The 72,089-nt window shown below is 39.5% G+C and overlaps 2 protein-coding genes across 2 annotated transcripts; one reads left to right on the forward strand and one right to left on the reverse strand.

Moving 5' to 3' along the window:
* Positions 1-27,613: 27,613 nt before the first annotated feature.
* On the forward strand, positions 27,614-29,773 carry LOC104115294 (proliferating cell nuclear antigen). Its single transcript, XM_009625885.4, has 4 exons — positions 27,614-28,187; positions 28,869-29,021; positions 29,105-29,202; positions 29,291-29,773. Exons 1-4 carry the CDS (start codon positions 27,869-27,871, stop codon positions 29,513-29,515), a joined length of 795 nt encoding a protein of 264 aa, XP_009624180.1. The 5' UTR covers positions 27,614-27,868; the 3' UTR covers positions 29,516-29,773.
* A 558-nt stretch (positions 29,774-30,331) lies between these two features.
* Positions 30,332-38,404, reverse strand: LOC104115295 (cytosolic enolase 3). The gene is made up of 13 exons (XM_009625886.4): positions 37,879-38,404; positions 37,637-37,791; positions 36,418-36,592; positions 35,554-35,625; positions 35,358-35,474; positions 34,651-34,731; positions 33,707-33,783; positions 33,536-33,639; positions 33,079-33,177; positions 32,900-32,985; positions 32,721-32,807; positions 31,012-31,209; positions 30,332-30,672 (listed from the first exon to the last, which is right to left on the reverse strand). Exons 1-13 carry the CDS (start codon positions 37,981-37,983, stop codon positions 30,607-30,609), a joined length of 1,422 nt encoding a protein of 473 aa, XP_009624181.1. The 5' UTR covers positions 37,984-38,404; the 3' UTR covers positions 30,332-30,606.
* Between the last annotated feature and the right edge of the window lie 33,685 nt (positions 38,405-72,089).

The raw sequence follows: 72,089 nt of genomic DNA on the forward strand, positions 1-72,089 counted from the left end.
AACAATCTGGCTTGTTGTTGAATTCTTCCAATAGTTTTGCTTTCCATGCTCCTACAAAATAAAAAAAATGACACTAAAAAAATGATACAATAAAAAAAATAATTAAAAAAACTAAAATAAAAGAAAGCAGTAAAGTTGGGTTGCCTCCCAACAAGTGTCTGATTTAACGTCGTGACACGACTTAAATCACTTTCTGCCTCCACCTCGAGCTTATGAATTGAAACCCCAAGTTTTGATTCAAGCTTATGATTGTGCTCTTGGGGTGGTGTAACAAACCTAACTAGCGCAAGAAAATAATGTAATATTCTACCCTTCTTGGACTTTATATGAGGTGTGTAATCCTGACTTTCTGGCAAGAAAAATTCAAGAATGTACACACCTTGTTCCTCATTCCTTGACTTCTCAATTGGCTTAGATGACTCTGTTTCCATATCATCATCCAAACATAATGTGAAAAAATGCTTGGAGTGAGGACCAATGCGCTCAAATACATAAACTTCATGCCTTTCAACATCCTCAACACCAATGACACTAAAGTAAACTAAATTTGTATCCTCACTATCCTTGACTGACTCTAGTATCACGTCTTCAAAATCGGCATCCTCAAATTCTGTTTGGCTAGGTTGTTGGTATTCTACTCTGACCTCCTCCATCAGAGTGTCAACTGCTGACTCTAATTCACATTGTGTTTGGCTATTATCTACCATATTGACTTGTTGAAGGTTCAAATCTTCTACTACTTGACTCACTTGAGCCTGCAAGTTGTGAATAGTTGCCTCTTGCCTTTGTATCCATAATTATATATCATTATTTTGTTCCACATGGCACCTTAGCATATCCTTGATCTCTTTCAGGTCATCATTCCTGGGTTCTATATTCCTATTAACTTCACAAGAAAAAGTAGAACCATATAGTAAAGGGTTGCAAGAGGATAAGGCATATAAGCACAACCATGAAAGTGACCATTTTGACCACCACACATATCACATACATTCCACAAATAAGATTGAGTTGGTGAACATAACTCGCTCTCGGAAATATTTTGATAATTTTTCCACGAGTGGTTTCCTTCACAATATGTTTGAGGTTCAAAAATAGAATTACCAACATCTAAACTCCCATAATTCCAAGATGCCATGTTCTCAAATCAACTAGTAGAATAAAACAAATTATAAAAAAAAAAAAGCAAAACAAAACAAAATAAACTAAAAGTTTAAACTTGAAACCTAGCAATATATACAGCTACAACTACACCATTAGTTCCCCGACAACGACGCCAAAATTTGATCATGTCCAACACTAGTCCTAAAAAGATAAGCGGTCGCTGAAAATAAATCTGGTCTAAGAGTCCGGAGTCGAATCCCATAAAGAACTAAGTTTTAGCTACGACTGTTCATTGTCATCAAGAAGACAAGTTCGAACAATTCCTAAGTTATAAATATAAAGATTCTTATGTCTAGCTAATTAATTAATAAACTAAAGGAGTGAATTAACAACTAAAGATTCTAAAGGTTGGAGACAAGATTAAAGAGTCCTAGAGTTATGATTTCTCCAATTGTCGGAATCCTTCCCGATACGTCTCTTATAATATTGCCTAAGTATTCTATATCGATCGTGAGTACTTCATGTGTCGTAATTCTTTTCCGGGAAACTACCATAATTTACTAGAAGTATTCTTCCAAACTATGCTAGCTGGCACTAGTTCACCGCCCACTAAGATCACACCAAGGTTTCGTTATTCATAATCCCACCTTTAAACCCTCCGTATTGAATCTTCATATACGTTACGAGTGATGTTGTTCAACAATCACCTATGTGTACCCTTTTCAAGTAATACACACTAAATAGGCACAAATTGATGATCATTCAATCAACAACAATAAACACGTAGTTGAACAAGTAGAGAAATCCAACGGCTCAATTATATAAAAATAAAACAAGAATTTATCCTACAAAAGGTTCCATCAAAATCATATATAACAAATTAGCTATTCATAATAGTATGTAAAACTACAATACTAAAATTTATAACCAATAATGAAAAATTGGATTAAGAAAGTGAAAAACTCGTAGAAGAATTCTCTGCCTTGCTCCTAGCGTGTTCTTGCCTCCTTAGGTCGAATCCGCTCAAAACAACACCCCCTCCTTCTTAGATATATTTAGGAGTATTTATAGGCTACGGTTGAAGTTGCCAAGTCTAAATCCGGGTCGGAGTATTTTAATTCGCAAACGTTTGACCACTGGGCGCGTGCCTTCACGAGGTAGGGCGTATAGCACGGCCAAGCTGGCTACAGAGCTGGCAACGCCTAGCCTGTAGCGCGGCCAAGCTGGCTACAGAGCTCACTACGCCTCGCCTGTATCCATGCTTGAGTGCTTCGTGCTTTTGTGCTCTTTTCTTGTATTTTCATCCTCTTTTTTGTGAAACCTTCACTCGTTTTTGTCTTCCGATGCTCCTACACATAAAACAACAGAACTTAGCTTAAATGTCGCATAATTAACCACTAAACTAACAACATGTAAGGTGATCAATGTACTATAAATATAGTGTTTTTGGCTAAACATCAATGTGCATTCCAATAAATAAATAATGGGTTAATTCTAACCAAGTAGGCTGTCACGACCCCAAATTCCCTCCGTAAGAGGTCGTGATGGCACCTAGTCTCTAAAACTAGGTAAGCCTATCAATGCAAAATAATCATAAATATCTGAAATAAATAAATTACAATTCAAATAATTACAACACCCAAAATCCGGTAGAAATAAGTCACAAGCTTCTAAGAATTTATCCCCAATGTCTCTATATATATTAAGGTCTAAAGAAAATAAGGAAGCAACACAATAATGATAGAAGGGGACTCCGGAGTCTGCGGACACTGGCAGATATACCTCGAAGTTTTCGTGCGCAGGTAACTCACTGACGTCTAGGCTGATAAGATGTACCTGGATCTGCACAAAAAGATGTGCAGAAGCATAGTATGAGTACACCACATCGGTAACCAGAAAGTGCCGAGCCTAACCTCGGTAGAATAGTGACAAGGTCACGTCAGGCCCTACTGGAGAATAAATAATGGCATGAAAAAATATTTAAATAATTTAATAAGATATAATGATAATGGAAATGATTCAAGTAGTATGTCACATTTAATTACACCAAGTAATGGCAAATAAATACCTCGTGGAAACAAAACATAATTTCTTTTCAAATTTAAGAAAAATCACAATAAAAATCAAAGGCAACTACGGCCATAAATCAATATCAACAAGGGCACTACCGAGGTACCGCCTCGTAGTCCCAAATCATAAATAAATTCACAATATCTCATCTCCTTATCTCACCGCGGGAGCCTTCACAATTTATTTTAAAGAAAATATTTTTTTTCCCGAAATAGCATCCCGCATTTTACCAATCCTTATTACACCGCATGACTTCTAGTAGTTCCCCCTACTAGCCACGCATATCAAGACACCCTTATCTCACCGCATGTGTTTCAATACCTAGACCTTATACCACCGCATGCGTATCAATATTACAATATATCACAATTTGCACCTCAAGTGCCCAGTTATTTCAATTTGCCAAAATAAATCAACAACGATATTTTTCCATAATAAAGAGCTCACGGCTCATGCCAACATAAATCATCAATAATATTTTTTCACAATAAAGAGCTCACGGCTCATGCCAACATAAATCATCAATAATATTTTTTCACAATAAATAGCTCACGGTTTCATCACAATGAGTACAAAAATCTTACAAAAATATTCAGGAATAAATAATTTAGCAAAATAATATTTCAAAAATGTCAAATACTTCATATTAATAATTTTTAATTTAAAGAAAATCAATTTCGAATAATGCACAGAATAAAAGAAACCAAGTTTCAACTAAACAGGTAAAACAATTAGCATGAAAAGGTCAAGCAAATTTAAAGTATACAAATCAAATCAATGATGGAGAATATAACAAGATTTAATAATTTAATTAATATGCAACAGTGATTTTCATAATTTAAAAAAATATAATCCTTCACATTTAGTCCGTGTACACACTCGTCACCTCGTGTACACGACTTTCATCACATTACAATTAATACCAATCCTAGGGGAAATTTCCCCCACACAAGGTTAGACAAGTCACTTACCTCAACTTGCTCCAATTTAACCAAGTAGTATGCTTTTTCCTCGATTTTTCGATTCCGGCCAACTCGTATCTAGTCATAATTAATTCGATACAATCAACAAAAATTATAGAATTAATTCTATAAGAAAATAATACATTTTTCAATAAAAATCCGAAATTAAATAAAAAAAATGGCCCGTGGGGCCCACATCTCGAAATCCGGTGAAAGTTACGAAATATGAATGCTCATTCAACCACGAGTCTAACCATACCAAAATGACTAAATTCCAATAACGATTCGACCCTCAAATCCTCAAATCTATCTAAGAGGGTTTTCAAAAAATTTCAACTTAAATCACCAATTAAATGTTAAAAACAGTGATGGATTTGGGTAATCTAACCAAGATTGAGTTAAGAACACTTACCCCTATGTTTTTCCTTAAAAATATATCAAAAATCGCCTTTGCTCAAGCTGCAAGTTGTTAAAAATAGCGAATGGGACGAAGCCCCCCTGTTTTTATAACTTACAGATCTGTCCAGGGTGACCTCGATCATGGGGTCCGATCCTGGACCTCGATCATAGGAGTCTGATCATGGGGAGTCCGATTAAGGGGAGTCCGACCATGATCCTAGATCATGGACCTCGGTCATGGCCTTCGATCATAGCTTCGATCATGGCCCTCGTCCCTGGGGCTCGATCACAGCCATCAATCCTGGCTATCGATCCTGGGCCTTCGATCACTGGCCTTCGAGCTTGCCTTTGATCATGGCCCTCGAGCCTTGCCTTCGATCATGGCTCTCGAGCCTGCCTTTGATCATGGATCTCGAGCCTTCCTTCGATCCTCGGCTTGATTTCTGGGCTCGATTTCTGGCCTTCGATTTTTTGGCTCGATTGCACAGTAGAAGAAAATTTGCAGCAGCTGTTTAAGTACCATTTTTGATCCGTTAACCATCCGAAACTCACCTGAGGCCCTCGGGAACTCAACCAAATATACCAACAAGTCCTAAAACATCATACGAACTTATTTGAAATCTCAAATCACATAAAACAACGCTAAAATCACGAATTATGCTCCAATTCAAGCTTAATGAAACTTAAAATTTCCAACTTCTACATTCGATGTCGAAACCTATCAAATCAAGTTCGATTGACCTCAAATTTTGCACACAAGTCATAAATGACATAACAGAGTTGTGAAAAGTTTCAGAACTGGATTCCGACCCCGATATCAAAAAGTCAACTCCCCGGTCAAACTTCCAAACTTTAAATTCCTATTTTAGCCGTTTCAAGCCTAATTTCACTACGGACTTCCAAAATAAAATTCTAATCATGCTCCTAAGTCCAAAATCACCATACGGAACTGTTAGAATCATCAAAATTCTATTTCGGGGCTGTTTGCATAAAATATTGACCAAGGTCAACTCAGTTGAGTTTTCAAGCTCTAATTCACATTTTAATCCATTTTTCACATAAAGACTTTTTGAAAAATTTTACGGACTGTGCACGCAAGTCGAGGAATGATAAATAGTGCTTTTCGAGGTCTTAGAACATAGAATAAATTATTAAATTTAAAGATGACATTTTGGATCATCACATTCTCCACCTCTAAAACAAACGTTCGTCCTCAAACGGAGTTAGAAAAAGTACCTGAGCTGGTGAATAAGTGTGGATAACGGTTGCGCATATCATGCTCGGTCTCCCAAGTCGCCTCCTCGGCCGGATGACCCCTCCACTGAATCTTCACGGAAATAATGTTCTTTGACCTCAACTTTCGAACCTGCCTATCTAAAATAGCCACTGGTTCCTCAACATAAGATAAATCCTTCTCCAACTGAACCGAACTGAAGTCTAACACATGAGACGGATCGCCGTGATATTTCTGAAGCATGGAAACATGGAATACCGGATGAACTGCAGAGAGGCTAGGTGGTAGTGCAAGTTTGTAAGCCACCTCTCCAACTCTCTCAAGAATCTCAAAAGGCCCAATATACCTAGGGCTCAACTTGCCTTTCTTCCCGAACCTCATCACACCCTTCATAGGCGAAACCCGGAGCAATACCCACTCACCAACCATGAATGCAACATCACGAACCTTCCGATCTGCATAACTCTTCTGTCTAGATTGGGCTGTACGAAGCCGATCCTGAATTAACTTAACCTTTTCCAAGGAATCCTGAACCAAGTCTGTACCCAATAGTCTAGCCTCCCCCGGTTCAAACCAACCCACTGGAGACCAGCACCGCCTACCATACAAGGCCTCATACGGAGCCATTTGAATTCTCGACTAATAACTGTTATTGTAAGCAAACTCAGCAAGTGGTAAGAACTGATCCCAAACACCCCCAAAATCTATCACACACACAAGAAGTATATCCTCTAGTATCTGAATAGTGCGCTCGGACTGCCCATCCGTCTGAGGGTGAAATATTGTACTCAACTCTACCCGAGTACCCAACTCATGTTGTACTGCCCTCCAAAATCGTGAGGTAAACTGTGTACCCCGGTCAGAGATGATAGATACTGGTACACCGTGAAGTCTGACAATCTCGCGAATATATACCTAAGCCAGCTGCTCTGAAGAGTAAGTAGTAATCACAGGAATGAAATGAGCTGATTTGGTCAGCCTATCCACAATCACCCAAACTGCACCAAACTTCCGCTGAGTCTGTGGAGCCCAACAACAAAATCCATAGTGATTCGCTCCCATTTCCATTCTGGAATCTCTAACTTCTGAAGTAATCCACCTAGTCGCTGATGCTCATATTTCACCTGTTGACAATTTAGACACCGAGATACATACTCCACTATGTCTTTCTTCATCCGACTCCACCAATAGTGCTATCTCAAGTCCTGATACATCTTTGCAGCACCCGGATGAATGAGTACCGCGAACTGTGAGCCTCCTGGAGAATCACCTCACGCAAGCCATCTATATTGGGTACACATAGCCTACCCTGCATCTGTAGTACACCGTCATCTCCAATAGTGACTTTCTTGGCATCACTGTGATGAACTGTATCCTTAAGGACAAGCAAGTGAGGGTCATCATACTGACGCTCCCTAATACGATCATAAAAAGAAGACTGATAAACCACACAAGCTAAAACTCGGCTCGGCTCGAAAACATCCAACCTGGCAAACTAGTTGGCTCAGGCCTGAACATCCAAGGCTAAAGGCCACTCTGCTACCGGTAAATATGATAAGCTGCCCAAACTCTCCGACTTATGACTCAAGGCATCAGCCACTACATTGGCCTTCCCAGGATGATAGAGAATGGTGATATCATAATCCTTAAGCAACTCCAACCATCTCCGCTGCCGCAAATTAAGATCCTTCTGTTTAAACAGATGTTGTAGACTCCGGTGATCGGTGTAGACCTCACAATGGACACCGTACAAATAATGCCGCCAAATTTTTAAGGCATGAACAATAGTTGCTAACTCCAGGTCATGTACAGGATAATTCTTCTCATGCACCTTTAATTGTCTGGACGCGTAGGCAATCACCCTACCATCTTGCATCAACACTGAGCGAAGACCAATACGTGACGCGTCACAATACACAGTATAAGACCCTGTACTTGTAGGTAATACTAATACCGGGGTTATAGTCAAAGATGTCTTGAGATTTTGAAAGCTCTCCTCACATTCCTCGCTCCACCTGAACGGAGCACCCTTTTGGGTTAATTTGGTCATAGATGCAGCAATAGAAGAGAAACCCTTTACAAATCGGTGATAATACCCTACCAAACCAAGGAAACTCCAGATTTCCGTAACTGAGGACGGTCTGGACCAACTCTGCACTGCTTCAATCTTCTTCGGATCTACCTTTATTCCCTCGCACGAAACTATATGACCCAAAAATCCCACCGAATCAAGCCAGAATTCACACTTTGAAAATTTTGCATATAACTTCTTTTCTCTCAAAATCTGAAGCACAGTCCTCCAGTGTTGTTCATGATTTTCCCGACTCTGGGAATAAACCAGAATGTCGTCAATAAACACAATGACGAAAAAATCAAGATAGGGCTGAAATACACTATTCATTAAGTGCATAAATGTTGTTGGGGCGTTGGTCTGCCCAAAAGACATCACAAGGAACTCGTAATGACCGTACCGAGTCCTGAAAGTAGTCTTCGGGATATCTGGCTCCCGAATCTTCAACTGATGATAGCCTGAACGCAAGTCGATCTTAGAAAATACCCTGGAACCCTGAAGCTAATCAAATAGGTCATCAATACGTGGCAATGGATACCTTTTCTTCAATGTAACCTTGTTCAGCTGGCGGTAATCAATACACATCCGCATAGAACCATCTTTCTTCATTACAAATAAGACAGGAGCACCCCAAGGCGATACACTAGGCCAAATAAAACCCTTATCAAGCAGTTCCTGTAACTGTTCTTTTAATTCTTTCAACTCTGTTGGGGCCATACGGTATGTTGTAATAGAAATGGTTGAGTGCCCGATAACAAATCAATGCCAAAATCAATATCCCTGTCGGGTGGCATACCAGGAAGATCCGCTGGAAATACATCGGGAAAATCCCTTACTATAGGAACTGACTCCACGGTAGGAGTATCGATACTAACATCTCTTACATAGGCCAGATACGCATCATACCCCTTATCAACCATTCGTTGAGCTTTAAGAAATGAAACAACCCTGCTAGGAACATGATCTGAGGTACCTCTCCACTCTAGCCGCGGTAGACCTGGCATAGCCAACGTCACCATCTTGGCGTAACAATCAAGAATAGTGTGATAGGGCGACAACCATTCCATGCCCAAAATAATATCGAAATCCACCAGACTGAGCAATAATAAATCAGCTCTGTTCTCAAAACCACTGATAACAATTAAACACGACCGATACACACGGTCCATAATAATATATTCACCCACGGGTGTAGATACATAAATAGAAGAACTCAAGGAATCATGTGATACGCCCAAATACGGGGCAAACAAAGATGACACATAAGAGTAAGTGGAGCCTGGATCAAATAAGACTGATGCATCTCTATGACAGACCGGAATAATACCTGTGATAATAGAATTGGATGCAACGGCATCTATCCTAGCAGGAAGGGCATAATATATGGCATGGCCTCCCCCTCTAGGGCGACCTCTACCTGCCCTACCTCTACCTCTAGCTGGTTGTGCAGGTGGAGTGGCAACTAGTGCAGTAATTATGGCCTAAGAACCCTGAGGGCCCTGTGAAATAGGTGGGGCCTGAGAAATTCGTAGAGGTACACCCCTCCTAAGTCTGGGGCAATCCCTCATGATATGACGAGTGTCATCACACTCAAAACAAGCCCTCGGAGGACGTGGTTGTTGGGACTGGCTCGGGCCTGATCGACTAGATTGTCCGCTGAAAGAACCTCGTACAGGAGGTACAGAAGACACTAACGGTGCATAATATGGAACCTAAGGTCTGGGAGTAGCCGGAATACCACTGGAAGTGTGAAGTGCTGAATGAATAGGACGGCTCACATAACCTCTACCATGACGGGCTGCAATTGGGGCACGAGAATTATTATATGTGCCAGAATCCCGGGGTCTCTTAGCTTCCCTCTCTCGAGTCCGCATACCTTCCAATCTCCTAGCAATTGACACCACCTGTTGGTATGTGATGTCCATCTCCAGCTCTCGGGCCATACTATATCTGATACTAGGGTGAAGACCCTCAATAAATCTGCGAACTCGCTCTCGAACAGTAGCAACTAAGGCTGGTGCATGCCTAGCCAAATCACTTAATCGGACCGCATACTCTGACACGGTCATAGAACCCTGGCGCAACTGCTCAAACTCTGCGCGTCATGCACCCCTAAGACTCTGAGGAACATACTCCCTTAAAAACATATCTGAAAATTGAGTCCAAGTGAGTAAAGATGCCTCAGCGGGACTATCCAACTCATATGCCCGCCACCACTGGTAGGCTGCTCCTCTAAATTAGAATGCAGTGAAAGAAACCCCACTAGAATCCACAATACCCATAGTACGAAGGATATGGTGACATTCCTCTAGAAAACCATGAGCATCCTCTGAAGCTAAGCCGCTGAAAGTGTGAGGATGGTACTTCTTGTACCTCTCGAGTCTAAGCTGCTCCTCCTTTGAAATTGTTGTCCTAATCTCAGACCGAATTGGGACAATTGGCTGTACTGGTATAACCTCTGGGGCATGGTCAACTTGGGGCCGTGATTCTGGAGTACGGGCGGTGGGAGTCTGTGCTCCTCCCCCGGCCTGAGATGTGGCAGAAGCAAGTGGAATTAATCCTGCCTGAGCTAAAGTGCCAAACATACTCAAAAACTAGGCAAGAGTCTCCTCAAGTGTAGGAGTAGTAACAGGCATTTCAGGTGCCTGCTCTCCAACTGGAGCTACTGGTGGCTCTGGTGCAGCAGCTCGTACAGGTGCTCTGGCTGCACCACGTGGTCTTCCTCGGCCTCTGACTCGGCCTCTGCCCCGTCCCCAGCCTCTTGCGGCTCCAATAGGGGGCGCGAGTGTCTGATCATCAGATCCAGTTGTGCGTGTCCTCACCATCTGTGAGAGAATAGAAAGACAATTGTTTAGAACTTTGAAATCAACAAAGGCGTACGATAAGGAATCAAAGTAGTAAATATTTCCTAACCGTTCCATAGCCTCTTGAAGATAAGTACAGACGCCTCTGTACCGATCCGCAAGACTCTACTAAACCTGCTTGTGACTCATAACACCTATGAACCTAGTACTCTGATACCAACTTGTCACAACCCCAAATTCTCTCCGTAAGAGGTCGTGATGGCACCTAGTCTCTAAGACTAGGTAAGCCTATCAATGCGGAATAATCATAAATATCTGAAATAAATAAATTACAATTCAAATAATTACAACTCCCAAAACCAGGTAGAAATAAGTCACAAGCTTCTAAAAATTTATCCTCAATGTCTCTCTCTCTCTCTCTCTCTCTCTCTCTCTCTCTCTCTCTCTCTCTATATATATATATATATATATATATATATATATATATATATATTAAGGTCTAAAGAAAACAAGGAAGCAACACAATAATGATAGAAGGGGACTCCGAGTCTACGGACACTGGCAGATATACCTCGAAGTCTCCGTGCGCAGGTAACTCACTAACGTCTAGGCTGGTAAGATGTACCTCGATCTGCACAAAAAGATGTGCAGAAGCGTAGTATGAGTACACCACAACGGTACCCAGTAAGTGTCGAGCCTAACCTCGGTAGAGTAGTGACAAGGTCAGGTCAGGCCCTACTGGAGAATAAATAATGACATGAAAAAATATTTAAATAATTTAATAAGATAAAATGACAATGAAAATGAATCAAGTAGTATGTCACATTTACTTACACCAAGTAATGGCAAATAAATACCCCGTGGAAACAAAACAGAATTTCTTTTCAACTTTAAGAAAAATCACAACAAAAATCAAAGGCAACTACGGCCATAAATCAATATCAACAAGGGCACTACCGAGGTACCGCCTCGTAGTCCCAAATCATAAATAAATTCACAATATCTCATTTTCTTATCTCACTGCGGGAGTCTTCACAATTTATTTTAAAGAAAATATTTTTTTTTCCGAAATAGAATCCCGCGTTTTAGCCATCCTTATCACACCGCATGACTTCTAGTAGTTTCCCCTACTAGCCACGCGTATCAAGCCACCCTTATTTCACCGCATGTGTTTCAATACCCAGACCTTATACCACCGCATGCGTATCAATATCACAATATGTCATAATTTACACCTCAAGTGCCCAGTTATTTCAATTTGCCAAAATAAATCAACAACGATATTTTTCCACAATAAAGAGCTCACGGCTCATGCCTACATAAATCATCAATAATATTTTTCCACAATAAAGAACTCACGGCTCATGCCAATATAAATCATCAATAATAGTTTTTCACAATAAAGAGCTCACGGCTCCATCACAATGAGTACAAAAATCTTACAAAAATATTCAGGAATAAATAATTTAGCAAAATAATATTTCAAAAAGGTCAATTACTTCATATTAATAATATTTAATTTAAAGAAAATCAATTTCAAATAATGCATAGAATAAAAGAAACCAAGTTTCAACTAAACAGGTAAAACAATTAGCAGGAAAAGGTCAAGCAAATTTAAAGTATACAAATTAAATCAATGATGGAGAATATAACAAGATTTAATAATTTAATTAATATGCAACAATGATCTTCATAATTTAAAAAAACATAATCCTTCACATTTAGTCTATGTACACACTCGTTACCTCGTGTACACGACTTTCATCACATTACAATTAATACCAATCCTAGGAGAAATTTTCCCCACACAAGGTTATACAAGTCACTTACCTCGACTTGCTCCAATTTAACCAAGTAGTATGCTTTTCCTCGATTTTCCAATTCCGGTCGACTCGTATCTAGTCATAATTAATTCGATACAGTCAACAAAATTTATAGAATTAATTCTATAAAAAAATATTACATTTTTCAATAAAAAACCGAAATTAACTCAAAAATGGCATGTCTCGGAATCCAGCGAAAGTTACGAAATATGAACGCTCATTCAACCACGAGTTTAACCATACCAATATGACTAAATTCCAATAACGATTCGACCCTCAAATCCTCAAATCTATCTAAGAGGGTTTTCAAAAATTTTCAACTTAAATCACCAATTAAATGTTAAAAACAGTGATGGATTTGGGTAATCTAACCAAGATTGAGTTAAGAACACTTACCCCTATATTTTTTCCTTAAAAATATATCAAAAATCGCCTTTGCTCAAGCTGCAAGTTGTTAAAAATAGCGAATGGGACGAAGCCTCCCTGTTTTTATAACTTATAGATCTGTCCAGGGTGACCTTGATCATGGGGTCCGATCCTGGACCTCGATCATAGGAGTCTGATCATGAGGAGTTCGATTAAGGGGAGTCCGATAATGGTCCTCGATCATGGACCTCGGTCATGGACCTCGGTCATGGCCTTAGATCATAGCTTCGATCATGGCCCTCGACCTTGGGGCTCGATCACAACCATCAATCCTGGCTATCGATCCTGGGCCTTCGATCACTGGCCTTCGAGCTTGCCTTCGATCATGGCCCTCCAGCCTTGCCTTCGATCATGGCTCTCGAGCCTGCCTTCGATCATGGACCACGAGCCTTCCTTCGATCCTCGGCTCGATTTTTGGGCTTGATTTTTGGGCTCGATTTCTGGCCTTCGATTTTTTGGCTCGATTGCACAGCAGAAGAAAATTTGCAGCAGCTGTTTAAGTATTATTTTTGATCCGTTAACCATCCGAAACTCACCTGAGGCCCTTCGGACCTCAACCAAATATACCAACAAGTCCTAAAACATCATACGAATGTATTTGAACTCTCAAATCATATAAAACGATGCTAAAACCTCGAATTATGCTCCAATTCAAGCTTAATGAAACTTAAAAATTTCAACTTCTATATTCGATGTCGAAACCTATCAAATCAAGTCCGATTGACCTCAAATTTTGCACACAAGTCATAAATGGCATAGCGGAGCTGTGAAAATTTTCAGAACTGGATTCCGACCCCGATATCAAAAGTCAACTCACCGGTCAAACTTCCAAACTTTAAATTCCTATTTTAGCTGTTTCAAGCGTAATTTCACTACGGACTTCCAAATAAAATTCGGATCATGCTCCTCAGTCCAAAATTACCATACGGAGCAGTTGGAATCATCAAAATTCTATTCCGGGGTCGTTTGCACAAAAATGTTGACTAAGGTCAACTCAGTTGAGTTTTAAAGCTCTAATTCACATTTTAATCCATTTTTCACATAAAGACTTTTCAAAAAATTTTACAGACTGCGCATGCAAGTCGAAGAATGATAAATAGTGCTTTTCGAGGTCTTAGAACACAGAATTAATTATTAAATTTAAAGATGACATTTTGGATCATCACATAGGCTGAGTTGATACATAGCGCCATATTCCCTAAAAAATCAAATAGGAAAAAAATCTAAATATGAAAAACTTAAGAAATTTTTTCAAAAATACAACAACATCTAGTATTTTACATATATAAAAACTAAATGAATATATGAAAAAAAATACATGAATAGGCAAATATTAAGATAAACTTTCAGAAATGTAGCAGTAGTTAGTATTTTAAACACATGACAACTAAATAAATATATTTCTACGAGATACCTTTAAACCAGTAACTATAATCACGCACCCAGAACATTTATTTCCTTGAAACAAATCCAAAGAATTTCATTTTGTTGGGAACATATACAACGTCATCCCAAACTATATGTCTTCCATTTCAACATCAAATAATCAAGCACATCCAAGCTTGATTTCTCAAATGTTGTTGGTAAAATATTTCTCATCTTCAAATGTACATCAACGTTACAAAATAATACAATTATGTATTAACATGTACAAAAATATATTAAAGTTGCAAATGTATTAGAAAGTAACTTTAATGCCTTTTTTGAAGTAGGATTATTGATCACTTTCCAGCTAAGTATGCGAGGGACTTCATGATGAACAAACACAACTAGTTGATCTTTAGCTTGATGATAACATTCATAAAATTATATTTGGAATGCCAATGAAAACTCTATATAGCCTGAATTATTTGTTTGATTTCACCCGTTAAAAAACTTTTTTCAACGAGGTATACGTTTCATTGAAAAAATAATTTACCCCATGGATAATTTTTAAATTCACCAAATTCAACAAGAGGTGTTAAATTATATAATATCTCTCTTCCTTCTCTCTCTCTCCTTGGTGATCCCAAACTCCACTTCCCATAAACACAGTCGTCCAACACCACCGCCGACGACCCAGGTAAGGTACAACCTTTCTTCTCTCCTCCCTCTCTTGCTTTCTCTTCCCATCCTCCCTTCTTTCTCTTTCTCTCTCCTTTCCCCCTCATTCCTCTCTTTTATTTTTTCACTACGATTGCTTGGATTCCGGCGCTGGAACTTAGTTTATCTTGGTACTTCTCTCTCTATTTCTCTCCCCTTCATTTCCTGTGTTTGTTAGGAGATTTATCAGCCAATTCCGCCAAGACCAGTCAATTTTCTGGTGTAGATCCCGTCATGCGTCGGTGCATGAGATCCTGTCCAGGTGGTTTTCTGATGTGTGCGTCTCCTCCCAGTGATCGAGGCTCAAGAACAACCGGTCCATGCTTCTCGGATTTTCCATTCCATTCAGCTAGTCGCGATCCTTCCCCGCCGTCCAGAGGTTTCCGCTAACTTCAAGGGCTATAATCCAGGTTCTATTGTTCCGCTCTTGTCTTATTATTTTGATAGTTTAATAATTTAGCGTAATTGTAATTGTTATTGTATCTCTTTGCCTGTCTATTTATGTTCTTGAATCTTTATTTAGTGTTTGTCCTAGAATTTTCAAATTAGTTGCATTAGTGATAGCTTTACCTACCTGTTTATATCGTTATCTACATGTTTACATCTTTATTTTGAATCTTTATTTAATATATCCCCTAGTAGTTTTGCTCGTTTCCTTTTGACATTTAGTTGTAGATTATAGTGCCCTTTAGCTCTTTTATTTTATTTCTTCACCTGTTTTTCTGATCTTTAGTTGTAGATTATAGTTCCTTTTAGTTCCTGTATTTTATTTCTTCACCTGTTTTGCGACCTTTAGTGGTAGATTATAGTTCCCCGTTAGTTCTTTTATTTTATTTCTCCACCTATTTTTTGTGACCATTAGTGTAGATTATATTTCGGTTATTCATTCTATTTGTCGTTTATTTTTGGGATAGTGCTCGCGTAGTGACTCCTAGATTATAGTGGTTTTGGTGAACGATGGTAGGATAATGTCTTGTCCTCGGGGGTGTCATTGCGGGGGAGGGGTGCGGGGTAAGGGGGATAAGAGGACTAAGGGAGCTACCAGGCTGAGAGTAGGGTCTTGGAACATAGGAACTTTGACTGAAAAGTATGTAGAGTTAGAGAATATTCTCGAGAAAAGGAAGACTTATATAGCTTGTGTACATGAAACTAGATGGGTAGGAGATAAGGCGCGGGAAGTGGACGGGTCAAACTATAGCATTATGGAAGGATGGGGGCAGGAACGGAGTAGGTATCTTAGTTGATAAGGACCTCTGTGAATAGGTGGTAGAGGTTAGGAGGGTGAACGACAGGTTGATGACTATTAAACTAGTTGTTGGAGGTTTTACTTTGAACATAATCAGTGCGTACGCACCCCAATCTAACTAATAAGGAAATCAAAAGGCATTTCTGGGAGGATTTGGATGAGATGTTGCATGGTATTCCGCATACTAAGAAGTTCTTCATAAGAGGAGAATTCAACAGCCACATTGGAGTGACGTCTGGGGTATGATGATGTGCATGGCTGCTTTGGTTTGGGAGATAGAAATGGATGAGGAACTTCTTTGCTGGACTTTGCTAGAGCGTTTGATTTGGTGATAGCAAACTCGAGTTTCATGAAGAAGATAGAGCACTTGGTCACCTTCCGGAGTTCAGTGGTCGAGACTCAGATTGATTATCTACTCTGCATGATAGTATCAAGGACAAGGAGTTTTGGAAGATCCAAGAAGGCCATTTACAAGATCTCAAGCTAAAGAGTTATAGACTAAGGTTGTTGGACTACAATGAAAAATAAAGAAGCTTTTAATTGTGGAGGACGAGCTCAAGCCCAAAGGAGATGAATTGTACAAGTTTTACAATTATTTTGTGGCCCAAATTGAAGTCCAAGAGGAGGAAGATTGGGTCCCGAACTCGGCTCTTGAAATCCAGCAAAAGAGCTCAAAATGAGCTTAAAAGAGGTCCAAAAGGGGGTGTTTGAAAAGGAGACCAATTGGAGTCCAAACCAATGGCACAAACTAGTAGTTTAAGGCCCAAATCTGCCCCAAAGGGATTTGGCCGCCCCTATCTAATGTTAATGACTTTTCTTATTTCTTAGCAATCACCTTACCTAATTTTAATGACTTTTTGTATCCCTTAATAGCCACCCTACCTAATTTTAAGGACTTTTACTCCTATAAATAAGGAGTTCTTCTCATTCATTGAGGACTTCATTATTGATTAAGAATATTATACTTTGAGAGTTCTTTTGAATCTTTGTTACTTATGCTTTGAGATTTATCTTTCAACCTTTACTAGTTCTTAGTTCAAGGTAGTAAGATAACTTCTTTATTGTGATATCATTGATTACTTTTTGGTATTCTTAGAAGGCGATTAATACGAGTTATTAATTGTTCTCTCAAGTTATCTGTAAAGGGGTCAAGATCCGAATCTATTATTTTGATCTGTTTTTAAGTAAAGGCATTTGATTTCGTCAATAAATCAAAACGTTGTTGCTTGGATCTTGTCAAGGCTATAGAACTTGCATTCCTGGAAGGTCTTGGAATTATTTCCTTGAATTTTCCCATATCCTTTATTTTCTGCACTTTAATTCTAGTTGTTCAATTCCTTATTATTATTGCTTCCGCATTTAATTCTCAAATTCTTTTGCTAATTTGGATTCCCAACCTTGTTGTTATCAAGTGGTATCAGAGCGGTTCTATCAAAGTTTCGTTCTTGATAATTCTGGGATTTCTTGAATACTAAGAGCGAGAAAGAACAAGTTAAAAAAAATGAAAATCAGTTTAAAAAGAAAAAAATTGCTTGCTCTCCAAGAACTTTCTTTTGTATCTAATTTGTTTCCAAAAATTATCAAAGGAAACAAAAAGAGGGGATCCCATATTTCAAAGATAAGACAAAAATTTATTTTTTCTTACTCTTTCTAATCTAAATATATAATCCTTTCCTTTTTGTTCGTGTCTTGTTTCAACCGAGCCTAATAGTTTTACGATTTGGTTCTTCTTTTATTTGTTTCCCAAAAATTTATATTTTACTACTAAGAACTTTGTACGAGTAGGGGTTAACTATAAATCTACAAAGTATTTTGTTCAAAGGTTATTTCGAGAGAGAATAAAGGCAAAGTGTGTGTGAGAACAATTGAGGGAAAAGTCAATTTTTCTGATACAGTTTAATTATTTAAGATGTCACGTACAGGTAGTGATGATGAACGAAGGGTTTTTCGAGAAGCCGAAATCAAAGCAAGAAATGATTTTACATGCAAGGTATGCATCAACAATTCGAAAGGTGGAATTTACAACTCCAAGAGATGAGGGACACCATTGCTGATCAAAATGATACAATAGCTGAACTTAGAAGGGAAAATAATGTTAGGCCCCAATCTAGGAGAAATATACCCCTTGCTCCCATTGTAAATCAAGAAAACCCTATAGATGATTTTAATGATATTGATTTTGAGAGGGTGGGAAGAGATAGGAGGGGACAAAGAGGTAGAGTAGAAGATGATAATATAAGTAGTATAAAGATAAAGATGGCATCTTTCAAGGGAATAAGGGATCCAGACTTGTACCTTGATTGTGAGAGAAAGGTTGAAGCCATCTTTGATTATCATAACTACTCTGAGGGTAAGAAGGTTAAACTTGCTATTGTTGAGTTTTTTGACTATGCTTCTATTTGGTGAAAAATGCTTACTAGGGACAGATTGCAAGAAGGACAAGCACCAATTGCTACTTGGGCTGAGATGAAGAGGGTGATGAGAAAGAGATTCATACCCTCGCACTTTCAAAGAGAGCTACAACAACGTCTTTAAATATTGAAGCAAGGGTCCATGTCTGTGGATAAGTATTTTAAGGCTATGGATATGGCTATGATCCAAGCTAATTGTATGGAGGAAGAAGAGGCTACAATGGCTAGGTTTTTAAATGGTTTAAATAAGAAAATAGATGATGTAGTAGAATTACAATAATATGTAACAATAGATGAGTTAGTTGATTTATCTGTAAAGGTAGAGAATCAAAATAAAAGAAAGCAAACTAGCTCGTGGAAAGGTCGGTCAAACACCATCTCCAAGAAGCCATGGCCGAATCAAGAGATGAAGAGTTCTTCTAGACCTCAAGAAGACAAGGATAAAGGTAAATTTGAGAACAAAGAGGAAGGTAAAACCTTTAACCCTAAACCTTTTACACCTTCTAATTCTATTCAATGTCATAAATGCAAAGGAAGGGGACATATGATGCATAAATGTCCAAGTATAAGAAATATCATTCTTAGAGAAGATGGAGGATATGAGAGTGAAAAGAGTGAGGGAGAAGAAGAAGGAGATGTGAGTAATGAAGATGATATAGAACTACCTAATGATGGCATGATTGGGGTAGTTAGGAGGATTATGACTATCAATTTGGGAAGCAATAGTGAAGAACAAAGGGAGAATATATTCCATACTAGGTGTAAATTGAACCAACTTATGAACTTCAAGTTCTTACAACTTACTCTGAACGCGTCGAAACATACTTAAACTATTCGTAATGACACCAAATTTTGCGTGCAAGTCTTAAATCACCATACGAAACTATTCCCAATCTCAGAATCTCGATTGGACATCGATAACACCAAATCCTACTTCAAACTACATTTAACAAACTTTAAAACCTCCAAGGTGCAAACTATCAATATTAAGTGCTGAAACGCTCCCGGGTCATCCAAAACCCGATCCGAACATACTCCCAAGTCCGAAATTACCATACGAACCTATTGGAATCGTAAAATCCGAAGTCGTTTACTCAAAATATTGATCAAAGTCAAACTTAGCCCTTTTTGCTAACCTTAAGGAACTAAGTGTTATGATTTTAACCTGAACCCTTCCAAATCCCGAACTAACCTTTCTCGCAAGTCATAAAACAGCAAAAGCACATACGAGGAGTCTTATTTAGGGGAATGAGATTCTAGAAAGTAAAAAGACCCGGCAGATCGTTACAACTTTGGAGTCCCAAAGACACTAGACATACTTGCTGAAAATTTCTTTTGGCATGGAATGAGAAAAGATGTTGAAAGAATGTGTGCATAGTATTTGGAACGTAAACAAGCTAAATCTAAAGTATTACCACATGGTCTTTACACGCCATTACTTGTTCCTACTTCACCTTGGATTGATATTTCTATGGATTTTGTATTAGGTTTGCCTAGAACAAGGTATGGCAAAGATAGTATATTTGTTGTAGTAGATAGGTTCTCCAAAATAGCTCTTTTTATTCCTTGTTTAAAGACTAATGATGCTTCACATGTTGCTGATCTTTTTGTAAAAGAAGTTGTTAAATTGCACAGTATACCTAGAACTATTGTTAGTGATAGGGATACTAAGTTTTTGAGCCACGTTTGGTGTGTATTTTGGGGGAAGTTAGGCACTAAATTGTTGTTTTCTTCTTGTTGTCACCTACAAACTAATAGAAAAACTAAAGTAGTTAATAGAACCTTGGGAAACATGTTGGGGGCTGTTTTGAAAGGTAAATTAACTTCTTGGGACGACCACTTACCTATGATTGAATTTGCTTACAATTGAACAATCCATTCTTCTACAGGTATGTACCCTTTTGAGGTTGTTTATGATTTTAATCCCTTTATTCCCATTGATTTATTACCATTACCTACTAATGATATTGCTAATCTTTATGGTTGGACAAAGGCTGAGATGATGGAAAAAATTCATGAGCAAACAAGGCTTGTAATTGAGAAGAAAAATGAGCAAACTTCCTTGAGGAAGAATAAGGGTCGAAAACAAGTTGTTTTTAAACCTGGAGATTTAGTTTGGGTTCACTTTAGAAAAGAGAGACTTCCTTACAAAAGGAAGTCAAAGTTGCATCCTAGAGGAGATGGCCCATTTCAAGTCCTTGAAAGGATTGGAGACAATGCTTACAAGCTGGACCTTCCCGGTGAGTTTCTAGTAAGTGTTACATTCAATGTTGCTCACTTGTCTTCGTTTGATGTAGGACCGAATTCGGGGACGAATTCTTTTCAAGAAAAGGGGAATGAAAGCATCAAGGACAAGGATAGAGTTTTGGAAGATCCAAGAAGGCCATTTACAAGATCTCAAGCTAAAGAGTTGCAAACTAAGGTTGCTGGACTACAATGGCAAATAAAGAAGTTTTTAATTGTAGAGGACGAGCTCAAGCCCAAAGGAGATGAATTGTACAAGTTTTACAATTATTTGGTGGCCCAAATTGAAGTCCAATAGGAGGAAGATTAGGTCCCAAACTCGGCCCTTGAAATCCAGCAAAAGGGCACCTAGAAGAGCTCAAAATGAGCTTAAAAGAGGTCCAAAAGGGGGTGTTTGAAAAGGAGCCCAATTGGAGTCCAAACCAATGACCCAAACTAGTAGTTTTAAGGCCCAAATCTGCCCCAAAGGGATTTGGCCTCCCCTACCTAATTTTAATGACGTTTCTTATTTCTTAGCAACCATCCTACCTAATTTTAATGACTTTTTGTATCCCTTAGCAGCCACCCTACCTAATTTTAAGGACTTTTACTCCTATAAATAAGGAGTTCTTCTCATTCATTGAGGAATTCATTATTGATTAAGAATATTATACTTTGAGAGTTCTTTTGAACCTTGGTTACTTATGCTTTGAGATTTATCTTTCAACCTTTACTTGTTCTTAGTTCAAGGTAGTAAGATAACTTTTTTATTGTGATATCATTTATTACTTTGTGGTATTATTAGAAGGCTATTAATATGAGTTATTAATTGTTGTCTCAAGTTACTCGTAAAGGGGTCAAGATCTGAATCTATTATTTTGATATGCTTTTAAGTAAAGGCGTTTGATTTCGTCAATAAATAAAAACGTTGTTGCTTGGATCTTGTCAAGGCTATAGAACTTGCATTCTTGGAAGGTCTTGGAATTCTTTCCTTGAATTTTCCCATATCTTTTATTTTCTGCACTTTAATTCTAGTTGTTCAATTTCTTATTGTTATTGCTTCCGCATTTACTTCTCAAATTCTTACTCTAGTTTGAATTCCCGACCTTGTTGTTATCACTGCAGGAAGTCTGATAGAGGTCTATGCACAGATTTCAAGGTCATCCCGAGTGAGAACCCCTCAACCCTTCATAGACTCCTGGTCATGGACCTTGAGATCACAAGGAAGAGGAGGAAGATGGTAGTGTATAGCCAACATAGGATCAAGTGGGGAGTCTTGATGGAAGCGAAAACGTAGGAGTTGGGGGTCAAGCTGCTGACTATGGGGGATTTGAGGAGTAGTGGGGATGCAAGCGCTATGTGGACCACGAATGCACAATGCATTAGGGAAGCCGCTAGAGAGGTATTAGGGATCTGAAGGGTTACTCTAGTGGTCATAAGAGAGACTGGTGGTGGAATGAAGTGGTGCAAGGAAAAGTGGAAACTAGAAAAACGGCGTATCTGAAGCTAGTGGAAAGTGTAGACGAGAAGGAGAAGAGGGTGAATAGGGAGCAATATAAGTTGGCTAAGAAGGAGGCGAAGTTAGCGGTTATGGCGGCCAAGACTATAGCTTTTGGTCATTTGTATGAGGAACTGGAGGGCTGAGGTGGGGATAAAAGGTTGTTCAGATTAGCCAAAGTGCGAGAAAGAAAGGCTCGTGACTTGGACCCAGTGAAGTGCATCAAGGACGAAGAAGGTAGAGCTTTGCTGGATGAGGGGCTTATCCGTCGGAGATGGCAGACCTACTTACATAGTCTCTTGAACGAGGACGGGGATAAAAGCATTGTAATGGGTGATTTGGAACTCTCCGGGAGTCATTGTGACTTTGAATATTGTAGGCGGATTAGAGTTGAGGAGGTTGATGGGGCTATGAGCAAGATGAGCAGAGGCAAAGCGACCGGGCTAGATGAAATCCCAGTGAAATTTTGGAAGAGTGTGGGCAAGGCATGCTTAGAGTGTCTCACTAGGTTATTTAATGTCATTTTTAGAACGAAGAAGATGACCGAAGAGTAGAAGTGGAGCACAATGGTTCATGTATACAAGAACAAGGGTGATACCCAAACTATCGGGGTATCAAGATGTTTAGCCATACTATGAAAGTCTGGGAGAAGGTGGTAGAGTTAAGGGTGATGAGGAGTATGTCTATTTCTGAGAAGCACTTCAGGTTTATGTCGGGGCGTTCGACTACAGAAGTCATTCACCTTGTTAGGAGATTGATGGAGTAGTACAGGGAGAGGAAGAAGGACTTACATATGGTTCATCGACTTAGAAAAGGTGTACGATAAAGTCCCAAGGGAGGTTTTGTGGAGATGTTTGGAGGCTAGAGGTGTACATGTTGCCTACGTTATGGTGATTAAGGATATGTATAATGGAGCAAAGACCCAAGTGAGGACGGTGGGAGGGGACTAGGACCATTTTTTGGTCATGATGGGGCTGCATCAGGGGCCGGCACTCAGTCCTCTTTTATTTGCCTTGGCGATGGACGTACTGACGCGCCGCATCTAAGGGGAGGTGTCGTGGTGCATGCTATTTGTAGATAATATTGTATTGATTGACGAGACGTGAGGCGGTATGAATGCAATGTTAGAGGTATGGATGCAGACCCTGGAGTCTAAAGGTTTCAAGTTGAGCAGGACCAAAACAGAATACTTGGAGTGTAAGTTCAGTAGTGAGACTCAGGGAGGGGAAGGGGAGGTGAGGCTGGACTCACAGGTCATCCCTATGAGAGAAAGTTTTAAGTACCTTGGGTCTATTATACAGGGGGTGAGGAGATTGATGAAGATGTCACACATCGTATTGGGGCGAGATGGATAAAATGAAGACTCTGGTATTTTGTGTGACAAGAAGATGCCACCGAAACTTAAAGGTAAGTTATACAGAGTAGTGGTCAGACCGACTATGTTGTATGGGGCTGAGTGTTGGCTAGTCAAGATCGCTCATGTACAAAAGATGAAGGTAGCAGAGATGAGGATGTTGAGATGGATGTGCGGGCACACCAGGTTAGATAGGATTATGAATGACTTTATTCGCAACAAGGTAGGTGTGGCCCCTATTCAGGACAAGATGCGAGAAGCGAGACTCAGGTGCTTTGGACATGTAAGGATGAGGAGCACAGACGCCACTGTGAGGAGGTGTGAAAGGTTGACATTGGAGGGCCTACGGAGAGGTAGAGGTAGGCCGAAGAAGAAGTGTGGAGAGGTGATTATGCAAGACATGACGCAGCTTCAGCTGACCGAGGACATGACCCTTGATAGGAATGTGTGGAGGTCGAGGATTAGGGTAGTATGATAGGTGGTCTAGATTATTTATACCGCTAGTATTAGCATGCATTCTCGCATTCTGTTTGTAGTAGATTTTTATGACTAACCGTTGTTTTCTTTCATTGTTGGATATCTTACGATTTTGTTATTTTCATTCTGCTTTTATATGGCTTTTTGATAATGTCCCTTCTTGCCTATATTTTTATTAATGTGGTGCTTATGCTTTCCTGAGCCGAGGGTCTATTGGAAACATCTCTCTCTATCCTCACAAGGTAGGGATAAGGTCTGCGTACACACTACCCTCCCCATACCCCACAATATAGAATACTGGGTATGTTGTTTTTGTTGTCACTGGATTCAACTAACTCAAAGTGACCAACTGAGACGGGACTAGCAGGAAGTGATGAAAGCAACAAGATGATGATGAAGTACATCACAATAATTTTTACTGCATTTTGTTCTGATAGCCATCTCTTCCCTTCAAAACAGTCTAATATAGCTTGGCTATTAAGCTTCTTAATTCCTCCAAAATACCAGTCAATTAAACTGTAATTTTGATTGGCATCATAGTGTTTATGCACTACACCAGTATTTCAGACCTGTAATGAGTGCAAACTCACTGATACAAAAATATATTTTACAACCATTTAATAATAGCCTGGATTCATTTTTATTGTCGTGAACAACCTCCCTCAATAATAAAGTGTGTATCAAATGGGGTTGCATAGCTACCATCGGCAAATCAATAAAATATCCAAAATATTTTTCACTTGATATTGTAAATTGTCTTGGAGTGAAATGCTTCCTCAATTTTTCAATCATACTAATATTATTATTGGCATCAATCTTTAATTTAGAATGATCTTCTAGTTTGAAATAGAAATCTCAAACTTATGTAAAAATATATTCCAACTGATAAGAATGCACACAATTGTTGATAGAATTATTATTTTTCAGATTTATATATTATACTGATAAATTAAAAATACAACTACAACCTATAAATATTTCAAGTATAACTGCTATTGGATCAATCTTAAATACAAACATACAATACCTTCAAATTTGTTGTCTGCACGCTAGCCCCATCATTTTTTGTTATTGTTGTTGTGTTTAACATACTCGGATTGTATATCCTCAAACTCATCTTCAATAGCTTTTGCCCGTTTCTTATCATCTAACTTTCTTGTCCTTTATGCTTCTTTTTGCCCGATTCATCCACGTTTGATCTTGTAAATTGATTATAATTTTTGGGAGTAGAATGTGGAGTTTATTTCAAAACAATTGTGAGACCCTCCCCCTTTTGCTCTGTAATCTCCTCAATCGAACTCTTCATTCGCAAAGGCTTCTAGGTTGAAGACCTTCCAGGGTTTTCATGCAACAACTCAAAATTGGAACAAGAAAGTGGTAAAATATTTTCACCACTTTATGAAGGAGAATCATAATAAGTATCCTTGATAGCTTTTACATTACTCACAAACTGATATAAAATTCAAGTAAATATACAACTTCTAGGATTTTATTATTTTAAAGCTCAAAGAACCCACAAATGTATTTATAGAAAATGATGAAGTAACGGGAGATTTATATGAAAGTAACGTGAGATTTAAGAGTGAGCCCTATGTGAAATTTGTATGATATTTCGGCACGATTCCATATCAAGATTATCGCATCCATAAAGAAGATTAGTAGTAATATTCGTAAATCCATGTCAAAATTATTGCAGACATGAGTTTCTGAAAGATAAAAGGAGAAGAAGAAGAAATATTCGGAGTATTTGAATGCTCCATCAACAACTGAACTTTGGACTGAAAATACGAAGAGAGAAAGAAAGAGAAAGCGAGAGTCAATATATCAAAAAGAATAAAAGTAGATCCCGTGACTATTGCATTCTAATTAACTCATTAAATACTAAACACAATTTTTTAATATGCTGATGTAAAAAAATATATTTTTATGTAATAACCAAGAAGTAATTCTATCTTTTTAAGTAATTGCTAAAAAAGGATCAAGCGTGTAAAAAAAGAAGAAGAATTAACTCAAATAACTTAATCTCTTAATTTTAAAATAGCCGATGTATATATAATATATATGTATAACTAGGGGTGTCAATGGTTCGGTTCGGACGGTTATTTTCTAAAATTTGTACCATACCAATATTTTGGTTATTCTATTATGTATAACCAAAATTAGGCTTTTAAAACCGTCCAATCATATCGATTTTTCTTCGGTATCGGTACGGTTCAGTTAATTTTTGATATTTTTTTAAAAAATCATGTAAAAGTACTAGTACAAGTAGAATGCAATAACATACGTATTTTTATAGGACTTAACAAACTCTTTCGACATTTTTACTATTTAAAGGGTGATGAATTAAGAAAATATGAAAGATTGCCAGAGTACATATCCATCAACTATTCTACAACAGCGTAAAAGAAACTAAACAAAGACAAAGAAAATATAAATCACACGAGTGAAAAGATAAATCCAAATTATACGAAAGGAAACATATTCAATACATTGTAGTTTGTTGCTAATCATTATAATACCTTGTGTCTTGCTGGTGAATACGATGGAAATAATTTAGTTTCAATAGGAGTAGCATTATAGGTTTGGGAATCAGGATTTTGAATTTAATTACTTGTTGGCTTGTAATCGTTTTCACAATTCTGAGGCCCAAGAAAATTTTAATACATTATTATTATTAAACTTAATATATAAATATATTTTTCACATGTAAATTTATTCGGTACGGTTCGGTATTTTTTTTGATTTATTTATATAAAATAAAAAATCTACCCTAATTATCGGTACAGTTATAGATTTATATAAAAACCTACGATTTTATTAAAAGAAACCTAAAAATCGATTCGGTACGGTACGATTCGGTCGATTTTGTCGGTGTTTAAATATTCATTGACACCTCTATGTATAACTGCGTATGATCAATGTATAAGCTAAATTTATCAGTTAAAAAAATAAATATTAAATATGACCTAGTATTTGTGTAACAATCCCTGTAAAAAAAAGGGAGAAATTCAAAAATAATCAGATTTACAAGTGGTAATTGAAAAATAGCCACAGTTTCAAAAGTAATCGAAATTTAACCACTTTTCATGTAAAGATAAATCTGAACGAAAATACTGTTCAAAATTCGAAAAATATTCTAGCATAATATACTGGAACTCTAGCATATTATACTGGAGTTTCAGTATAATATACCGCTCCAGCATAATATGCTGAAAGTTCATACATAAGTGCACCAATCTCTAGTATATTATGCTAGATCGGTCTGTGTTGCAGCAAAATAGTGACTATTTTTTAATGACTTTAAAAACACTGACTATTTTTAAATTACCAGTCAAAAAACTGGCTAGCCCGTGCTATTTTTACCGTAAAAAACTCAGCCAAGAGGCCATAGTACTTCGTCGGCCTTTCCCCCAGCAGACCCAATGATATATGGGCTAAAGTGGCCCAACATAAAGGCGGGAAAAATATTTTTTTCACTCGGCAGTTCATTCCGTTCCCGCCAATAGCGAGCACTGAATTCTTGAGCACACCTCCTAATTCAGCAGCTATATAAACCCTAACCCCTATTTCCCTCTCATTTTCGCTCTATTTCTCTCTCAAACACTTCGTCCTTTCCCTCCTCCCCATTTCAGAACCCTAACCCTAATTTCCCCAGACCTTCTCAAAACCCCTTTTTCATCGAAAATGTTGGAATTACGTCTTGTTCAGGGAAGTCTGCTGAAGAAGGTTCTAGAATCAATTAAGGATCTGGTGAACGATGCGAACTTCGATTGCTCTGCCACCGGATTCTCTCTGCAGGCCATGGACTCCAGCCACGTGGCGCTGGTGGCGCTGCTGCTCCGATCTGAGGGTTTTGAGCACTATCGCTGTGACCGTAATATTTCAATGGGGATGAACCTTGCTAACATGGCTAAAATGCTCAAATGTGCCGGGAATGATGACATCATTACTCTCAAGGCTGACGATGGCAGTGACACCGTCACTTTCATGTTTGAAAGCCCCAGTAAGTTCCAAAACTTATTTTTTCTGAAGCCTAGTTTTTTCCTAGGTCGGGTAACAGATAAATAAGATCTTGTAATATTGTAAAATTTGTTATGTAAAGTTGCAAATTGTTACTTCCCCTTCCCCAAAATATTTGACATTTTTTTTTGCTTATGATTACTTTATTTAAAACTTTGTTATGTACCCTTTGGTTATTTTGATGTGTGAAAAATTGCAGCTAATAGTACTTTTGGCGTAGTCTTTGAATATCTAAGTTATAAATTTTAAAATTATTATCTTACTGATTCTAAAAAAAATTAGAATGAAAGAAACTAGTTTATTTAGCTCATAATTGGTATAATTGACATTTGCTCCAAGAGATGAAATTGCAGCTAATAGTACTTTTGCTATAGTGTTTGAATATCTAAATTAAATTTTTTAAAAGTAACTACCTTACTGTTTCTCAAAAATATAAAATAAAAATGACTTAAACTAGTTTGATTTAGCTCGGAATTGATATAATTGACATTTGATCCAAGAAATTGGCATTGGGTATATTCATCATAGCTTGTGGTGTAGCATGTATTAAGTTGAATATATTGTTTTAGAAATTGTGATTTGATTCTAAATTTGGATTTAGTCTCTTATTCTTCCGTTGTTATGGCTGGGTGTAACTTATTAAGATTACTGTAATGGATCATAGCCCAAGACAAGATTGCTGATTTTGAGATGAAGCTGATGGACATTGACAGTGAGCATCTTGGGATTCCAGAAGCAGAGTACCATGCTATTGTTAGAATGCCTTCTGCAGAGTTTTCTAGAATTTGCAAAGACCTTAGCAGTATTGGTGATACAGGTGCAATTCATCTCTCATGTTAACTGCAACTTTAGTGAACTAACTAATGGTGTTTGAAGATTAGCTTTTGTTTCAATTGGCAGTTGTAATTTCGGTGACAAAGGAAGGTGTAAAATTCTCAACCAGAGGTGACATTGGTACTGCAAATATCGTTTGCAGGCAGAATACAACTGTTGACAAGGTAGATATTTTGCTTATAGTGTTTCTGTCTGGTTGATTATTTCTTGTCATATAAGCTGATGTTTGACTTGTTTGTTTCAAATTGGCAGCCTGAAGAAGCCACAGTAATAGAGATGAATGAGCCAGTGTCTTTGACTTTTGCCCTGAGATACTTGAACTCCTTTACAAAAGCAACTCCACTATCCAATACTGTGACCATCAGCTTGTCTTCAGAGCTACCTGTTGTGGTTGAATACAAGATTGCTGAGATGGGCTATATAAGGTTTTACCTGGCGCCTAAGATTGAAGAGGATGAAGAGGAAACCAAACCTTAATTTTATGTTTCTGCGTTCTTTTGAGCTTTGGTTTGGGGGTTAAATTTTCTGTGATGAAGCTCATTTGAGGTTTTCAGGCAAGCAAGAGAGCAAGCAAGATGTAGTTTAGACTTGCTAGATAATTTTTTAGGTTTGTGTTTAATTAATGGAATCATGTGTTTCCCTCTTTTTAACTCTTCTATTCTCTTGCCTGCATGCGATGGTAGAATGTTGTAAACCTACTCCCATTGAATTTACAGAGTTTCTTGGTTTATTTGATGCTCTGCATTAAATACATTGAAAAGGGATTTTGGTTCTGGCATTAAAAATCTTTGACATGATTTTAAGAATCTGAAATGCTTAACTGCTGTGAAAATTTTGATTTATGAATTTATCCTTGGCTAGTTGTAGCTTGTAAGCAATGGACGTCAAGGGGAGGCACCTACGAATTCCTATTTGCTTATCCACGATAAAGATTAAAATAAATTGTTACTAATATTTTATTTTGTATAATTATAACCAATATTTTTTAATTTTACTTACATTTTTCTTGGAAATGATGCACTAGTTTGTTACAATTATTAGCGGTGCTAGGAAAAGCAGAGATGCTAAAGTTTCTACTTAACAGTAAAATGAGTATGAGCAACAACCTACTTGCAGATATGAAATTGGCGATTAATAGATTTGCAAGCATTTTAGTTGAGATATGCAGGAAAAACTGGAAGCAGGAACAGCCAATACAGAAATATCAACAAGAAAATAAATGTTATCTATTTCATTGTTGCACTCAGTACCTAAGCCAAATTGTCCTTTATGCCCGTAAGATGAAAACCATGGTTCAGTTGCAAAAACGTGAGATTTTTTCTGATTGCACTTTGACTCAAAATTTTTACAAATGCCTCTACAAACAGGAAAATTCAGATTTTAACACTACATTAGAAAAAACAATCTCATCCCGCAGTCTGTAACCATTAGCCGCAAAGCTATAGCACTGCTCAAGGAGAATGTTCAAAACTGTAGCCGTTTAGCTGTAAACTAAAAGACTCTATAGTCTGTAGCGCTGCAACTAAGATAGAATGGGAAGAATGTCCAAAAATAGAAACGAAGAATGATCAGGTCCTCCAGTTTTCACCAATATAAAATGCTTGATCGCCAAGCTCTTGTTCAATTCTAAGCAACTGCAAGATAAACAAACGTCATACTTAGTAGAAAAAGGACAGAAAAAAAGGATGTGAAAAAGTCATGCTCAAGGGAAATAAGTGTTTTGTAATGTGTCCTTAAGTGTCAAACCACAATAAGTGCATGGCACAACAGATGGTGCGCCACTAAAAAAGTAAAAATTCTTTCATTGAGGAGGTTGTAAACAGAGGAATTACTTTTTCAAACCCACCACTCCCGCCAGGAAAAAAAGAAAAGGAAAAAGGAAAACCACTACAGTTCTAAAAATTGAAAACTGTCCACAATTTCAGCTAAACATGGCAAATACATTATAAAAAATCATAGGCTAGCAACCAGACCTGGTTGTACTTTGCTAGTCGTTCTCCTCGGCAAGGAGCACCTGCTTTAATTTGACCAGTAGCTAAGCCAACAGATAAATCAGCTATAAAACTGTCTTCAGTTTCACCACTTCTTTGAGATATCACAACCCCCCATTGGGCATCCTTAGCCATCTTGACCACTTCAATCGCTTCGGTCACCGTACCAATCTGATTAACCTGTATCCCAGCCAATCCATGCCATCAGAAAGTATTTTACATCAGCAACATATGCTACTGATATTTCCAAACAATATGGAGTCTTATCCTATGTATTTAAGGATTTATGATACTATCAAGGAGACTTGACAAAGAAAATCTGAAGGACCTAATAATCAAGAAAGTATCCGAAGTAATCAAAATGACATATTTTACTAAGATCTCAAATCACTAATAACAGGGCAGTGACTCAGAAGTAAAATAGTGCAAATATTGGTGTCTCATTTTTGGCATCAGATGGATGGGCAATTTCTTGACAGTTGTCGAAACAATCAAAAAAACATCTTAACAGTTGTGGATGAACAAGTACTCCTCCAGAGTTGCAACAAATACTAAACTGTAGAGCGATCTCAAATGGCAGGTAAAGCCTTCAGAGAATTCTTGGTCACCAAGATGAACCAAAGGCCAGGGAGTTGTTCACTCCATTAGAGAAAAGCAGTAAACATTGAAGATATAGTGGTTGCTATGTGCAACGACTCCAGTATGGGTATTGGATAGGGGTCAGGATTACACTGTTTATTGAGTCTTTTTTTTTGGATGGGTGGGTGGGTGTTCAGTTGACAATCTGATCCAGTCTTCGATGATCAATAAACAGAGTAATCCTGACTTCAAATGGAAGCAACTACCCCCTCAGGTGTGCTTTGATGTACATCACATTGCTTGTCTAACTTTCTAGATCATAGCCTCTTCATCGTCCTTCACACGAAGATGAGTTAAGTTTTTGAAATAATTTTAAAATAAAAAAGAACGTATTCTAATGTTTGATTACTAAACCAAGTATAAGGTCATTCGGACATCAAAATTTAAAATTCAAGAGCTAATCTATGTCCAGATCATATCATACGCTAAATAATTAAAATGTTACACTATTGGAGAAGATTCTTGTGAATTCCTAGCACTGCAAATATGTAGAATGTGGAGAGTCTAGTTCAATCCAAGAAAGGGAAGCGCAAAATTACCAAAGGAAAACCAGAATAAGGTGAAACCACACAAATCCTGAATGATCATATTACACATTGGCGATATGATTGGATTGGTTAGAAAGCTATACTTTTGCAAAGATCTATGTTTTTTCCTGTTTTAATAAATCAAACTGCTTTAGATAATTATCACAAGCCAGTGTCCCTTCACAAAATAAAGATTTAATTTCCAAAACCTTCAACCAACAATCTATGCAATATGGGTTATCCTTCGCAAAGATAAATCTCAACAGAGCTCTTCTATAGAGGATGTTTTTCCTTTTGTGCGTCAAATTAACACTGTTTGCTACAACAATTATTGATTCTACTCTTTCAAAGTGTGAATCTTTCATAGTATACTCCTTTTTCTTGCAAATCACACCGGTGCCATGGAGACAGGAATATTCCTTGCCCTTGATCAGTCACAGTTCGAACCAGATTCCCCCCCCCCCCTTTCCCCCCCCAAACCACACCAAAGATGTCGGAATACCAAAAAAAAAAAATTGTAGGTACCTTGAGAAGAAGGGCATTGCACGCATTCTCTTGTATGGCTCTTTCGATCCGTTTAGGATTTGACATTAGTAAGTGGTCTCCAACCACCTGCAGCATGCAATTCATGTCAGTGGGCAGAAGTGCATCATGGCAGATATTGCAATCAGATGATAAAATCACCAGGGAGAACCCAGACGAACCTGGCACACTCCAAGACTCGAAAAGTACTTGACATGCTCCCAGTCCTCCTTGTCAAATGGATCTTCAATTGAGACAACGGGGTAGTCTATAGGGAGAGAAAAAAAAAGGATTTGGTGAGAATGTAACATCGTCGAATAACAGAAAACTCACATCACAGAATCAATACATAACAAAATACCTGCGCAGAGTTCTTTGTAAATATCAATCATATCCTGTCCTGATTTAAAATTTTGTCCAGATTTATTTGGAGTCATAAAATCTAAATCATATTTCGTACCTACATTTGAATAACACAAGTCAGTTAGTCAGTAATAAGAATATAAGTAGATTATACAATCAAACAGACATATCATTACACCATTTCAACCTAGCTTACTACACGGCAAAAGCTAAAGACAAATTGCAGATTGAGTGATTTTTTTTTTGATAATGATTGAGTGATTCCCCCTCCCCTCCCCCCCCCCCCAACCCCCGGGGAAACTATTGTCCTCCCACTCAATCCTGATTAATCTTACATGCATGTGAGCAAAGATTAATGCAAATCAACTGACGACTTTGCTAGCTAGCTATGACAGTATCACATGATTCTACTTATCTACAATCAGCAAGATTTTGAACTAAAGGGAATATATCACCTATGCAAAACTCAGTCGCAGCAACACCAATAGCTATCTTTATTTTCTCCTTGTACCCTGTTCTCCCAATAGCCTCCTGAACAAGGTCCAAGCCATCTCTTAAGCTGCAAATGCAGTATCCAGGGTCAACAATTTCATTGAGAAGCATAAAACAAAGACATCAAAACTTGCCTTGAGATGTCGGGAGCAAAACCACCGTCTTCACCAACATTACATCCATGGGCACCATATTTCTCTGTAATCACTACCTGCCCTTTTAATTGTAAGCAAGACCTTTTATATATAAAGTAAAGCAGTCTATTGATGATTGCAACAACATGATACAATAAACAGTAAAAAACTGGATTAACTCCAAGACATACTTTAAGGAGCTTATGAAGTCAAGTAACAAATTTACATCATTTACAGCATTCTATTTGCTCCAGCAAAAAAGATTCAAAAGACAATTTGCTTTGAGTCTAGGATTGGAAGTGGACTCTCCTTGAAAGCATCTCAAGTTTCTTTCCAATTGTAAGCAAAGATTATTAATACCAAACCTTTAAACTTAAACTAGTATTAAGAAATAGCATTTAGTTAATATGCTTTTACAACAAAAATTGACATTGTAACTGAGTATTAATTGGCGATGAGAAAAATTGGACCACTACACCAGTACAGCACCAACTCTACATTTTTCGAAGTAGTATCACTATCACATGTGGATATCAAAGGAGGTTTTCTAATATGGCAACATGTACAGGCTGCAAATTATACTTCGGGCTAATATAAATTATGCACAAATTGTTGCACATTATTCCAGGATTAATAGAAAACTTCATGGATGATAGCAGCTGTTCCAGCAAAATAGTGTGTATCCATAACAAACAAAGGATGTTTTCTCTTTCATATGAATCAGAAGTAAGCTTGACTTGAACAGTGTATTAAGCCATTAATAACACTTAAGAAAGGAACAAGAGAAAACACTCAAGGATTCTGGGGTAAGGGTAAGAAGACATAAGATTAATAAGACATATGTTGTTTGTATAAACAGTTAGAGCAGTTCAAACTTCCTTCACGTGGCAGATAGAGACTATCCGATAATAGAGTTAGAAAATATTCTAGTTGAATGAATTCACCTTCAAATGATGATAGGTCTCAGAACCAATTTGTAAAGCCTCCTCAAATGTCTTTGATCCCACTGGCAGAATCATTATCTCCTGCGGAAGTTTAATATCACTTTTCAGATATGATTTACAATTTAGCACAAAAACATTATGAGCTCAAAATAGTGGTGTCATATCAAGATGATCAAAATGTTGAAGAAAGTGATGGAACATAGTGGCAAAAGTAGCTCAAAGAAACATCTCTGAAGAGCACAAAAGCAAAAGTGGGAAACGCATTAGGTAATAGATTTGGATCCACCATTCCAAGTGAAAATAGGTCTCTTCATCTAAAGTTACTTTTGGTCATTGGAAGTGACTAAAGTTATTCTTTAAATCAGACAACAAAAGTAATTTATATATCCTTAACTTTCTTCTGCAAATGTCACAAAACTTCTACATGTCAAAAAATTGATGCAAGTGCAAAACCAAGAAAAACAAAAAGAAAATCCTTGGTGGGCTGGTGAGAGAATCAAAGAAAAAGAGAGCATGTCAATGAAATTAACCCAAACCCCAATTTATAATTTTTTCAACGAAACTTGATGAACAAATAGCACGTCACCAGCTTCTTCTTCTAGGAAGTAGGCACTACTTCACAAATAATGAGTCACCACCACTATGAAGAACTTGTGAGCAAGCATTGTGCAGGTCTTAAAATATACAAGTAAAGACTGCAGGTTCACCTGAATAGCCAAATTATTTCCAGCATGTTTTCCTCCAGTTACGAGAGTAAAGACTGGAATAGGAAGAAGCACGCTTGTTTGACCAGAAAGATCAGCAATGTGTTTGTAAAGTGGAACCTGAAGTTCATCGAGAGATAAGCTACCTAGTCCGGTGAAGATTATGGGTTTAGGTATAAAACTGAGGAAGTATGCTTGCCTCTTTTTCAGCAGCTCCAGCTTTGCAAGCAGCTATTGAGACAGCTAAAATAGCATTTGCTCCAAGTTCACTCTATCACATTGGACAAAGGAGAAGGTCAGTGAGCATGAAAGCTATTATGTCCAAAAAATGGAAAATTATTAAATTCGCAGGCATTGAACAAATGAGGAACTCAAGAGCAGGTCAATTACAATCCTCATTGCAAGAAAATACTTTCTAGTACACATCACAAGAATGGTGGGTGGAAAGAAGATATGCTTAAAGTCGAATGATAGAGCTACTTTTCTAAAGCCAGTGATAGATATTTCCTTAACCATAGCATATGCGGACAAAAAAACGATAAAACTAAAAGAAAGAGGATGGAAAGATATGCATACACGCGCTCAAGGGAGACTAATCAACTACATTCCATAGAAAAAGGATACCAAAGTTGTATTGCTCATATTATGTTCGCTAATTTAGATGGAACACTACAAGAAAATAAACTCCTTTGACAGAACCAAACAAATGGATATAATGGAAGAGAATTTCAAAGATAGGGAAAACTTCAATTGCCTGTAGGTAAAACACTCCAACTCAAGGGTCCACAAAATTTATCTTTCAAGATAGCAACTCTTGTTTAAGACTTTCCTGCAATCCATGAAGTCCAGAACTCCAAGTGTGTTGCAAGATGGCAAGTTTAAGTACTAAGTTCCACATTCATAAACTATGCAGGTAGTCCAAAGTAGCATTTAAGTACTAAGTTCCACATTCATAAACTATGCAGGTAATCGAAATATGCAGAGGCATTCTGACTCAGATGGCGAGCTAAACGAAATAAGTACCTAATCGTTTGAACATTTGTACTCAGAGAAGCAAAAGTACCTTATTTTCTGTTTTGTCCAAGTCTATCATGACCTGATCAATCTGAGATTGAAGAGTTGGATCCATACCAACCAACGCAACTGAAATTTTCTCATTAATATTCTTGACAGCTCTATTCACACCATTGCCAAGATAAGTTCCTTTTTCTCCGTCACGCAGTTCAATAGCCTCATACCTGATATTTTAGAACAAAATACCACCATTACACCATTTGCTTTATTCTCCAATATAAATTGCAACGGCTAAGTAAATGCTCAAACACAAGTCTGCAACTAGCTCCAAAAATAAAAAAATCACTTAGAGAGGCTGGAAAATTAGTTTGCATTTTCACTGTTGCACTTCCAACCTCTACTAATTTTTTGCTTTTAACAGGTCACTCTTATTGGGTAGTAGAATGAGATATACACAGCGAATCACAATCTGAATTCTGACTTAAGACTAGAAAGTACCTAGAGCCCTGTTCATTTCTGTCACATGTATAAAAACCATCTAGCAAAGATGAACAGGGGAATAAAAGGCTCTTGCATGAATCACAGAAAATTGTTAAAAAAGAAAGAGCAAAGGAGCTTCACCGCAAACAATTATTCATAAAATAAAAATGGTCTTTGCACGCATCAAAAATATTTTTAAAAATTAAAAAAGGTCATTTGCACACACCAAACAATTGTTATCAAGAAAAGAACATTTCCCTCCATCTGGTGATTTTTGGTTCACAGATGACTTGAGTTACCTTGGAATGAAGTACTGGACCTAAATATAACAGAACAGATATAGATGATTCATAGAGTCAAGTCCCCAAGGGAAAGGACTAGTGGTTGAGGCATAGGAGAAACAATGTGGAGATCTCATATACGAATATTAACTACAACACTTTGTGTGAACCCAACTGCTCCAACCTTGGTGAGTAAGATTAAGCGGCCGAGATCTAACTAGAATTTCATTTCAATCTCGATATTGCTGAATTAGTACTTTTGCAACTTGTGTTAGACAGGTCGTATTATGAATTAGTCGAGGTGCATGCAAGTTGACTCAGACACCACCAGTTCATATAGAAAACTCCAACTTATTTGGATTGAACCCTAGTCCATTAATCAAATTTACTTGAGTTCAACAAAAAATCAATTTTGCGGAAAGTGTTCAGGCATGAAAAATTATTACTCACAAACAAAAAGAGAGACAAAATTCACTTTAAAGAAAAGAAGGAATCAAAATGGCCTACATTCCAGAAGAAGCACCACTAGGTACAGAAGCACGGAAAACGCCTTTATTCGTGTGGAGATCAACTTCGACAGTCGGAATTCCTCTACTGTCCAATATTTGCCGCGCTTTCACCTTCGTTATCACCGACGGTACAGATTTCCGCATGTGATTTGACTATCAAGCATACAGTTAGGGTTATTGAAACTGCTAATTTTGAATCAAAGCACCAAAAAGAGAAGTTAAAAAGAAATAGGATCTTACAATGAAGAGGACGGGATCGAGGGTCTTAGCTCTGACGGCGGCATTAACGGCATCTTCGATTCTCCGAGAAAGCATGTGCTTATCCAGATATTCTTGCACCGACATTTTCTTCTTCTTAGCTAATTTTAGTTTTTTCACGAGAAAATAGTCGGAAAACAGGGAATGAAGTGAAGAGAACTGTAGCGTTTTGTTGCCGGAAAAATTACTCCGGTAGCTCCGGCAGGTCGAGCTGGAATTTGAACGAAGATGGAGTAACCTAGGATCTTGTCTGAGTATTGAATATGGGACAAATGAGCTGATTGCTTTGCCTTGGTCTGATGATGCCGCGTGTCCTTGATCAAACGTTCACAAAATAGACCAGTATGGATTTCTACAATTTTATAGCGAGCTTAGTTTAGTGTTTACATGTATATTAGTGTTTACATGTATATTTAATTTCTTTTTGCATATGCGTTACAGTCGCTCAATACGGAGAGGAGAGTTTGAACTTAAAAGAGTCTTGCTACACAGAGGGACAGTAATCTCTCTTTTGACCTCCGTGAGGAGGTAGTTACTACTATCAATTTCACTTTTGTAAATCTTTAACTCTGGAAATTTGAACAGGATGGCTTGGAACAAAATTGGAAGTGGTCTCTTCACTACCAAAACTGTCTATACCCTCGTAAGAAGTTTGAATCACCGTCAGGATCACAACTCTGGGAAAGACTTCAACTGGGTTTGGGACCAAAAGTTGTCAAACAAAATAAAGTACTTTCTTTGGTTAGTAACGTATGGTAGGCTCCCTACAACCCAATACCTCAACTCAAGGGATATGAATCTTAACCCTATATGCTTCTTCTGTAACAAAGAGGAAGAAACAGTTGAGCACCAGCTCATCAGATGTGACAATGATAACCAATGCTGGAAGAAGTTAGCTTAGCAAAGCCAACCCAACCTCAGTATCTCAAATCTTGTTATTAGCCAAACATACTGGGTGCACACTCTTAATAAGGTAAAACACCAACCCTTCAATGACATGCTCAAATGGGGGTACATGATCCCTTTCCGCCTGTGGCAGATTTGGATAAGCAGGAACACCAACAATTTCAACTATAGGAAGGATCCTGTCCTTTTTAGAGTAGCCATTAACAAGGCTGTAGAATTCATGCACATAGCAATAGGAGGAAAAGAGCCCATGCATAGTACTATTGTCTCAATTAAATGGCATCCCCTGGGTGGGGATGTTACAAGCTAAACACTGATGGTGCTAACCATCAAAAAGAAAATACAGGGGGAATATGAGGGGTAATTAGAAATAGCAATGTGGGATTTGGTAACAGGGATCATGGGAAAAATCAAGTGCATGAATACTCTCCATTATGAGCTAGCAGCTTTCTTGTAGGGCCTAAAGATGGCAATATCAAACAATCTAGTACCTTTAGAGGCCACTGTGGACTCGACAGAGGTAATGCAATGCATTAACAATGGACATATGATATAGATCCCTTGGTCTGTGAATGCAAGTCTCTCCTAGCAGCGCATGGCCATTCTCCAGTAAATCACACATTCAGAGAGGCAAATAGGGTGGCAGACAAGTTGGAAACAGAGGCAGGGAAGCAGTTAGAAGCAGGAATCAACTTTTTGGTAGTTTCTCCGGTGATTGTCAATGAAGTACTATGTGCAGACACCTTAGGAACTATTTTTGAAAGAAAATTTAAAAGTTGTAATATTGTAAATGTAGCTTTGGACTACTTTCTTTTTGGTATGATGAGCTTAGCTCCTCAACCACCCAATGTAAGAACAACCTTAACTTAGTATTATTAATATATATTTATCCTTTTGACCAAAAAAAAAAACCCAGAGCCAGCCTTATAGCTATGAGTTTTTGCTCAAATTTTATGAGGACTATTTAAAAAAAAAAACTAGTCTTTCTGCATATACACTAAAAATAGTTAATCTACATATTCAAAAAATATAATTTATCAATAAAATTATAAATCTAGATATACCCAAGCTAGCATTCTCGCATAATCCTAAGATCTTTTATGAGTAAATTCAGAAGTATACTTTCTGACAAACTCTATCTCTATTTTTCTAGTCATCACACTATTAGTTAAATTTTGATATATCTCCTTTTTGAAATTTGACTGGTCTAATTAACGATGTCGGAAGTAGGAATTATTTGATCAACTTGATCTTCTCTATATCCTTTCGCCCTAACCCACATTCTAGAGATATTTGTATTACAAAAATTAAGCTCTTTAATACTTCATTAGTGTTGTCTTGTAATCTTGTTTCACGAGAAATTTGTGATACATCAGAATAGTTAGAGAAGAAGGAGTAAAATGTTAATAAGAAAAAGGACGATAGTTAAAGTTCCAAATGAACTTATAAGTTATAACTCTAAAGCTTAAAATATTTTGGAAAAACTATTATCAAAGAAAATTAATTATTTAACTCACAAAAAAGTATAATAGAACTCCATTGCCACAGTCTATTTAACATAGGTTGAATGCACTCCAAATTTAAGAAATAAAGATTAAAGGCACCTAAATTAAAATATGAATAAAATACAAAAGTGATATTGGGAGTTAATATTTACTTTTAGGACAATTCAAGTTCATGCCTCAAAACAATTTATTTGTTTTGAAATCTCCTAACATGGTTTTAAAGAATGAAAATATAGGACTTGAACTCGTGATTAATGTCACGATCCAAAATTCACTATAGGTCGTGATGGCGCCTAACGCCGCCGTCAGGCAAGCCAACAGTGATTTACTAATTTAATTACTTATTTTATTACTTTCGAAAACATAGATTTTAATAAGGAAGGATATTTGCACTTCTAAATCCACGGAAACGTACAACATTTGTAGTTTATAAGAAAAATGGAAATCGATAATAATATACAAAACCGTAAGCATCAACTAGTATAACCCCAAAACCCGGTGTCACAAGTGCATGAGCATTTTTTAAGGAGTTCAATAATAGTAATACAACATCTGTCCAGAATATAAATAGACAGGATAAATACATAGTACGATGGATACTCAGTCGACTGCGATGCGTAGCCTGGAATGCAACTCACATAAAGTTCCCTCAACGGGTGCGCCTACTCGCCAAGATGATCGCCAAATGAACCTGTCAGATCCTACACATTTAGTGCAGAAGTGCAACATGAGTACGTAAATCAACGCGTGTCCGGTAAATATCTAGCCTAACCCCGAAAAAGTAGTGACGAGGGGTCGACATCGACACTTACTAGAGGTCCAATAAAATAATATAATAATCCATAACAGATATGAAGTACACAACGATAGTGAGGTAAATCTATAAGTTACATAATCTTCCAAATATTTCTTTTGAAGTATAAATTTCTCGATCTTGTATTCTACCTTAACAGCTTAGAAAATGGTCAAGTGTCAATATCAAATACATAAGGAATACCATATAAAATGCCGAGCATCAGTGGAAAAATTATCTTGTGAATATTCGGACTACTAGCGATATAGCACACGATTTTGCCGAGGTCGTTCGGCCCGATCCAGAATAATGTGTACATTACCGAGGATCGAGCGGCACGAACCATAGATGCATCTATTATACTACTGAGGCGTTCAGCCCGCTCCACAAGAAAGGAAAGAAGTTACCGAATTACGAGACACGTGGTTACAATACAGTACATGAGCACAAGGGGAATATAATCTTTATCGTTTCTCAAATTACTAACCAACAACTCAAAAGGATAAGACTCGGCCTAGTCTACATATATTTATTTGTAAATCAATTGCAATTGTAAATTCAATTAATTAGGCCAGCAAAAATGAATTCAAACAATTCAAATATTACATGATAAGGTCCTAAGTCTACCCGGACATAAACATGCTTTAGCTACGTACGGACTCTCGTCACCTCGTGTGTACGTAGCACCTACAACTAGTTGCACATAATGATAATTATCACCTAAGGGGTAATTTTCCCCTCACAAAGTTAGACATGAGACTTACCTCGCTCCGAAATTCCATGACTGACTCCAACACCTCTCAAACACCTCAAACCGATGCCCGTCTCTCCAAAACTAGTCAAATAAATGTACAAATCCATAAATATATACTCTATTACTTATAATTAATCATTCATAACAATATCCAACTCCACTCTAAAAGTCAATAAAGTCGACTCACGGGCCCACATTCCCGGATTCCAAAATTTCTCAAAGATAACCTTTACCCATAACATTACGAACCCAAATATATGATTTATTCCAATTTTCATGTCCAATTTTGTGGTCAAATTCCAAAAATACTAAATTCTAGGTTTTCTATCAAAATCCCACAATTTCTATAAATTTTCATGTTTAAATCCTTATAGAATCCATGTATTTACCTTACAATAGGTGGGAATAACTTACATTGCCATAGATGATGAAAATCTCCCCTCCAAGAGCTCCAAAAATCGCCCAACCAAATAATAATGTGAGAGAAATGGGCTAAGTCTCGTATTTAAAATACCTCACTGCCCAACGACCTTTGCACCTGCGATCCATTAGCCGTTTCTGCAGCTCCGCACCTGCGGAAATTCCCATCGCAGGTGCGGTTTCCACTAAGCCCAGCCCAGTCCACTTATGCGGACAAAAATCCGCTCCTGTGGTCTCGCTTCTGCTAAGCCCTGACCGCTCCTTCAGTCCAACACCAAAGGCCCAGCCCTCGCTTCTGCGGATGCGCATCTACGCGCCTAAACTCTGCACCTACGGCCCTTCGCCCAGCAAGCCACTTCCGCTTCCGCGGAACATTCGTCGCATCTGCGGGCTCGCAGGTGCGGAAATAATCTCGCATTTGCGGCCATCCCAACTCAGTCCAAATGCCGCTTCTGTGATCACGACGTTGCTTCTACGGGCTCGCACCTGCGGCCCTTTCCACACAGGTGCGATTGCACCAGATCCCAGCTGCCTCAACACTTCTCCCAAGCCCAAACTCGATCCGTTTTCAATCCTATCCGCACCCGGGGCCCCCGGGACCCCATCCAAACAAACGAACACATCCCAAAATATGACACAGACTTAGTCGAGGCATCAAATTATGCCAGACAAGATCGAAACTACGAATCGACGATCGAAATCTTTCTTTAAACTTTCAGACTTTTAAACTTTGACGAACACGTCCGATTCATATCAAAACATTCCGGAATGATGCCAAACTTTGCGCACAAGTCATAAATCACAATACGAACCTATTCCAAGGCTCGCAATCCCAAACGGACATTGACAACGCCAAAGTACACCTCTGTCATGACCCAGAATTCCCACCGTCAGGACCGTGATGACGCCTAACATTTCACTTGCTAGGCAAGCCAACGTTAGAGAATAATTAAACCAATTCTTATAAAGACTGCATTAGTTACTACTACCCGGATCTGGAGTCACAAGTCACGAGCATTCTAGAATTTTCTACAAGTAATAGTCTGAAAGAAATACAACTGTCTGAATAAAAGAAACAGTAGAACAGAAAGATAGACGGGGACTTCAAGGTTTGTGAATGCCGACAGATCTACCTTGAGTCTCCAGATAGCGGTCCAATAGCAAAATCTCAATCAACCCGAGCCAGTACCAAAATCTGCACAGAAGTATAGAGTGCAGTATCAGTACAATCGACCCCATGTACTGGTAAGTGTCGAGCCTAACCTCGACGAAGTAGTGACGAGGCTAAGGCAAGGTACCTACAAATCAACCTGTATAGTTTAACAATGTATATACAAATAACAGTAATAAAGAATTAGACATGAGATATCGGGAGAGGAAAATATGCTGGGGGAAATACGAGATAAAGAACTACAGCAGAATGATAACTGGAACAACCAACATATTATGAATCAACAGGAACACGAATACAGTAAAGGAAAAATACACGGCATCACCCTTCGGGCTTTTACTCTCAATCTCACCATTAAATCAATAAAAATGGCACGGCATCACCCTTCGTGCATTAACTCTCACAATATGGCACGGCATCACCCTTCGTGCATTAATACTCACAATATGGCACGACATCACCCTTCGTGCATTAACACTCATAATATGGCATGACAACACCCTTCGTACATTAACACTCTTGTCACGACCCAATTTCCCCTCCGTGTGACGTCGTGACGGCACCTAATCTCTACAACTAGGTAAGCCTAACATTTTGCGGAATAGTAAATTTTGCGGAATATAAATTTAACCAACTGTTCAAAAATACACAACAAATCCCAAAACCCGAAACATCGTGAATCACAAACTACAGAAGAAAAACTCTAGTGTCTCTATACATCAGAGTCTAACAAGAAAAAAAATACAAAAGATAATGGACATGAGAAAGAGTGGAAGGGGACTCCGAGGTCTGCGGATGTGACAGATATACCTTGAAGTTTCCAAAGCTGTCCCGGTTCACTGATAGTGCAGCTGATAAGGTGCACCTGGATCTGTACACGAAAAACATGTGCAGAGAGTAGCATGAGTACATCACAATTGGTACCCAGTAAGTGCCAAGCCTAACCTCGGTCGAGTAGTGATGAGGTCAGGTCAGGGATCTACTGGTAAATATATAATAAAATAATATAGAGTGAAATACCGCAATAAAATAAAGGCTGAAATTTAACAACAATGAAATCATAGAAGGTAACAACTTAGTACATAGAAACACAACAGGGGATCTCCTGAGATACCGTCTCGTAGTCCCAACGTAAATGTGTAGAGGGATCTCTCGGAATACCGTTCCGTTGTCCCAAAGTAAGTATGCAAGACATGGGGATCTCCCGGAATACCGTTCCGTAGTCCCAAAGTAAATATGCAGTACAGGGGGATCTCCCGAAATACTGTTCCGTAGTCCCAAAGTAAATTTGCAGTATAGGAGGATCTCCCGGAATACCGTTCTGTAGTCCCAACGTAAATATACAGTACATGGGGATCTTCCGGAATACCATTCCGTAGTCCCAAGGTAAATATGCAGCGCGAACGATAGAAATACAACTACATCACAAAATTCTTACGATTTAGACTAAGTACTAGTCAGGGAAGAAGCATGAAATTCACTAAGCATGCTGCATAGAATTCACATAAACAGTTAAGACACGTAGACATGTTGTATTAGACTAAACATGATAGCTACACATACTGGAATAACTCAATTAAGAATGAAAATAGCTTAGTACTCATTAAAATGGTATAACTCAAAATAACAGGAAAATATGTTGCTGCTCTGTAAGAAAATCGGGTTTTACCACAACAAGCCCATGTACGTACTCGTCACCTCACATACACGGCGCTCATATAACATAATAGTTCCAAATTCTAAGGGGATTTCCCCCACACAAAGTTAGGCAAGCCACTTACCTCGAACCAAGCTCAATCAATCGGTAAGAATGCCTTCCCCATGAATATCGGGATCTGAATGGCCCAAATCTAGCCAAAAGCAATTACATATCATAAATACAACCATAATCGACTCATCTAATAAACGAAATCAACATTTTAACGAAAATTCCGAAATTAACTCAAAAATCGCCCGTGGGGCCAACTTCTCGGAATCGGATAAAAGTCATAAAATATGAAGGCTCATTCACTCACGAGTCTAACCATACCAAATTCATCAAAATCCGACATCGTTTGGTCATTCAAATCCTTAAATTACTTTTCCAAAAATCCCAATCCCTAACCCCTCATTTTCACTAATTACATGATTAAACAACGAAAAATCACCATATATACGAGTATTAGGGCTCAAGCAACTTACCTCACTGATAGCCCTTGAATCACCCTTCAAATATCACTCCAAAAGCTCCAAAAGCCGATTTGAAAATGGTGGAAAAGAACCAAATTCGCGAAGAATTTATGGTTTCTGCCGAGGTTTTTCGCACCTGCGGAATATTTTCACGCTTCTGCGCCACAGCACCTGCGGAAAATTCATCGCAGGTGCGGAACTCACTTAAGAGCCCAGGTTTCGCATCTGTGGCCCAAAATCCCGCACCTACGATGGCGCACTTGCGCTTTTCCTCCGCTTCTGTGAAGCCTGCCCAACGTCCCCCTTTCTGCATCTGCGCCCCAAGTTTCTCATATGCGGCCTCGCAGATGCGACCTCCAACTTGTACATGCGACTCTTCCTCCCGCAGGTGCAGAAATAGCAGAAGCAGCAGCTTCAACTGCATTTTCCAACTTCGACAAATCCGTTAACCACCCGAAATCGCCCCGAGGCCCTCGGGACCTCAACCAAAAATACCAACAAGTCATATATCAACATACAAATTTAGTCGAATCTTCGAATCACTCAAAACAACATCAAATCACCAACTTACCCTCGGATTCAAGCCTAAGAACTTCTAAACTTCCAAACTCGACAACCGATGCCGAAACCAACCAAACCACATCAGAATGACCTCAAATTTTTCACACACGTCACAAATGACACTACGAACCTACTCCAACTTCCGGAATTCCATTCCGACCCCGATATCAAAATTTCCACTGCCGGTCCAAATCTCCAAAAATTCGACTTTCGCCATTTCAAGCCTAAATAAGCTACGGACCTCCAAAACACAATCCGGACATGCTCCTAAGTCCAAAATCACCCAACGGAGCTAACAGAACTGACGAAACTCCATTCCGAAGTCGTCTTCACATAGTTCCGACTATGGTTCAAATCCTAACGCTTAAACCTCCATTTAGGGACTAAGTGTCCCAAAACACTCTAAAAACCAAAACGAAACCTCCCGGTAAGTCACAATAGCAGAAATAGATATGGGAGAAGCAGTAAATAGGGGATCGAGGCTATTACTCTCAAAATGACCGGCCGGGTTGTTACATCCTTCCACTCTAAAAACAATCGTTCGTCCTCGAACGAGCATAGAGACGTACCTGAATTGGTGAAAAGATGAGGATAATGGCTGCGCATATCCTGCTCGGTCTCCCAAGTCGCCCCCTCGACCGGTTGTCCTCTCCATTGAACCTTCACGGAAGCAATGTTCTTTGACCTTATCTTTATGACCTGCCTGTCTAAAATAGCCATTGGCTCTTTAACATAAGTTAGATCCTTGTCCAATTGGACTGAGCTGAAATCCAATACGTGAGCCGGGTCACCGTGATACTTCCAGAGTATCGAAATATGAAAATACCGGATGAACTCTTGTTAGGCTGGGAGGTAAGGCAAGCTCATAAGAAACCTCCCCAATACGCCATAACACCTCAAAAGGACCAATAAACCTTGGGCTCAACTTGCCCTTCTTTCCGAATCTCATAATGCCCTTCATAGGCGAAACCCGGAGCAAGACCCGCTCTCCAACCATGAATGCAACATCGCGAACCTTTCGGTCTGTGTAACTCTTCTGTCTGGACTGGACTGTACGAAGTCTATCCTCAATCACCTTCACCTTTTCTAAGGCATCCTGAACCAAGTCTGTACCCAATAATCTGGCCTCGCCGGGCTCGAACCAACCCACTGGGGACCGACACCGCCTACCATACAGAGCCTCATACGGTGCCATCTGAATGCTGGACTGATAACTATTGTTGTAAGCAAACTCTGCAAGTGGCAAGATCTGGTACCAAGCACCCCCAAAATCTATCACACACGCACGGAGCATATCCGCTAATATCTAAATAGTGCGCTCGAACTGCCCGTCCGTCTGAGGGTGAAATGTTATGCTCAACTCAACCCGAGTACACAACTCATGTTGTACAGCTCTCCAGAACCGTGATGTAAACTGCGTACCCCGGTCAGAGATAATAGATACTGGTATGCCATGAAGCCTAACGATCTCACGGATGTAGATTCGAGCTAGATGCTCGGAATAATAGGTAGTCATCTCAGGAGTGAAATGAGTTGACTTGGTCAGCCTATCCATAATCATCTAAACTGTATCAAACCTCTGCTGAGTCCGTGGGAGTCCAACAATGAAATTCATAGTGATCCGCTCCCATTTCCATTCCGGAATCTCCAATTTCTGAAGCAACCCACCTGGTCGTTGATGCTCATACTTCACCTGCTGGCAATTTAGGCACCGAGCCATATATTCCACTATGTCCTTCTTCATTCTCCTCCACCAGTAATGCTGCCTCAAGTCCTGATACATTTTCGCGGTGCCCGGATGAATATAGTACCGTGAACTGTGAGCCTCCTAGAGAATCAACTCATGCAAACCATCTACATTGGACACACATATCCTGTCATGCATCCTTAATGCACCATCATCTCCAATAGTGACCTCCTTAGCATCACCGGGTTGGACCGTGTTCTTAAGGACAAACAGATGGGGGTCATCATACTGATACTCCCTGATACGATCATAAAGAGAAGACCGAGAGACCATACAAGCCAATACTCGACTCGGCTCAGAAATATCCAATCTCATAAACTGGTTGGCTAAGTCCTGAACATCCAACGCTAATGGCCTCTCTGCTGTTGGTAGATATGCTAAACTCCCCAAACTCTACGCCCGACGACTCAAAGCATCGGCCACCACATTGGCCTTCCCAGGGTGGTACAAAATAGTAATATCATAATCCTTAAGCAGCTCCAACCACCTCCGCTGACGTAAGTTAAGATCTTTCTGCTTAAATAGATGCTGCAAACTCCGATGATCGGTGTAAATCTCACAAGGAACACCATACAAATAATGTCGCCATATCTTCAAGGCATGAACAATAGCTGCTAACTTAAGGTCGTGGACAAGATAGTTCTTTTCGTACACCTTCAGCTGTCTGGACGCATAGGAAATCACCCTACCGTCCTGCATCAACACCGCACCGAGACCAATCCGCGATGCATCACAATATACAGTATAAGACCACGAACCTGTAGGTAATACCAATACTGGGCCTGTAGTCAAAGCTGTCTTGAGCTTCTGAAAGCTCTCTTCACATTCCTCTATCCACCTGAACGGAGCACCCTTCTGGGTCAGCCTGGTCATAGGTGCTGCAATAGACGAGAAATCCTATACAAATCGACGGTAATACCCTGCCAAACCAAGAAAACTCCGGATCTCTGTAGCTGAGGACGGTCTGGGCCAACTCTGCACTGCTTCAATCTGCCTCGGATCCACCTGGATCCCATCACTCGATACTATATGACCCAAGAATGCCACTGAGTCTAGCCAAAACTCACACTTTGAAAATTTTGCATATAATTTCTTTTCTCTCAAGGTCTGAAGTGCAGTCCTCAGGTGCTGCTCATGATCCTCCCGACTCCGGGAGTATACCAGAATGTCGTCAATAAACATAATGATAAATGAGTCAAGATAGGGCAAGAACACACTGTGCATCAAGTGCATAAAAGCTACTGGGGCATTGGTCAGCCCAAAAGACATCAAAAGACACTCATAGTGACCATATCTGGTCTTGAAAGCAGTCTTTGGGATATCTGGCTCCCGAATCTTCAACTGATGATAACCTGAACGTAAGTCAATCTTGGAAAACACTCTGGCACCTTGTAATTGATCAAATAAGTCATCAATATGAGGCAATGGATACTTGTTCTTCACTATGACTTTGTTCAACTGGCGGTAATCAATACACATCCGCATAGAACCATCCTTCTTCTTCACAAATAAGACAGGAGCACCCCAAGGTGACACACTGGGCCAAATGAAGTCCCTTATCAAGCAATTCCTGTAATTGCTCCTTCAACTCTTTTAACTCAGGAGGAGCCATACGATATGGAGGAATAGAGATGGGATGAGTGTCCAGCAACAAATCAATGCCAAAATCAATATCTTTGTCGGGCGGCATGCCCGGAAGATCAGCTGGAAACACATCTGGAAAGTCCCTCACTACTGGAACTGACTCAACTGTAGGGGTATCAATACTGACATCTCTCACATAAGCTAGATACGCGTCACACCCCTTCTCAACTATTCGTTTAGCTTTAAGAAAAGAAACAACTATACTTGGAGTATACTCTAAGGTACCTCTCCACTCTAATCGCGGTAAACCTGGCATAGCCAGCGTCACGGTCTTAGCGTGACAATCAAGAATAGCATAATGGGGCGACAACTAGTCCATGCCCAAAATAATATTAAAGTCCACCGTGCTGAGCAATAATAAATCGGCTCTCGTCTCAAAATCACTAAGAGTAATCAAACACGACCGATACACGCGGTCCACAACAAGAGAATCTCCCACATGAGTAGACACATAAATAAGGGAACTCAAAGAATCCCGAGATTCGCCCAAATACAAGGCAAAATAAGAGGACACATAAGAATATGTAGATCCTGGGTCAAATAATACCGACACATCTCTATAACATACCAGAACAATGCATGTATTGATAGAATCAGAAGCAACTGCTTCTGTACGAGTAGGAAGTGCATAATATCTGGCCTAGCCTCCTTCTCTAGGGGGACCTCTACCTCCCCGACCTCCACCTCGGGCTGGCTGAGCAGGTGGGGTGGCAGCTGGCACTGTAATCATAGATTGAGGACTCGGTGGAGCACGCTGTGGCTGAGAAGTTTATGGAGGTGCACCCCTCATAATCCTGGGGCAATCCCTCACCATATTGCGAGTGTCGCCATACTCAAAACAAGCTTTGGGAGGGCGTGGCTGCTGTGACTGGCTCGGTCCAGGTCTGTTGGACTAGACGCTAGGAACACCCCGTGCAGGAGGCACACTAGATACTGGCGGTGAATAATAAGGCTCCTGGGGTCTAGAAGGAGCTGGAACACTGCTGGCGGCTGGAAGAGCTGAATGAACTGGGCGGCTCACATAACCCCTGCTATGGCGAGCTGCTGGGGCATGAGCCCCAGAATAATAACCAGTCTCTCGAGACCTCTTGGCCTCCTTCTCCTCTCTATCCCGAGCAAACATGCCCTCAAATCTCCTGGCAATACTCATAACCTACTGATAAGAAATATCCATCTCCAACTCCCTGGCCATACTACTCCGGATACTGGGATGGAGTCCCTCAATAAATCGGCGAACCCTCTCTCGAACTGTGGCAACTAAGGCCGGTGTATGTCGGGCCAAATCACTGAAGTGAACTGCATACTCTGACACAGTCATAGCGCCCTGGCGCAGCTGCTCAAACTCCGCGCGCCATGAGTCCCTGAGGCTCTGAGGGACATACTCTCTCAAAACATGTCCGAGAACTGAGTCCATGTAAGTGAAACAGCCTCAGCCGGACTACTCAGCTCATAAGCATGCCATCACTGATAGGCTGTTCCTCTAAGCTGGAATGTAGTAAAAGAAACCCCGCTCGTCTCCGCTATGCCCATAGTACGGAGAATATGATGACGCTCTTCCAAAAAACCCTGAGCATCATCTGTAGCCAATCCACAGAAAGTAGGTGGGTGGTACTTCTTATACCTCTCAAGTTTGAGCTGCTCCACCTCAGAAGCTGCTGCCCTAACCTCGGGCTGAGCTGGAGCTACCGGCTGCATTGGTATAAACTCTGGAACCTGGTCGACCTGAACTCGCTGCTCTGGAGTACCAGCAACAAGAGTCTGTTCTCCTCCCCCGACCTGAGATGTGGCAGGAGCAAGTGGAATCAATCCATCCTGAGCTAAGGTGCTGAACATGCTCAGAAAATGGGCTAGAGTCTCCTGGAGGGCTGGTGAAGAAATAGGTACCTCAAGTGTCTGCCCTCCAGCTGGAGCTACTGGGGGCTCCTTTGTAGTAGCTCGTGCGGGTGCTCTGGATGCACCACATGGACATCCTCGACCTCTACCCCGGCCCCGGCCTCTCGTAGCTCTAGCAGGGGGTGCGGGTGCCTGTCATCGGATCCGATTGTATGTGTCCTCACCATCTGTGAGAGAATAGAATACATGAGTTTAGAATCTTTGAAGTCAACAATTATCGCACGACAAGGAATCAAGGTAGTGAAATTTTCCTAACAGTTCCACAGCCTCCCGAAGATAAGTACAAACGTCTCCGTACCGATCCACGAGATTCTAATAAACTGGCCTGTGACTCACGACACCTATGAACCTAGTGCTCTACAACTAGGTAAGCTAACATTTTGTGAAATAGTGAAATAGAAATATAAATTTAACCAACTGTTCAAAAATACACAACAAATCCTAAAACCCGGAACATTGTGAATCACAAACTACAGATGGAAAAATCTAGTGTCTCTATACATCAGAGTCTAACAAAGAAAAAAATACAGAAGATAATGGACATGAGAAAGAGTGGAAGGGGACTCCAAGGTCTGCGGACGCGGAAGATATACCTTGAAGTCTCCAATGCTGTCCCGACTCACTGATAGTGCAGCTGATAAGGTGCACCTAGATTTGCACACGAAAAATATGTGCAGAGAGTAGCATAAGTACACCACAATCGGTACCCAGTAAGTGCCAAGCCCAACCTCGATCGAGTAGTGACGAGGTCAGGTCAGGACTCTACTGGTAAATATATAATAAAATAATATAGAGTGAAATACCGCAATAAAATAAAGGCTGAAATTTAACAATAATGAAATCATAGAAGGTAACAACTCAGTACACAGAAACACAACAGGGGATCTCCCGAGATACCGTCTCGTAGTCCCAACGTAAATGTGCAGGGGGATCTCCCGCAATACCGTTCCGTTGTCCCAAAGTAAATATGTAGTACATGGGGCTGTCCAGAATACCGTTCGTTAGTCCCAAAGTAAATATGCAGTACATGGGGATCTCCCGGAATACCGTTCCGTTGTCCCAAAGTAAATATGTAGTACATGGGGCTGTCCAGAATACCGTTCGTTAGTCCCAAAGTAAATACGCAGTACATGGGGATCTCCCGGAATACCGTTCCGTAGTCCCAAAGTAAATATGCAGCACAGATGATAGAAATGCAACTACATCACGAAATTCATACGATTTAGACTAAGTACCAATCAGGGAAGATGCAGGAAATTCACTAAGCATGCTACACAGAATTCACATAAACAGTTAAGACATGTAGGCATGTTGTATTAGACTAAACATGATAGCTACACATATTGGAATAACTTAATTTAAGAATGAAAATAGATTAGTACTCATTAAAATAGTATAACTCAAAATAACAGGAAAACATGTTGCTGCTCAGTAAGAAAATCAGGTTTTTACACAACTAGCACGTGTACGTACTCGTCACCTCACGTACACGGCGCTCACATATCACAATAGTTCCAAATCTTAAGGGGATTTCCCCCACACAAAGTTAGGCAAGCCACTTACCTCGAATCAAGCTCAATCAATTGGAAAGAATGCCTTTCCCACGAATATCCGGCTCCAAATGGTCCAAATATAGCCAAAAGCAATTACATATCATAAATACAACCATAATAGACTCATCTAATTAACGAAATTAACATTTTAATGAAAATTTTGAAATTAACTCAAAAATTGCCCGTGGGGCCCACTTCTCAGAATCAGCTAAAAGTTATAAAATACGAAGGCCCATTTACTCACGAGTCTAACCATAGCAAATTCATCAAAATCCGACATCGTTTGGTCCTTCAAATCCTTAAATTACTTCTCCAAAAATCCTATGCCCTAACCCCTAATTTTTACTAATTACATGATTAAACAACGAGAAATCACCATATATATGAGTATTAGGGCTCAAGCAACTTACTTCACTGATAGTCCTTGAATCTCCCTTCAAATATCACTCCAAAAGCTCCAAAAGCCGATTTGAAAATGGTGGAAAAGAACCAAATTCGCGAAGGGTTCTATTTATGGTTTCTGCCGAGGCTTTTCGCACCTGCGGAATATTTTCACGCTTCTGCACCACCGCACCTGGGGAAAATTCATCGCAGGTGCGGAACTCACTTAGGAGCCCAGGTTCCACATCTGCGGCCAAAAATCCCTCGCCTGCGAAGGAGCACCTGCGCGTTTCCTCCGCTTCTGCAAAGCCTGCCCAACGTCCCTTTTTTCGCATCTGCGCCCCAGGTTTCGCACATGCGCTTTTCCTTGCAGATGCGACCTCCTACTTGCACCTGCGCATCCTGACTAGCCCAGCAGTACCTGCTCTTGCGGACTTCCCATGCGGACCAGCAGCCTGCGACTCTTCCTCCCGCAGGTGCGAAAATAGCAGAAGCAGCAGCTTCAGCTGCATTTTCCAACTTTGACAAATCCATTAACCACCCGGAATCGCCCCAAGACCCTCGGGACCTCAACTAAAAATACCAACAAGTTATATATCAACATACAAATTTAGTCGAACCTTCGAATCACTCAAAACAACATCAAATCACCAACTTATCCTCGGATTCAAGCCTAAGAACTTCTAAACTTCCAAACTCGACAACTGATGCCGAAACCAACCAAACCACATCCGAATGACCTCAAATTTTGCACATACGTCACAAATGACACTACGAACGTACTCCAACTTCCGAAATTCCATTCCGACCCCGATATCAAAATTTCCACTACCGGTCCAAATCTCCAAAAATTCGACTTTCGCTATTTCAAGCCTAATCTCAGTAGCTGAAGATGGCCTGGGCCAACTTAGAACTGCATCTACCTTCCTCGGATCTGCACAAATCCCTTCTCCAGACACCACGTGTCGCAAGAATGCTACTGAACTAAGCCAGAACTCACACATGGTGAATTTGGCATAATGTTTCTCCTCCCTCAGCCTCTGTAGTACAATTCTCAAATGTTGTGCATGCTCTTCATGGTTACGTGAGTACACCAGGATATCATCGATAAATACTATGAAAAACGAATCAAGATACGGATGGAATACACTGTTCATTAGTTGTATAAATGTTGCTGGGGCGTTGGTCAGCTGAAAAGACATCATGAGAAATTTATAGTGTCCATAACGGGTCCTGAATGCCGTCGTATGAATATCCGAATCCCGAATTTCAACCGGTAATACGCAGACCTCAAATATCCTTTGGAAAATACTCTAGCTCCTTGGAGCTTTTCAAATAAATCATTAATGCGCGTCAAAGGATACCTGTTTTTGATTGTAACTTTATTCAACTGCTTGTAGTCAATGCACATCCGCACAGTACCAAACCTCCAAAACACAATCCAGACACACTCCCAAGTGCAAAATCACCTAACGGAGCTAACAGAACCGACGAAACTCCATTCCGAAGTCGTCTTCACACTGTTCCGACTACGGTCCAAATCCTAAAGCTTAAACCTCCATTTAGGGACTAAGTGTCCCAAAACACTCCAAAAACCAAAATGAAACCTCCTGGAAAGTCATAATAGTAAAAATAGATATGGGGGAAGCAGTAAATAGGGGATCAGGGCTATTACTCTCAAAACGACCGGCCTGGTCGTTACAACTCTCCCTTACCATAATTAAATACATAAATAACAACAGGGAGATAGAATAACAAGTACAAGCCTTATTTCAACATTTGGTTCCACAATATCAATCTCAACTTAGAAATATATTCTCAATTATCACCAGAAAATCCGTAAACATAATAAGAACGATCAATTTAACAACACTAGTATAAATACGTAGCAATTAGGCATAGGAAAGAGACAATATACGAAAAATGGAAAAAACATGGAAAATAGGTAAATTGGCGGTGCATAAGTACTCATCACCTCACATATACGCCGCTCACATGAATTGCACATAGCAAATAGTCTAAGGTTCCTAATTCCCTCAAGTCAAGGTTAGACACAATACTTACTTCGCTCTGAAGGCTAGTTAATTCTCAATCACAGCTTTTCCTTTGGAATTCACCTCCAAACCACTCGTATCTATTCAAAAATGACTCAATAATATCAAATATTGCCAAAGGAATCAATTATATTGCATAAATTAAATTTTTCAAATTTTCCGAAATCCCTAGTTTCTACCTTAACCCCTATATCTATCATGAAAACTCTAGATTTTAGGTTGATAATTCATGAAATGTAATGGGTAATTGAAACAAAATGGTTTAGAATTACTTACCAACACTTTGGGGAAGAAATGGCTCTTGAAAAATCGTCTCTCACCGTTTGGTTTTTGAGAGAAATTAATGTTTTGGTTAAATCCCGTGTTTGGATCCTGTTAAGTGTTGGGCGACAGTGTTTATCGCGTTCGCAAGAGCACTATCGCGTTCGCGAAGAGTATAGGCTGCCAAGCCTTCGCGTTCATGAGATAGTGTCCGCATTCGCGTAGGATACCCCCCCGACCTTCGCGTTCACGAGACATTACTCGCGTTCGCAATAAAGGAATGATCGACTCTTCCCCAGGTGTACCTAACACTACGTGTTCGCAAGGAGCTGGTCGCGTTCACGAAGGGTAAAGCCCCCATTTCTTCACGTTCGCAACTAAGCCTTCGCGTTCGCAAAGAAGAAAACTGCAGCTGCCTAGTTTACTCTTCGCGTTCGCGAGAGTACCTTCGCAAACGCGAAGAAGGACATGTCGGAACACCTGTTGCAGCAAAATACCAGATTTTCAAAGTCCAAAACATCCCGTGGTCTACCCGAAACTCACCCGAGCCCTCGGGGCTCCAAACCAAACATGCACACAGGTTTAAAAATATCATACGAACTTGCCCGCATGATCAAATTGCCAAAATGACACCTAGAACTACGAATGTAGCACCAAATCAAATGAAATTCTCAAGAATAGTTTAAAATTCCTATCTTCTCAACTGGACATCTGAATCATGTCAAATCAACTTCGTTTCTCACCAAAATTCACAGACAAGTCATAAATATCATAATGAACCTGTACCGGGCTCCGGAACCAAAATACGGACCCGATACTCACAATGCCAAACATCAATCAATTCTTAGAAATAATTAATTTTTATCAAAAATTCATAACTTGAGTTAGGGACCTCCGAATTCGATTCCGAGTATACACCCAGGTCCCATAATTCGATACGGACTCACTGGGATCGTCAAAATATGGATCCGGGCCCTTTTACCAAAACTATTGATCGAAGTCAACTAAAATTAACTTTTAAGGTAAAAAGTCTTATTTTCATTAGTTTTCAACATAAATGCTTTCCGGAAACATGCCCGGACTGCGCACACAAATCAAGGAGGGTAAAAATGAGATTTTAAGGCATAAGAGCGCAGATCCGAGTTCTAAAACATAAGATGACCTTTTGGGTCATCACATTCTCCAACTCTAAAACAACCGTTCATCCTCGAACAGACATAGAAAAGTACCTGGGCTGGTGAAAAGGTGTGGATATCTACTCCACATATCGGACTCGGACTCCCAAGTAGCTGCCTCAATAGGCTGACCTCTCCACTGCACTCGAACTGAAGGGTAAGCCTTTGCTCTCAACTGGCGAACTTGCCGGGCTAGAATAGCCACCAGCTCCTCCTCGTAAGTCAAATCCTTGTCCAACTGGACAGAGATGAAATATAACACATGGGACGGATCACCGTGATACTTTTGAAGCATGGACATATGGAATACCGGATGAACACCTGCTAAACTAGGTGGCAACGCAAGCCTATAAGCCACCTCTCCCACTCTCTCCAGAATTTCAAAAGGTCCAATATACCTAGGGCTCAACTTGCCCTTCTTTCCGAACCTCATTACACCCTTCATGGGTGATACCCAAAGCAACACTCTCTCCCCGACCATGAGTGCAACATCACGAACTCTACGGTCGGCATAACTCTTCTGCCTGGACTGAGCTGTGCGAAGTCGATCCTGGATAATCTTGACCTTATCCAAGGCATCCTGTACTAAGTCTATGCCCAACAACCGAGCCTCTCCCGGCTCGAACCACCCAACTAGCGACCGGCACCGCCTACCATATAATGCTTCATAGGGAGCCATCTGAATGCTAGACTGGTAGCTGTTGTTGTAGGCAAACTCTACAAGGGGTAAGAACTGATCCCACGATCCTCCGAAGTCTATAACACATGCGCGGAGCATATCCTCCAAGATCTAAATAGTGCGCTCGGACTGTCCGCCTGTCTGAGGATGAAACGATGTGCTCAACTCAACTTGCGTGCCCAACTCACACTGTACTGCTCTCCAAAAGTGCAAGGTGAACTGCGTACCTCAATCAGAAATGATAGTCACGGGCACCCCGTGAAGACGGGCGATCTTACGAATGTAAATCTCTGCCAACCGCTCCGAAGAATAGGTAACTGCCATAGGAATGAAGTGCGCTGACTTGGTCAGCCTGTCCACAATGACCCAAACTGGATCGAACTTCCTCTAAGTCCGTGGAAGTCCAACAACAAAATCCATAGTGATACGCTCCCACTTCCACTCAGGAATCTCTATCTTCTGAAGCAAACCACCAGGTCTCTGATGCTTGTACTTTACTTGCTGACAATTTAGACACCGAGCTACATATGTAACTATGTCTTTCTTCATCCTCCTCCACCAATGATGCTGCCGCAAGTCCTGATACATCTTGGCGGCGTCCGGATGAATAAAATACCGGGAATTGTGGGCCTCCTCAAGAATTAACTCATGAAGTCCATCCACATTAGGCACACAAGCCTGCATCCTCAAAACTCCATCGTCTCCAACAGCAACCCACTTGGCACCACCGTGTCGCACTGTGTCTCTAAGGACAAGTAAATGAGGATCGTCATCCTGCCGATCTCTGATGCGCTCAAACAAAGAAGACCGAGCATCTGTACAAGCTAGAACACGGCTGGGCTCAGAAACATCCAACCTCACAAACTGGTTGGCCAAGGGATGAACATCCAATGCAAGCGGTCTCTCACCAACTGGAATATATGCAATGCTACCCATACTAGCTGATTTTCTACTCAAAGCATCGGCCACCACATTGGCCTTCCCGGGATGATACAATATGGTGATATCATAGCCTTTCAATAGCTCCAACCACCTTCTCTGCCTCAAATTGAGTTCCTTCTGTTTGAAAATACTGCAAGCTCCGATGATCCGTGAGTACCTCACATGGCACGCCGTAAATATAGTGCCTCCAAATCTTCAGCGCGTGAACAATGGCCGCCAACTCTAGATCATGAACAAGGTAATTCTTCTCGTGAACCTTCAGCTACCGCGAAGCATATGCAATAACCTTTCCACCCTGCATCAATACCGCACCAGACCAATACGAGATGTGTCACAATATACTGTATAAGATCCTGAACCTGTGGGTAACACCAATACCGGTGCCGTAGTCAAAGCTGTCTTGAGCTTCTGGAAGCTCGCCTCACACTCGTCTGACCACCTGAACGGGACACCCTTCTGGGTCAACCTGGTCAATGGAGCTGCTATGGATGAAAACCCCTCCACAAATCGACGGTAATAACCTACCAATCCCAAGAAACTACGGATCTCTATAGGTGATGTGGGCCTAAGCTAGTTTTGAACTGCCTCAATCTTCTTAGGATCCACCTGAATACCCTCTGTTGATACAACGTGACCCAAGAAAGCAACTGAACTCAACCAAAACTCACATTTTGAGAACTTAGTATATAACTGGCTGTCTTTCAGAGTCTGAAGAACGATCCAAAGGTGCTGCTCATGCTCCTCTCGGCTTTGGGAGTAAACCAAGATATCATCAGTAAACATAATCACAAAGGAATCCAAGTAGGTCTTGAACACTCGGTTCATCAAATCCATGAATGCTGCCGGGGCATTGGTCAGCCCAAATGACATCACTAGAAACTCAAAATACCCATACCGAGTCCGAAAGGCTGTCTTAGGAACATCGGATGCCCTAATCCTCAACTGATGGTAGCCAGATCTCAAATCAATCTTCGAAAATACCTTGGCACCCTGAAGTTGGTCAAATAAATCATCAATCCTCGGCAATGGATACTTGTTCTTGATGGTGACTTTGTTCAACTGCCGATAATCTATACACATCCTCATCGATCCATCTTTCTTTTTTACAAACAACACAGGTGTACCCTAGGGCGAGACACTAGGTATAATGAAGCCCTTATCAAGTAAATCTTGCAACTGTTCCTTCAATTCTTTCAACTCTGGCGGAGCCATGCGGTATGGCGGAATGGAAATGGGCTGAGTTCCCGGAGCCAAGTCAATGCAGAAATCAATATCCCTGTCGGGTGGCATCCCCGACAGGTCTGCAGGAAACACCTCTGGAAACTATCGAACAACCGGCACTGAATCCATGGAAGGAACCTCCGCACTAGAATCACGGACATAAGCCAAATAAGCTAGACACCCCTTCTCGACCATATGCCGAGCCTTCACATAAGAGATAACCCTGCTGGCAGAATAGCCAAGAGTCCCTCTCCACTCTAATTAAGGCAACCCATGCAAAGCTAAGGTCAACGTCTTGGCATGACAATCTAATATAGCATGATAAGGTGTCAGCCAATCCATACCTAATATGACAACAAAATCAACCATGTCGAGAAGTAGAAGATCTACACGAGTCTCAAGACTCCCAATGGTGACCACGCACGAATGATAAACACGATCTACAATAATAGCCTCTCCCACTGGTGTGGACACATACACAAGAGCACTCAAAGAATCACGGGGCACAACTAAATAGGAAGCAAAATAGGATGACACATAGGAGTAGGTAGACCCCAGATCAAATAGAACTGAAGCATCTCTACTGCAAACTGAAACAATACCTGTGATAACAGCGTCAGATGACTCAGCCTCAAGCCTGGCTGGAAAAGCATAACATCGGGGTTGGGCCCCACCACTCTAAACTACGTCCCTGTGACGACCTCTAAATGGCTGGTCTCCACCTCTAGGTACCTGACCTCCACCTCTAACAGTCTGACCTCTACCTCTGGCTGCCTGACCCATGCCTCTAGCTGGCTAAGCAGGTGGTGCAGCAACTGGTGCTGGAACCATGGCACGAGAACTCTGATGATGTGAGATTCCCATTGCCCGAGGGCAAAATCTAGCAATGTGCCTCGGATTACCACAAGTATAACATAACCTCGGCTGATGTGACTGCTGACCCTAAAACTGACCCTGTTGACCCGAGTAACCACCCTGATAACTCTGGAGTGGAGGTACACTAATAGGAGATGGTGGTGCACTGTGGGCTAGCTGGTCGGGATAATGCATCTGAGGGCCACGACCACCTGAGGCACCGTGGGATGCCTGAAGTGCTGAATGAAACGGCCTGGGAGGATGGCCTCTACCAAAAGTACCCCTGCCTCTAGACGAGGCACCGCTGAACTCACCAGAATAACGAGATCTCTTGTTAGACCCCTGACCTCCCTGAGAAAGAACCATCTCGACTCGTCTGGCGACATTAGCAGCTGTATGGAAAGAAATCTCACTCCTAGTCTCCTTAGCTATCTGCAATCTGATAGGTTGAGCAACTCCATCAATAAACCTCCTCACCCTCTCTCTCTCGGTGGGAAGCAGAAGAATAGCATGAGAGGCCAAATCCACAAAACAGGTCTCATACTGAGTAACAGTCATACTGCCCTACTGGAGACGCTCAAACTGATGGCGACGCTCCTCTCTCAATGTGATAGGTAGAAACTTCTCTATAAAGAGCTGGGAGAACTGGTCCCAAGTAAGAGCAGGCGACCCAGCTGGTATGGTCATCAAATAATCTCTCCACCATTTCTTGGAGGAACCAGTCATCTGGAATGGAGCAAAATCGACCCCGTTGGTCTCCACTATACCCATGTTCCGTAGAACCTCGTGACATCTGTCAAGATACTCCTGGGGATCCTCTGAAGGAGCACCACTGAAGTGAACTGGGAAGAGCTTGGTAAATCTGTCCAACCTCCACAAAGCCTCAGAAGACATAGCTGGCCCATCTCCGACCTGTGCCGCAACAATCGGCTGAACTACTCAGACTAGCTGAGCTGCTGGAGCCTGATACTAGGGAGCTATCTGCTCCGGAGCGGGAGTAGTGTGAGTCCTGAAGTACTGGGGTGGCAATGAACCCCTCCGGAACCTGAGCTGGTCCGGCAGGAATAATCTGAGCTGGAATCTCCTCATCAAAATCTATATGAGGCTCCACTGCTGGGGCTGCTGCTCGGGCTCTGGGCTGAGCCCTGCCCCTACCTTGGCCTCGACCTCTGCCCCTTGTAGGAGTTGCCACTGGAGGCTCTGGTTGCTGCTCAGCTGAGGAAGTGGTATGTGTTCTCGCCATCTGCCAGAGAATAAGAGTAGAAGAGTTCAATCAGTATTGAGAAAATAACATCGCACGACAGAGGAGAATAGAAGTGAAATTTGTTCCTAACTTCATAGCCTCTGGAAGATAAGCACAGACGTCTCCGTACTGATCCTCCAGACTCTACTAAGTTTGCTCGTGAATCGTGAGACCTAGGCAACCTAGTGCTCTGATACCAACTTTCATGACCCGGAATTTCCACCGTCGAGACCGTGATGGCGCCTAACATTTTACTTGCTAGGTAAGCCAACGTTAGAGAATCATTAAACCAATTCTTATCCCATTCAGTATATAACAACAAATTAGCTAAGGTGAAATATAATGAGTGCCTAATAATATAAAGACTGCATTAGTTACTACTACCCGGATCTGGAGTCAAAATTCTCGAGCGTTCTAGAATTTTCTACAAGTAATAGTCTGAAATAAATACAACTATCTGAATGAAAGAAACAGTAGAACAGAAAGATAGACGGTGACTTCAAGGTCTGTGAATGCTGACAGATCTACCTTGAGTCTCCGAATAGGGGTTCAATAGCAAAATCTCGATCAACCCGAGCCGGTATCAAAATCTGCACAGAAAGTGCAAAGTGTAGTATCAGTACAACCGACCCCATTAACTGGTAAGTGTCGAGCCTATCCTCGATGAAGTAGTGACGAGGCTAAGGCAAGGCACCTACAAATCAACCTGTACAGTTTAACAATGTATATACAAATAACAGTAATGAAGAATTAGACAAGAGATATCGGGAGGGGGAAACATGGTGGGGGAAATATAAGATAAAGAACTACAACAGAATGATAACTGGAACAACCAACATATTATGAATCAACAAGAACACGAATACAGTAAAGGAAAAATGCACGGCATCACCCTTCGTGCTTTTACTCTCAATCTCACCATAAAATCAATAGAAACGGCACGACATCACCCTTCGTGCATTAACTCTCACAATATGGCACACTATCACCCTTCGTGCATTACCACTCACAATATGGCACGGCATCACCCTTCGTGCATTAACACTCTCCCTTACAATAATTAAATGCATAAATAACAACAAGGAGATAGAATAACAAGTACAAGTCTTACTTCAACATTTGGTTCCACAATATCAATCTCAACTTTGAAATAAATTCTCAATTATCACTAGAAAATCCGTAAACATGATAAGAACGATCAATTTAACAACACTAGTATAAACACGTAGCAATTAGGCATAGGAAAGAGACAATGTAAAAAAAACAGAAGAAACGTGGAAAATAGGTAAATTGGCGGTGCATAAGTACTCGTCACCTCACATATACGCCGCTCACATAAATTTCACATAACAAATAGTCTAAGGTTCTTAATTCCCTCAAGTCAGGGTTAGACACAACACTTACCTCGCTCCGAAGGCCAATTAATTCTCTATCACAGCTTTTCCTTTGGAATTCACCTCCAAACCACTTGTATCTAATTCAAAAATGACTCAATAATATCAAATATTGCCAAACAAATCAATTATATTGCATAAATTAAATTTCTCAAATTTTTCGAAATCCCTAGTTTCTACCCTAACCCCTAATTCTACCATGAAAACTCTAGATTTTAGGTTGATAATTCATGAAATGTAATGGGTAATTGAAAAAAAATAATTTAGAATCACTTACCAACACTTTGGGGAAGAAATGGCTCTTGAAAAATCGCCTCACAATTTGGTTTTTGAGAAAAATGATTTTTTTTGGCTAAATCCCGTGTTTGGATTTTGTTAAGTGCTGGGCGACAGTGTTCATCATGTTAGCGAGAGCACTATCGCTTTCGCGAAGAGTATAGGCTGCCAAGCCTTCGCGTTCGGGAGACGGTGTTTGCGTTCGCGTAGGCTACCCCCCTGGACTTCGCGTTCGCGAGACATTGCTCGCGTTCGCGATGAAGGAACGATTGACTCTTCCCCAGGTGTGCCTAACACTACGCGTTCGCGAAGGGTAACGCCCCCATATCTTCGCGTTCACGACTAAGCCTTCGCGTTCGCGAAGAAGAAAACTCCAGCTGCCCAGTTTACTCTTCGCATTCGCGAGAGTACCTTCGTGAACGCGAAGAAGGACAGGCCAGAACATCTACTGCAGCAAAATACCGGATTTTTAAAGTCTAAAACATCCTGTGGCCTACCCGAAACTCACCCGAGCCCTCGGGGCTCCAAACCAAACATGCACACAAGTCTAAAAACATCATACGAACTTGCTCGCGCGATCAAATCGCCAAAATAATACCTAGAACTATGAATGTAGCACCAAATCAAATGAAATTCTCAAGAACACTTTAAAATTCCTATCTTCTCTACTGGATGTCCGATTCACGTCAAATCAACTCCGTTTCTCACCAAATTTCACAAACAAGTCTTAAATATCATAATGAACCTGTATCGGGATCCGAAACCAAAATACAGATCCGGTACTCACAATACCAAGCATCAATAAATTCTTAGAAATAATTAATTTTCTAACTTTTAATTTTCATCAAAAATTCATAACTTGAGCTATGGACCTCCGAATTCGATTCCGGGCATACGCCCAGGTCCCATAATTCGATACGGATCCACCGGGACTATCAAAATATCGATTCGGGACCGTTTACCAAAGATATTGACCGAAATAAATTAAAATTAACTTTTAAGGTAAATATTTTTATTTTCATTAGTTTTCAACATAAAAGCTTTTCGGAAATATGCCGGATTGCGCACACAAATCGAGGAGGGTAAAAATGAGATTTTAAGGCTTAAGAGCGCAGATCCGAGTTCTAAAACATAATCACAACCTCAAACCAAACTTGGGAAATTCTAAAGCCTTCCAAATGCCAACTTTCCACAATAAGCGCCGAAATGCTCCCGTGTGATCCGATACTCAACCCGAACATACACCCAAGTGCGAAATCATCAAACGAACCTATTGGAACCTTCAAATCCCGATTTCGAAGTCGTTTACTCAAAAGTCAAACCTTAGTTAATTCTTCCAACTTAAAGCTTCCGAAATTAGAATTTTTTTTCCAAATCAACTCCGAACTTCCCAAAATCCGACTCTGATCACACGCACAAATCATAATACCTGAAGTGAAGCTACTCAAGGCCTCCAACCGCTGAACGACGCGCTAAAGATCAAAACGACCGGTCGGATCGTTACAATTAATTTATTTAGTATATGGCTAGGCTACGGTTTTAACTAGTCTTGGATATGATATCCATGAAAATTAAATATACAAAAATGGATTTTCTAAAATCATATCATATGTATGTCCAAGTGTGTCGAGTAATTTCTGTGAGATGCAATGCCAAATAATGAACCAAACAAATAACATATTAACATGTTAAAAGTATATAAGGGCGAGAAAAACATGTACTGTGCCTTTTAACACGAGAGAAATTATAATAATGCATATCTCAAAAGTACTCTATATGCGATAATAGTGCAAAAATTTGTATACTGTAACATCCTACATATTTGAAGTGCTATAAGATCAAATTCGTTGGCTCTTGCCTTCCATCCTAGAAGTGTAGTGTTCAAATCTCATCCAAATCCCCATTTTTTTTTTCTCAAACCTAAGCTAAAAAGTATTTCACGTATTTACTTACATATGCAAATTAAAATTAAGAAGTCCAAATTAATTATAACTAATAACAAAGAAAACATCATGACCAAGAATCTTAAGTGATTGGTAGACTAGTGGATGAACGTATAGGATTATGTCTTATTGGAACTTGAACAACGAAATCATTAAAAACACAAACAAGAAAGAAAGGAGAACTAAATGTGCCAGAGTGGTAATTGGTAAAGGACGAATTTGAACAGATAAGACGAAGAGTGAGGAGAAATAGTAACCATATGGGCAATTATTTTTTATACCGAATGAAACTAAAGTTTAGTTACTAAACCATTGCAACTTTTCGTCAAACCAAATATTTGTGAGTAGAGGTGGTCAAATGGTTAAAATAAATTAAATAGTTATCCATTCATATTATCCATTAGAAAATGGGTTGGATAATGAACATTTTAAAAACGATTCGAAAATGGATAAGAACCATATTATCCACTTAGAAAATGAATTACTAATGGATAACTAATGAGTTTAACTTTTACATTTCTAAAACCTCAAATTAGGACCTCTCAAGGTTGGGGGACTAGGAATTCTCCCAAGAGTTATTATATTCAAGAAGCAATTTATAATATGGATAACTATATTATCCACCGGATAACCCATTTTTTATTCGTATTAAATATGGACCCGGTCAAATAATTTATCCGTTTTTTAAATTACCCATTTTCGACCCGCTCATATCCGACCTGACCCGCCCATTTACCACTCCTATTTGTGAGAAAAAAACCCAAGTAGTAATACAAATAGCTTTTATGGGCTGAGATTTTGTGACAAAGAAACTTAGAATAGCAGAAAACAAATGAAAGAGCGCAAAGCTAATGGGAAGATATTTAATAAAAGGAAAGAAGAAAGAAGTGTGTGCAAGCTAGCCCGAACACATAGTTATAAAAAAAAAAACATGCGAGATGAAAAAACAACTTGTCAAAGATTGGTTTTATGGAACTATATAAGAATCTGAAGTCTAAAATCATTAGGCAATGAGCGGAGTAGCTAAAGAAATTTACTTACCACATTGGAAACTCTTAATAAGTTACATTTTATGGCGGATTTAGGATTTGAAGATATCGGGTGCCACATTTCTTTTAATGTACCCCTCGCACTAACCATAAAGTTTGAGTGTGAGTATATATCAGTTGTATGAGATAAAATTAGCTAGTGACAGTTGGGCGAATGCCGAAGTGACACGTGAAACTAGAGACAGATGGAACGTGAGTCAACAAATAACTGGCACCGGATGTAAGCATGCAATCAGTGCTGAACGAATCCCGAAGACAGAGTAGCCGATAACAAAGATTCAAAATATTATCATTGGATAGAATTCAATGAGCAGCCGTTATAGAGAATATCTGTATTTATAGCCAACCGTTATACAACCATCAATGACAGTTTTATTCTCATTTAAGAGGAACTTGATTTGGGATCTTGTCTCCCCAAATAAAGCTATACATATAGGGAAATTAGGATCATTGGTAGACACGAAACATTCTGTACACAAAATCTATATTCTGCTCTCATTTTATAACACTTTTTCTCAGTCTTTATCGTTAAATATTGTTCATAATTTTGCCACTGGAGAGGCTAAGTTCATAGTCAGGCTTGTATTTCCTTTTATTTCATTTTATAATCTTATTTTTGTTCTTAGTTATTTAATATCTTTGGGTCAAATCGATTCACTTGTCTATTAACTACGCTATAAATTCAATTGTACCGTTTTACGGGTAAACATCAGTTGGATTCAATTTGGTTTGATTTATTTTGATTCGTTCGGGTCGGTTTAACAATATTTTTAATAGAAAAATCAACACAATCTTGTAAAAAATAAATCATCACAAGTAAAAATTAGCAATCTTCCTTCAATAAAAGAATCATGCCTTTTTTATTAAAATTTTTTGCACAAGTGAAAGAGTATTTTTAATAGTAGAATCACACTAATTCTATAAGAGCATAAGAAAAAAAATATTTTTGAAAAAGAAATTATACCTTGCAAATAATAGGACAACTGCACTTCGTATACAAAACATCGAGTACAAGCTAACAGAGTTTTAAAAAGAGTAATCTTTTTATTTACTTAAATGCCCGAATTTTGAATTAAGATCCATGGTTTTTATTTATGGCACTTTAATAATTTTAAGTTTTTTTTGTTATGTGTTTCCCTTTCAAAGTCATTGACAAACAAAAAAAAGAGGAGAAAAAAAGCTAATCAGGAAATTTTTTCTCTCTAGAAAATTATCTCTCGCCTCTCACTAAACAAGCCAAGTTTATCACACTTGCTATAACCTACTCCAATTGCTACGAAGAATCAAGACCAAATGTTCCAAATTTCACCCAAACCACCAGATATAGTAACAACAACCACTGGCATAGACCACAATAAATCTGGTTCGAGTTTTAAAGACAAATTAATTGAAAATGTGCCAAATTCTGTAATTAATGTACACACCCCTCCATATGATAGTCTTCCTTCAATGTCACAAGAATCAAGCTTGCCATCTTTAAACTAAAGTACAATTGGAAACCATAGAATCCATCTTTCTTTGGAAGAACAAGAACATATCTACCAACCATGAAAATATTCTATTATTATCAAACTCCATGGTAAAAAAAATCCAACACCATATTCTCAAAAGAAAAGTACAAAAAATTTGGAAAATCCTGAAAATTTTTCTTTAATCGATCTGGGAGCAGATTACTAAATTACCAAATTCAACTGTGAGGATCACATGTTCAAGGTTTTACATCATGGCCCATGGTTTATTTTTGGCCACTTCCTTTCAATTCAGAGATGAAAACCAAACTTTGTAGCAACGGAAGTAAACAATTTACTAACAGTTGTATGGGTCCGTCTAACACAATTGCCAATCGAGTTCTACGATGGTATTATACTAGCAAAAATTAAAAATACCATTAGTAGATTATTAAAAATAGATGCTTGTACATCTTCTACTCTAAGGGTCGTTATGCTAGACTGTGTATTGAACTACCACTGGAAGAGCCTGTTATTCCCTTCATTCATATTGGATTTCCACTGGAAGAGCCATATTGTGGGAGACTAGGCCATGCGGCTGTAAAGTGCCAATACAGAAAAGGTTCGCCAACAGTGACAAACACTTTACCAAGCAACCCAACTCCACACCCGTATGAATGCAATAATGTCCAAGATGTGATTGGTGAAGTGTAGCAGACGGTTAAGTTCTCCAAAAAAAAGAGAGCCATTGGAAGGGGAAACGAAGCAATCCAAAAATCAGGTACAAACATAAATTTTCCACATGGAATACCAGGTAAGTTTTCTACTCAACACACTAACACTAGCAATAACTATCTTAGCAATCAAAGCGTGAGCAGAACAAAGATCTACACTAATTATAATGATCTCTCTAAGCTAAATCAAGTTATCAGTGGAAACAAATTTACTACCTTGGACAATCCGCCAATGGAACTAGATGCTAAAGAATTTCCTAATTCAAAAATAAATTTAGACTTAAGAGTTAATGATGTGGCCCCAAAATATACTTCAAAAGACAATGTGTCTTGCATGAAGGAAACTAGCCTATCTAACATGCAAAAGTTTAAATCTTCTACTAACGATAATAACGAGGTAAATTCTTCTAAAAGCACAAACCTACAAAGTGGAAAAGATCCGTTAATATCTAGAATTAACTATCCTAATATCATCAATAATATTGATAATGAAAATATTTATTGCATGGAGGAAGATGGTATCCCACAACACGTGTCCCACAAGACCATCTCAGTTGCACAATTGGCCAATAAAGACTAATACGTGCCTAACCCTACTACTACACCAAATCCCTTTAAAATCTTATCTCCCACAAGCAACCAAAGCATGAAAATAGATTCAATCATTACCAACCTATCTAATTTTACTACTCAAACCCCTTCCCCTCCCACCAACTTAACTACTGGAGTTAATATAGACTACTACTCCGGTAACAACTATGCCAAGAATATCTATTTCTCAAAAGAGAAGATTCCGACTAGTGCAAATTCTAAGACATTAACGAGCCCACACAATGGCCAATCCACCACCAAACTTGAACAATCAACTAGGAAATAAAACAATCTTCTTCATTCAACCACCCCTCCCCCAAGACCACCAATCACTATCATGGATAGAACAAGCTTTGATGGGTCATGCAATCACATTTAACATGATCTCGGATGGTCAGGAGACAATGATCATCCTCTAAAACTCACATTTCTTAGCCCAACTAGTATCCGAGGGGATGCACATGGACATGAGTAACTACCTCAACCATGTTTGGTTGAACAATATTCTCCACTCACTTGCCCCCCTCCCCCAATGTATGCAAACCAAGCCCAGGCAATGAGGAACCAGTGGAACTTGCCTCCACACTTCAATCCTCTTCAACCACAGAATATGACAATCGACCTCCCCTTCTTCCCACCAGGGGAAATCTCGAATCTAAACCCAATCTTCATGCCCTGGGCAACAGCTCCACATCATGCCTAGAGTCAAGCTCATGCACCACCTCCAGTAAATAATGCACCACCTCAAGCACCCAATCCCAATGTGCCAGAACTAAAAGGTCATCAAGTAGGGAATGTAGAAGAGATGAATTTACTAGGATCAGAAAAAATAATAGAATTTTCAAGCCTAAACGAAGTAAAGGTGTATCTCTTCAGGGAAATGCAAGAGAAGAGGTATATTCTCAGTTGCCCCCCAGCTCTGTACAAATGCTCAATGGATATCAGGCAACCACAGGACCCAACAGTGGGGAGCCATGCAATGATACTTGTTCCCTCACTAAGGAGGAACCCAATACTCCATGCAAGAATAGAGAATGGATCAACCAAACAATCATGCACCGATGATGTATCAACTAACTAATATCGTTATCTGGAACATACGTGATGGTAACAACGATAACTTTCGTGTCAATTTTAGGGAAATGATTGATACTCATAAACCTTGCATGGTTACACTGTTAGAAACACGTATGGAAAATCATATTTTCCTCTTGAGTGACTTTCCATTTTCGAAAATGATTGAGGTTCTAGCTGAGGGTCAAGCTGGTGGAATGGTGATAATGTGGGACTAGTATAGTGAAAGTTCATAACTTTGTTAGGAGGAACCAAGAAATTCACGCTACTGTTGAGGTAATCCCTACTCAAACTACTTAGTTATTTTCCTTTATCTATGGTAGCACCAAACTAGAAATTAGACATGAATTATGGAATAATATTGAAAATATTCACAAAAATTATAAGGGACCTTGGTTATTAGGAGGAGACTTTAATGATATTTTTTAGTGTAAATGATAAATTTGGTAGAAATCCCATCAACCATAGGCATAATAACTCTTTATGGAATAACATTAACAATTGTAACCTTATGGACCTAGGATATAAAGGATGCAAATATACTTGGTCCAATAATAGAAAAAGATATAGGGGATTAATTATGGAAAGGCTTGATAGAATTTTTGTTAACAATAATTGGTTATCTTTATTTCCTAAGGTTGTGGTTATACATCTCCCTAAGACTCATTCAGACCATAACCCCCTATTAATTCAACTCACCCCGAGAAATGTGAATTATAGGGGTAAACCTTTTAGATTGGAAACCATTTATTGTAGATACCCCGATTTTATCAATATTGTGAAACAATATTGGACTAGTAATAACCTTATTAGTGCGCATAAAACTTTCAAAGAGACAGTTATCAAGTGGAAAAATAATACTTTTGGGGATATTTTCAAAAAGAAAAAAAGATTATTAGCTCGGCTAAACAGGATCCAATCTCTCTTCATACCAAATGAGTTTTTGCTTGCAAGAGTTAGAAACTCAATTACAACTAGAGTACAACAATATTCTTAAAATGGAACAAGATTTTTGGAAACTGCGCTCTAGAATTTCTTGGCTAAATAACGGTGATGCCAACACAAGATTCTATCACTTAATGACCTCTAATCGTAAACGTCGTAATGATATTATGTACTTCACTAATGATAATAGTGAATGGATCACATACCCTAAATTAATCCTAGATCATACCCTCACTTTCTTTCAAAATATTTTTACAACTTTCAAATCCATCACCCACAAAAATGCCATCCTTAAAGACCCCACATACTACAACACTATAGATTTAACCAGCCTTGACATACCTTTATCAAATGTGAAAATTACTAAGGCTATTTTCTACTTCAAACCTTTCAAAGCCCCTGGTCCAGATGGAGTACATCCTTTTTTCTATCAAAAATATTGGCACATTATTGGTAATTCTGTTATAAATTACTGCCACAATGTATTTGAAACCCAGGTATTATCTACTGGTACTAATAAAACCTTTACATGCCTCATTCCTAAATTTGCTAATGCAAACAATCTCAAAAACTGTAGGCCTATTGGTCTGTGTAATACGTCCTATATAATTATCACAAAAATCATTGCCAATACGGTCAAGCCTTTCCTTCCATATCTTATTAGTCCTCTTCAATCCAACTTCATTAAAAATAGAAGAGCTAGTGATAACACCATTATTATCCAGGAAATAATGAATAATCTCTGTAGTTCAAAAAATTTAAATTTTGACATGTTAATTAAGATAGACCTAGAAAAGGCTTTTGATAGACTT

Source organism: Nicotiana tomentosiformis, chromosome 6, assembly GCF_000390325.3.
Source record: "Nicotiana tomentosiformis chromosome 6, ASM39032v3, whole genome shotgun sequence".
NCBI lineage: Eukaryota > Viridiplantae > Streptophyta > Magnoliopsida > Solanales > Solanaceae > Nicotiana > Nicotiana tomentosiformis.

Coding starts and splice junctions, on each gene's coding strand:
- LOC104115295 (XM_009625886.4), bottom strand. CDS start 37,983: ATGTCGGTGCAAGAATATCTGGATAAGCACATGCTTTCTCGGAGAATC. Junction 35,475..35,553: donor CTGGAGCTGCTGAAAAAGAG/GCAAGCATACTT, acceptor GATGAACTTCAG/GTTCCACTTTACAAACACAT. Junction 34,732..35,357: donor GAAATAATTTGGCTATTCAG/GTGAACCTGCAG, acceptor AAACTTCCGCAG/GAGATAATGATTCTGCCAGT.
- LOC104115294 (XM_009625885.4), top strand. CDS start 27,869: ATGTTGGAATTACGTCTTGTTCAGGGAAGTCTGCTGAAGAAGGTTCTA. Junction 28,188..28,868: donor TTTCATGTTTGAAAGCCCCA/GTAAGTTCCAAA, acceptor AATGGATCATAG/CCCAAGACAAGATTGCTGAT. Junction 29,203..29,290: donor AGAATACAACTGTTGACAAG/GTAGATATTTTG, acceptor TCAAATTGGCAG/CCTGAAGAAGCCACAGTAAT.